We start from the raw sequence: 72089 nt of genomic DNA on the forward strand, positions 1-72089 counted from the left end.
GAACATGTTAGATAAGATCATATTTCGTCTGCATCAATGCTAGTATGGCCTACAGCCTTACAACATTAAAATAAATAAATAAAATGATGATATATTGATGATTTTATTTATTTTTCGTGTTTTAATTACATATAATTTATCATTGTTTATGTCCAACTATAATCAACAATCATGGACCAATATGTAAAAACAGGGAAAGGTGGCATTAGTAACAGGAGGTGATTCAGGAATAGGAAGATCAGTTTGTTACTACTTTGCACTCGAGGGCGCAACCGTGGCATTCACCTACGTTAAAGGGCCAGAGGATAGAGATGCCGACGATGCCTTGGCTTTGATAAGAGAGGCGGCCAAAGAAAATGATGCAGGTGAACCTATTGCCATTCCAGCCGATCTTCGCCTAGGTGAAGATGAATGCAAGAGGGTGGTTGATAAGGTGGTTAGCCACTTTGAACGCATCGATGTCTTGGTGAATAACGCAGGAGTAGCATACTATACTGAGAGTATCGAAGATATCACAGAGGAACAACTAAGGATGTCATTTGAAATCAACTATTTCGCCAGTTTCTTTTTAGCGAAGTAAGTATTATTCCATTAATTATTTACAAGCCTAATCTAGGTAAAGCGATAGTGATTTGAAACAACAATTCACTGATCGAGTATAAGAGCAATTGTATTATGACCACTTAACTGATCTTATCTATCTACTCGTATAATTTAAGAATAGAAACGTGCTTTAATTTGTCAAGAGCATAGGACCACTAAGGTCCACTGCCAACTAGTTCTTGGTACCACATGGGGTGTACCAATCTAAATCAAATTAAATTACTAAATTCGGCTGGATTGAACTTTTTCTAATTGAATTGGAGGATCAAATTAAATAGACTATTTTTTGAAAAATCAAAATCTCTAGACGGATTATATTGAACGAATTTGGATCCAAATAAACCAAATCATCCAGACTTCTCTTAGTTCGTTCCTATTTTTATTTTTAAAAATACACTTCTGCTCTCTTAAAATTCGCTTTTTTGAAACGATATAGTGTTTAGATTGATGGTCTTAATTTATTTTTAACTAGTAGATAAACGAATGAAGATTTAAGAGAATAATGAAGATTTATGAATTGAAAACTATCATAGGAATTGATTTTTCAGTTCATAATTCCTATATAGTAGCGAGGGATTGATTTTCAGTTCATAAATCAATTCCTATGATAGTAGTGAGGTGATCTGAAAACACCTATCATAATTCCTATCAATGATGCTAATGAAACTTAATCCCTGAAGGCACTCCGTAAAGCATATGAAAGAAGGAAGCAGCATCATTAATACAGCCTCTGTCACAGCATACGGCGGTGGCGAAACATTTGTTGACTACAGCAGCACCAAAGGAGCTCTTGTAAGTTTTACAAGAAGCCTCGGTCTCCAACTCATCAAACGAGGAATACGAGTAAATGGGGTAGCACCAGGCCCCATTTGGACTCCCATTCAGGTTGCTTCTTCATTGCCTGTTGAACAGGTTGAGAATATAGGTTCATATGCGCCTATGGGTAGAGCAGGGGAGCCATTTGAAGTTGCTCTGATGTGGATTCTAACCCCTTGTTTAGTCAAGATTTTAGAAAATCCACAATCTTGAAGTAACGATCCAATCTTGAAGGATTTCTTTAAGATTGAATAAAAACGAACCGATATTTCTCCTCACAAGATCACTCCTGAAACTTATGATTCGAATCCCCAAATTAATTAACCCACTCCTGGACGCTAATTATTTTGAGATTAAACTCTTAGCCTACTCCTAGACACTAAGTGTTTAATGTTCTAATCTTCAACCAACTCCTTGAATTGAAAACTAGCAAAAGAATTTGTAAGCAATTAAGCAAAACAAACAATAAACTTGTATTAAATTTTCTGGTTTTGATATGTTCTTCAAAGCCACGAAAATAAGCTTTTAAAAGCCTCAAAAGAGGTCTCCTAGTCCTCCTAGAAGTAGAAGATCTAACCTAGATAGGATTCTAATAATCCTACATAAGATAGAATTTCAATCCTATCAAAGATAAGATTGCTAGGTAGTTTATTCCTAATCAAACTCTAACTAACTAAAAACTTTCCTAATCACCTTATGAAGTTTATAGCAACTAAATGACAGAAAAATAAACTTATCCTAATTGCTTAAACCAAGAAAAACCCTTTCAAGTGAAAGGTAAAAACTTGCAAGCAAAACTCTAGAAAAAAACTAAGTAAAGAAAATCTTTCTTTTTGTACTGCCGCCGAACTACCACCTCACGCGCCTCCATCCTCGACACGCGCCCCACCACCGTGTAGCTGGACTCAGGCCGGAGCTAGGAAGCCGGCGCGTGGCACCCAGATCGGCGCGTCGCCACCGCTGTTGTCGTCGGAACCCAACTGGTCCTTGACTTCTTCTTCAATGGCTGCGCATGTTAACCATTCTTGATTCTTTGCTCCAAGCTCGAACCCTATTGGCCTTAAAACCAATATGATTGGCTCTTCAAAAGAATCTCCCTCTTGATCCACATCATTCTCCCCCTCTTCAAAAGAATTTGTCCTCAAATTCGCATCATCCATGTAAGGAGAACAATTCCATGAAACCATCCAAATTCGACGAATACAAGCCAAAAGAACTATTACCTCAACGCTAGCAATTTTAAGCAATGTAACAACATCACCACGAGCAAGGCAATATTTTAGAAACAACCAATTCTCAAATTGGTCCTTGGTCTTCGACGTTGACCATAAGAACACTTTAGGCTTCATGATATTTTTCTCATGTATGACTAACAATTTCTTCTCTTTATGCATGCCTAATGAATCCACCACTTCTAAAGAAACCATTAAATTATTATCTTGATTCACGAATGGCTCCTCAATAGTATCAAAAACCTTTTCCGACACCACCATTGGTAGATCATTATGAATAATCTGATCTTGAACAACGTCACACACAATTGGAACATCAATTGTTTCACTCACCTTTTCTTCGAGCTCTTTAGCACCTACATGTTCTTCTTCCTTATCCTTTTGACAATCTTCCTCCATCTCTTTAACTTTAACGCGGCATGGAGTAATAGTTAAAGGCATAAGTTTGAACCTCTTGTTTCCCACCTTGACCGAATATGTGTTGGCCACACCATCATGTTTAACATGTCGATCAAATTGCCATGGTCTCCCTAAAAGAAGGTGACAAGCACTCATAGGAATAATATCACACCATAACTCTTCCTTGTAATTGCGAATGGAGAAATTCACCAAAGCTTGTTGTTCTACATGAAAACCCATAGAATTATCTAGCCAACCCAACTTATATGGTTTTTCATGATCTCTTGTAGGAAGTTGGAGTTTAGTAACCATCTCTGTAGACGCTACATTGGTACACGAACCACTATCAATGATCACCCTACAAGTTCTATCATCAACTTTGCATCGAGTATGAAACAAACTATCTTGTTGACCTTGAAAAATAATTTCTTCATGTAAATTCAGTCGCTCCATAAGCATATGTTTGTTACCAAAGCCAAAATCTACGTTATCATCTTCATGTTTTTTCTTCTTTTTATGACCTTGAAGTAACTTTGCAAATTCATCCATAGATTTGCTCAAAGCTTCCTCCATAATTATAAGACAAAAACAGACTTAAAAGACCCCAAAACACACAGGAATAACCCTCAAAAATCGCAACACAACTTGGAAGAAAATCGCACACAAAGAGCAGTAAGTATTAAATCGGACCAAAACTGACACAGTTGCGGAAAACAGTCCAGTTTAATAGCACACGAACTCGAAAAATTCCGAAATTTCACAGGCAGAAAGTAGACAAAATTTCACCCAAAATCAAAAAAAGAATCACCTGAAAAGACTTTGTAACGAAGGAGAACGAGCCTTCTGAAGTTGACAGAAAAACTGGTTATCCGAGAACAAGTGCGATTTGATGAACGAAGTGTTGAACGATCAAAAACCCCTGAAATCTGATACCAATTTGATGTGGTATCACACAAGCTCTGATACCAATTTGATGTGGATTCTAACCCCTTGTTTAGTCAAGATTTTAGAAAATCCACAATCTTGAAGTAACGATCCAATCTTGAAGGATTTCTTTAAGATTGAATAAAAACGAACCGATATTTCTCCTCACAAGATCACTCCTGAAACTTATGATTCGAATCCCCAAATTAATTAACCCACTCCTGGACGCTAATTATTTTGAGATTAAACTCTTAGCCTACTCCTAGACACTAAGTGTTTAATGTTCTAATCTTCAACCAACTCCTTGAATTGAAAACTAGCAAAAGAATTTGTAAGCAATTAAGCAAAACAAACAATAAACTTGTATTAAATTTTCTGGTTTTGATATGTTCTTCAAAGCCACGAAAATAAGCTTTTAAAAGCCTCAAAAGAGGTCTCCTAGTCCTCCTAGAAGTAGAAGATCTAACCTAGATAGGATTCTAATAATCCTACATAAGATAGAATTTCAATCCTATCAAAGATAAGATTGCTAGGTAGTTTATTCCTAATCAAACTCTAACTAACTAAAAACTTTCCTAATCACCTTATGAAGTTTATAGCAACTAAATGACAGAAAAATAAACTTATCCTAATTGCTTAAACCAAGAAAAACCCTTTCAAGTGAAAGGTAAAAACTTGCAAGCAAAACTCTAGAAAAAAACTAAGTAAAGAAAATCTTTCTTTTTGTACTGCCGCCGAACTACCACCTCACGCGCCTCCATCCTCGACACGCGCCCCACCACCGTGTAGCTGGACTCAGGCCGGAGCTAGGAAGCCGGCGCGTGGCACCCAGATCGGCGCGTCGCCACCGCTGTTGTCGTCGGAACCCAACTGGTCCTTGACTTCTTCTTCAATGGCTGCGCATGTTAACCATTCTTGATTCTTTGCTCCAAGCTCGAACCCTATTGGCCTTAAAACCAATATGATTGGCTCTTCAAAAGAATCTCCCTCTTGATCCACATCATGCTCCATCTTATGTATTTCTTGCAAGCAACGAGTGTTCATCCTATTTCACAGGCCAAGTCCTCCATCCGAATGGTATGCATGTTGTGCTTGTTAATAGCATCATTGTCCGTGCTTTTGAAATTATGGTCGTCCAATATCTATAAATATAAAACTCGTACAGCCCCCTAACTAGTTGATGTTTCAGGTGGAGAGGTCATTAATGGATGATCCAGGTACGTGAACACGAGAGGGGTACGCCTATGATCAAACATAAAATAAATCTATGCATGCTAAATTGCTAATAAAGAAGATGCCTATTAAGATATGGTTCGTTGTGAATGTGGCTAGCTTACTGATTCAAGGTGCTTATTGTTATCTATTCGACACAGAAGGTGGCTGCTTCGTCTATGTGTTTTGTGTTTACTTTGGCCTTGTATGTGTAATTGTTATCCTTATAAAACATGCTTTTAAAGTTTCAATGTATGCAGTACATCTATGTATTATGCATAGTCCATGAACTACCTTAATATATATTAATTAAATAAAATGGGGAACTTTATTAAGTTACCTTTTATATTTATTTATTTATTTGGGCAAACACAATATATATATAATAGTAGCTAGTGAATTGTAGATTTGTAAGTGTTAATTAGACAACAAAAAATGTTTAAAGTTTATGACAAAATTTGACATACACCAAGTAAAATCATTTGAGTATTTTTTCTTTTAAAAAATTTAAATAAAATAAAAATAAATACTTGGATAAGCACAATAAATTTCTTCCTTCAATATAATCATTGTTACCCTTACTCCACAGTCCGCATGACTCTCCTTTCCTCTAAACACTTAAATACATTACATGTACATTGCTAAGATTAAACAACAAAGTTCCCGTCAAAAAAAAAAAAAAAAAAAGATTAAACAACAAAGTTATGTAACAATATGATCTTATGTTTATATTACTTGTATTTAACAAAGCCTTTAATAGTAAATATACTTTTTTGGCCATCGTCCTGGATGAATTTGAATACTAAACCACTGATAGATGGAGAAAAAAATGTAACTACTTTCAGGTTAAGACCTAAATATAGAGATAGCTAAATCAATTTCAGGTAGGAGATATTCATAGCAGCAAAGGCCAGCAATTCACCTAAAATTACTTACCACATTAGCTAGTATTCGCATTAGTAATAAATCATAGAAGTAATTTTTTTATGACCAAGCAATTCACATAATTTCTTGATGGCATTCTACAGGCCGTCCACATGTACAACGAAATTGCAGATCAAGCATGGGGTAAATGAGTAAAAGAGATTACGCCAAAAGAAATACTAGAAGCATGGCTTCGGACTGTGTAATATATATTGAGTGCGATGTATAATTTTTGAAAGAGTGGACAATCATTACTTAATTGTTACAACAGCAGTCATCATAATATGAAACACAGTTACAAGTCAAAATAAAAATTCCAACAATTTTAGACATATATACTTATCAGCTAGAGCACAACTGACAAAAAAAGGCAATTCTATGGAAACAAAAATAAATTACCACCTGCAGGACGCAGGAACCAACAAGAGTAGATTGGCCTCCTTGATAGACGTCTCTTGCAATGGTATACAATATCTCTGAAAGCCGAGTATTTGTTAGCTGCACCTCAATGCATCCGGTAGAACCATGCTCCAACAGCATCAATTACCTCTCTGCAGAGCACAGAAATCACTGAGTTCGTAATTTAAAAACTACGTAAAAGATTGCCTCAGATCATTACAATCAGCAGTCATGCCAGTTTCAGCAAATTAAATACCACGATAGCCGTCTTTGCACTACATGTACAAGTTTCTTTTAATCTTGAAACAAAGTCAAATCAGAATATGTGACGTTCACATAAAAAATAGATCATACAGAAAACAAAATGGTCATCCTAATGAATGTCTTCATAAAACAAAATGGTTCTGTGGGTAACAAGACTAAATTTACAATGACAAACAAAAAGTGGGGGTTACACACACACATGTCGACTCATTTTATATTTTATGGCAGTGTATGGTTAAAAGAATAATAGATAAAGTTTGCTATACAAAGAAGCTTCAATTATTCAAAAATCTGTGACGACAGGAAAAATAAAAGGATAAATTAGCCATACAGGCATAGATTATTAAAACAACAAAGCCTAGCAACGTACCTATAGAATGAGATGAAGAGAGTAAGACACAATCTTCTCCCCGCAATTATTGAAATTGCTATTACTAAACAAAAAGCATACAATAAGACATTTATACTCATACAGTCATACTACTAATTATGTGTGGCTTTTACTTCCTACAACGGCACATAAGAGGGTTTTGTGATTATCAGAAAAATCAAGTTTCAGGGGTGCAATTATGCACGTCAGATTTATTGATAAATGGCTTATTGCAGACTAAACAAAAACCTTCCTATAACTCAACCTGAGAATAAAAAAATTGGCCCTCACAGCCTTACTGCTTCCCTACTCATATATCATATTGTTAAAATTAGTTATAAATGTAAATATGAATGTAAACCCAAGTTATGCCCTTTATTCATAACCAGTCATATATAGGGCATTTTCAACCACTGGTATCCTTCATAGGTGCAAGAGCTTAACTTAGATACTATCATACTATAACCAATTGTTCCCAAAAAAACAAAAAATAAAAAAAAAGATACTATTAACCATCACCAGGAGAATCCTAATAGACTTTATAGCAAGCGAAAATTAAAACACGCATCTCTTCTTGCCATTTTATGTTAGAAAGCTATCTTTGCTTCTTCACCCTTCATTTAACAACAAAAATGTTTGCCATGAGTAGCATACAAATTTGCAGACCTGACACGTGTTTTTAAAGCCTAAATATAATGCATACTAAGACAACATGATAAGTGCATGCAAGTAAAATTTAACATCAATTGATCCAGGCAATCTTTTAAGCAACCTCAATAAAATCATAAATGCTATTAACTCTACTGGAATTAGAAGGCCCTATAAATACATAATCATCTTCTACAGATTTAAATCTGAAATTGATTTCTAGTTGATCCTATTCTCACAGTCTCACCCCTCATTCATCATGTAGATGCTTGAACATACGCGAACAATTATATTATTAAAACAGAGCAACATGCAAGATAATATAGAGTTGCTTGTTACAATCTAGTAAAGGATGTTTCAATAAATGTACAATTAGGGATGAAAAACTTGTTTCAGTCAATGTACTAAGCATTTCTTTCAATTTAGCATGTATCTATCATTTAACTGAATTCAGAGCAGAACAACACAAATGTTTCCTGCTGATTGTTTCAACGATTAAAGTTTGATTTATTACACTCTAGAGAAGGAAAATATTTGCCTCCTACTTTGTGTGCATATCAGAAAACTTTTCCTCTAGTTAAGTGAGTATATACAATTTAAGATTACTTCAACTGAACAGGCATTATGCTTGATTTTGGAAAATCCTGAAACGAACTATAGCTTTTAGAGGATTGCGAATGATAAATAGTTATTCTATAATCACAATACACAATCTGGAAGCTGCAATATAAAATCACGAGCTATACTAATGTAAATTTTGGAATGAAAATAACAAACCTCTGTGTAGGAAACATCTTTATGGCTTGAGATAGGCCTTGTGGCCTGGGATTTTTCATGCAAACTTAAATCTCCTGTATCCACATGATTCTCCCGAGAACTTGCTATAATATGATCTAACACCCCTTTTCCCTTAGAAAAAAAGTTCGAGGTCTCCCCACCATGACTAAGAGCTTCACCAGATTGTGTGTTCCGTTTGGATTTGAGGTCTAGACGGTCAATCATTCGTGCAACACCAGCTATGCTAGAGGTCATCTCTCTTTGAACTCCTTTACTAAGTTCTTTAACAGAACTATTACGAGCAAGAAGCTTTTCCCTAAAACCTTGGGTACCTTTTGAAATTGAATCTTTGTACCTGAAAGCAAAGATTGAGCTCAAACGACAAAAATAAATAATATGAAATAGATAAATAAATAAAATGTAATGCTAGATCCCAAATGTTTACCTGGCTGAGGCTGCAGAAAATTTGGATTTAATTGACTCTGAAAAGGCAAGTAGCTCAGATGATTTTGGTCTTTGAGTACACTCGGGTGATTGGCTTTGAGGGGGTCTGAGAATTGGAAATTGAACTCAACCAATGAGAAAGTAATCACTTGAATGAATAAGAACGCTGGTCTAATCCCATATACGGGAAAATAAATAAGAACTGAGTTTTCTCAATAATTTTATCCAGGTCATGCATGTAAATCAGGTAACAGACACCATTTCAAATATGAAATCCAATTGCAGGCAGTACCTAGAAGGCTGGTGAGGAACTCTCCTTGGAGCAGAGCCTGCAAAATTGACAGATGATGGGTTTGCTGATATAGGGCGCTGGGAGCTACTAGCAATGGGTGAACTGCTGCCGGGTGAACCATAAGCAGAACTACACTCATCAGGACTATTTGGATGTAAAGTTGATTCACTTAGACGAGATGCAAACATAAAATCTGGAGAAGGACTTCGTTCAGAAGATCTCTGCCTCCCAGTTCTATGGGCTTGCCGAGCACGGCTCATCATAGCAGCCAAATGCTGCATCATACGCTCATTGAAATCAGAGTCATCGGTCCAATGTGACCCCTGAAAGAATACATTCTGTCAGATAAGTTATTTCAGGATAGCAAATGCCAGATGTCTGAAAAACTGAAGAGCTGGAGCTTATTACTCACATATGCAGAATCTGACTCTTGATACTGATGAGAATAATCCGTTCTATTATTCGATAACCGCCTTGCCCTAGCATTCCTTTCAATCCCAGCAGCAGCTAGAAGCTCTTGGCTATTGACACAAACAAGTTAAAGTCACAAACATGAATAGACCGGGAATGGCGGGAATGTCAAAGCCTCAAATGAAAAATCAATCATCTACCTTGCTGAGTCCTTCAAGGCAAGATCCTGCCAGCAAATCGGGCATTCTTTACTCCTCTGAGACCTAGAAACATGAAAGCCACATGATGATTACAATGTTAAGCAATATCAACCTAAACAATACAACACTCCAATTCCATATATGGAAAGGTGAAAATACCATTCAAGTATGCAATGCAGGTGATACTCATGTTTGCAAGTTGTCACCTATAGAAGAAAAACCAGCAAAATGTATTATTATCAGAATAAGTTGTCTCAACCAACTCAAACAATGATCATGTATAAGATCAACAACTACAATCAGACAATGACGTCGGATCGAATTTTTTGATCGATCGGTATAAATACTTAACAATCAGACCAAACGATTCGTTTCAACAAAGATACAATATCATCTACTCCGTATCATAATTTCTCAACAAAATTAACAATTCAAATAGAAACTCAAAGGCAACAAAAATTAGAATACTGTGTAAAAATAATCAATTCGGAATTGAACATGCAATCTAATTCAATAACGTGTTCAAAATCAGATGAATATAGTCAACATTTTAGTAATCAAAGTCAAAATTCAGTCTTCATTTCTCGATCATCAAAATTACAACTCCAAAGTTAAAAAAAAAAAAAGAAATTAAAAAAAATCGCCAAAAAACAAATATCAATCACTATAATCAAACATCAAAACAAACCTAACTTCAATTTAAGAAACAATTTTCTTTAAAAATGTAAAAATGAGAAAAATCGAAGTATAGAGAGATCGAAGCATACAGAAGCAGGATCATGAAGAGAGAAAGGCTCAAGGCAGATACTACAAGCGTCTTCGAAATCGTCGTCAACGGCAGCAGAAGAAGACGATCCAGAAGATGATGAAGGTGTCGCCATTGACATAGACATGGTGAGTGATTCTTTGGCCATCGAAAATTCCGCCATGGAAGAAAAAGCTTGAGCTTGAGGAGAGAGAAAGAGGAGAGAGAGAGAGGAAGAGGAGAATGAAAGGAATGAGAAGAGAAGAGAAGAAGAACCCTATGAAGGGGATATGGGAGGTTGTAGAGAAGAGAGAGAGAGAGAGCGGGAAGAGTGAAGGAGTCAAAAGAAGAAGGAAAGAATAATAATGAAGGAAGCGGAAAAGGGAGGAAAGAGGAGAAATCTGATCCTATTCAGACGTGACGGTTGGAGATTCACCGATTCCTTTCCCTGCCCTTTTGCCTTTTCTTACTTCTCCTTTTGAATTTTATTTTGGTTTCTAGTTCAATGCCTACAAAGGTGTTTGGGGTGCTTCTAGACGTAGGCATGGGTTGGGCTAGTACGGGGAATGGGGGACGGGGACGGAGGGAGGGTTGATCAGACACGGTACTAAGATGGCTCGACTTAGTACAAGCTCACCATGAGCCTTGCACGACATGAGAGGCAAGTTAAAAGGTGGGTTATGCCTTAAAACGGGTTTTAAATTTTGACATGAAACAAACGTGAACAAGCTTGTTTAAAGGCTCCACTTATGAAAATTTTTGGCACACTTAGACACGAGGCTCGTTGGTACAAACACATAACCTTGCATAGCTTGGTTGTACCTAGCTCTATGTGCACCTATAACTAAAGGTTCACTAAATCATCTACATGTCGGGTTATATTATAAATTTGTTACACATGTACAATAAGCCTCCGTTGTCAATGTTTTTAGGGGCTTCCATTAGAAAGCCTTAATCTTAATTTTTTTTTTTTTGTTTGTTTTGTTTTTGGCTTATGATAATGGTTTATCTGATTGAGAGGACCTTACTTCCCTTGAAATAAAGGGTTTTTCTTCTTCAAAAAACAAGATTTTTACAATCTCTTTCGAAAGACAATGTTTTTCCAATCTCCTTCGAAAGACGAGAATTTTTTACCTCCTTTGAAAAATAGTGCTTTCTCTGTTCTTGAAATAGTCTTAAATGTGCGGAGCTATGATTGATGTTGATAGCTCGGATTCAAGTTACAAAATCATTACAAGAATTTTCTTCCTTTCAAATTTACGAAGCTAAACGGATCCACTCACAAAATTATGTGAAATAACAAGTTGAGAATGTGTCGAGTTGCTTTATCTATGTAGTTGGATTCTTAGTCGTCCTTCCATACTTAATTCTTATTTGGTTCTATTAAATTATTATTATTTTTTTGTCGTTAATTTTCAAAAGTAGATGTTGCACCACTTCATCAATGAAAATAAGTATCCTTTGAGATTTCTTACCCAAAAAAAATGTGGTTAACTTTGCTCGATGTGTAAATTATCTACTATGGATTTGGTTATTTGAGTAATTAAGACTAGATAAGTCCCGTGCGATGTACGATATAAACAAAATTATTAAAATAAATATAATATTTTATATATGTCCCTCATATGAAATAAATGTTAAAAACATAACCATTAATTGTCATTAGTAATGATATTTACATCTTATTCATTTTGAAGAAGAGTAAAAACTTAAACAAATTATGTATTAAAGAATACTCTTTAACCGAGAGTAATTATATTTTAAAGTCAGATAGTCACTCATAAATTCATAATATAAAATATGGAGTATAATAATAATAATAATAATAATAATAATAATAATAATAATAATAATAATAATAATAATAATAATAATGGGTTGACATTAGGTTGTCTGGAGGGAACAGACCTGGTGATGTGTACTTTATTCCTGGGATCGTGATCGCGATATCTGTGTAGATTTGACAGGATCTTCTCCTTTGACACAGTCAGAGCTATCTTACTTTATTCTTGGACGGGTTGTGGCTGATGCAGCTCATCGGAAGCGAGTTAAGTATGAGGCTCGTTGTCAGGCGATTGGATATGGGTTCATTCCCTTCTCCTTTTCTTCGTTTGGTGAATTAGAGAAGGGGACTGTTGCGTTGCTTAAGCGAATTCAGAGGTTCTCGACGACGCAAGACATTGGAGCACGTGCTGCAGCTCATATTTTTACTAGAGTAGGCTTTGCTATTGCTAGAAGAGTGGGGACCCAGATTGTATCTCGGCTTCCCACTAATTTATTGTAGGTTGTATGACTTTTGTTTTGAGATATAATAATAATAATAATAATAATAATAATAATAATAATAATAATAATAATAATAATAATAATAATAATAATAATAATAATAATAATAATAATAATTGTAATTGTCTTCAAAAAAAATATTGTAATAATTTAAGGTAAAAAAGATAAATAAAAATATGATATCAGCAATTGATTTAGGCGGAAAAAATTTTAACAACAGCTTGACATGTACAATTTTAAAAAATAATGATGTCAATTGATGTTATTTTAGTATATTAAAGATTCACCGATTCACTACATTGCCCATATTTTTATGTAAAAATGTTAATATACCATATTTTTATGTAAAAATGTTAATATAAAATTTAAGGTTTTACTATACAGTAACCATATGCCTCTTTTTGTTACACGTTATAACCTTCTAGTACAATTAGGGAATAACAGTTACCTTGACATTATATTATCTTGTCAATAACAGGTTTTGCCTTGTTGATTCACTCACCATTATTAGTTTGTGGTGCCTACTCTCCACCTATTAATACTTTTTTTCTCGATTTGCATGCTTAAAAAATTTTGGACTAAATTTTAAAAAAAAATTAAAAAAAAAATAATGTCTTGCTTTGCAAGAAATGTCTCGTTTAGCGTGTTATTATTTTTTAGTAGTGGAAATTAAAGGTTTTAAGGGTTATTTTATACCTTAAGGAACCAAATTAAGTTCAATATCGGCCAAAAAAAATTCTCCATAATATAATTGTCTTGTTTTAGATATGAAGTGTGTTGTTTCTTTACAAACCTTATAATAATCTATAACAGAACTCAAAAATTGAATTCACCCATCATCTTAAGAAGGTTAATTAATGAATTCACTTATACTTCTAGGAGAATGGTGAAAAATGGCTTGCCATTTATTTTTGTCAACGTCAACGTTGAAGATTGAATTGTCAAAATGAATCGAAAAAAATAAAGAAAAATAAATAGTGTCCTTGGTAGCAAATTGTTGGCATGCACGACTAGTGCAACAACCCCACTATCTCTATTACTACTATTAGTAATTAGTAATACTTGCACTCATGTCATCATAGAATTCATTGAATTGTCCTTATTTTTAATTTGTATGCTACTTATATGTTATACTTTATCATGCTGGACACCCACTCCAATTAAGTGCAAGTGATTAACAAGGCCAAAAGAGGTTTAGTTGCCTTCAAAGTTAATTAATTAAATATATTGGAATGTAAGAAAAAATTTAAACACTTTGAAGAAGAGTGTTTTCTGAAAACTATATAAATGAATTATAATGCACTTTCTTCGTTCTTTTTTTATTGCACCCTGAGTGATTTCACACTTGTCAATGTATTACTTTAGCTATTAATATATTTAATTATACTTTTGTGAAAATTATAAAATTTGATATTTGAAAAGTAGATTTTAAGACGAATCTAACTAGATTTCACATGACAATGTTTTTCCTAATGGATAAATCACATATGATGGTCAAAGAAGAACAAGTGAATAGTGTAAAAGTCTTAACGGTGCAATAAAATAAAAACGGAGGAACTAACATATATTCCTACATTACTTGCCCAACTGGTTTTTTTTATTATTATTTTTATATGGCGTCCGATGATTAAGGAAGATACTCAATGTTGTTTTGAATAATCAGAAGTCATGAATTTCTAATTAATATAAGCTAATCACACACGGTCGCAAATTGTTATGTCCCGATCCATCCCTATCATAGTAGCTTCCCGTACTTTGACCTTGTTGCGGCTTCAAAACTTTGCACCATTTGAAGCTATTACATAAGTCACACTTGCAATAAAGCCTTTGTGGATTTGATGTTGACTCCGAACTTCTAATCGCGTATTTTCTGCCACAACCGCAAAATTTGTTTGGAACGTGCACATATGCACACTCGTGTGTTGAGGAAGATGTGTTTGATATCAAACTCATGATTATGCAAGTAGGAGGGATGCAATGTGTGTTCTAAGTCTTACATTTATACAAGAATGTGTGTGCAACGACCACTTTGCCCCAACAATAATTCAAAATTGTTGAAAAAAACTAGCTGTTACTTTAGCGGTATACTGTGTAATAAATTAAATATATAAGTAATGGCATTTGGCGAAAATTAGTAATTAGTCAGTGGCATTTGGTGAATTAAGAATCTCATTAACGGACTGTTAACGTCCAGGCCTCATTAATGGCACGATGTGACATTATACTGTTTGTGAGTGACATTTGGTGATTTCTGAAAAGTGCGATGTCATTTGGTGAAATAGCCGTAAAAATCCTAAATCCGCCACTGATCACCGGATAGTCCACATACATTATTATTGTATTTAGGTCCATAAATTTCTTACATGTATTTCATTCATAGTTTTTCTCCTTGTTTTTTGAGATCTCCTAGGATATACCTACACGATCAAACAAGTAAAAATCATACCCAAATCCTAGAAACATTACCACAGTCCACAGAAACTAACTTCTCCCTCCGACCCTAAATTACATTCCTCTTTCTCTCTATTATGTGAGGAATAAATGCTAAAAAGAGGAATGTAATTTAGGGACGGAGGGAGTAATACATTTAAAAGAAACACAAATAGCAAGTTGAATAAACTAAGCAAAATCCATCTAAAACATCCAAAAAATGATGAAAATTAAATGCCGCCTCTTTGTGTGTGTTTTTTTTTTTTTTTTTTTTTTTTGAGTAAAACAGTAAAAGCTAATTCAGTTAAAACATTTATAATTTCCTACAAAAAAAAAATTAAACACTAGTAAATTTCACAAAATGTTGATTTAATGATTTAAAAAAGTGTAGCCTAAAATTAAAATTATTAGTCTACACAAGTCGGTGGTGCAAATTAAAATTACCAACTACCCGAAAACCCGGGTACCCGGAGTTTCGGGTAGTTGGTAATTCGTCCCATGTCCCGACCCGAATATCTCGGGTACCCGGGTTTCGGGTAGCCGAATTATTCGGGTCGGGACATGGGACGAATTACCAACTACCCGAAACTCCGGGTACCCGGGTTTTCGGGTAGTTGGTAATTTTAATTTGCACCACCGACTTGTGTAGACTAATAATTTTAATTTTAGGCTACACCTTTTTTAAATCATTAAATCAACATTTTGTGAAATTTACTAGTGTTTAATTTTTTTTGTTTGTAGGAAATTATAAATGTTTTAACTGAATTAGCTTTTACCAGTTTTACTCAAAAAAAAAAAAAAACACACACACACACAAAGAGGCGGCATTTAATTTTCATCATCATTTGGATGTTTTAGATGGATTTTGCTTAGTTTATTCAACTTGCTATTTGTGTTTCTTTTAAATGTATTACTCCCTCCGTCCCTAAATTACATTCCTCTTTCTAGCATTTATTCCTCACATAATAGAGAGAAAAATGAATGTAATTTAGGGTCGGAGGGAGTAGTTAGTTTCTGTGGACTGTGGTAATGTTTCTAGGATTTGGGTATGATTTTTACTTGTTTGATCGTGTAGGTATATCCTAGGAGATCTCAAAAAACAAGGAGAAAAACCATGAATGAAATACATGTAAGAAATTTATGGACCTAAATACAATAATAATGTATGTGGACTATCCGGTGATCAGTGGCGGATTTAGGATTTTTACGGCTATTTCACCAAATGACATCGCACTTTTCAGAAATCACCAAATGTCACTCACAAACAGTATAATGTCACATCGTGCCATTAATGAGGCCTGGACGTTAACAGTCCGTTAATGGGATTCTTAATTCACCAAATGCCACTGACTAATTACTAATTTTCACCAAATGCCATTACTTATATATTTAATTTATTACACAGTATACCGCTAAAGTAACAGCTAGTTTTTTTCAACAATTTTGAATTATTGTTGGGGCAAAGTGGTCGTTGCACACACATTCTTGTATAAATGTAAGACTTAGAACACACATTGCATCCCTCCTACTTTCATAATCATGAGTTTGATATCAAACACATCTTCCTCAACACACGAGTGTGCATATGTGCGCGTTCCAAACAAATTTTGCGGTTGTGGCAGAAAATACGCGATTAGAAGTTCGAAGTCAACATCAAATCCACAAAGGCTTTATTACAAGTGTGACTTATGTAATAGCTTCAAATGGTGCAAAGTTTTGAAGCCGCAACAAGGTCAAAGTACGGGAAGCTACTATGATAGGGATGGATCGGGACATAGCAATTTGCATGATGAATTGAAGCAATTGAAGAAGAAAGTGAAACAACAGCTAAAAATTCTCAATTCTGTTTTGAAATTAGGTTTATTGATGTGTGTGATATTTGTGATTGTAATGATGAAGTGAACAAAATGTAATTACAATGAAATTGAATAAAGTGTAAATTTGAACATGTCTTTTAAATAATTCTTCCTGTTTCAATCATGTTCATCCAAAAATAAGGCCACTGGTCATCCAAAAAATTAAGGCCACTGTAGACAATGTATTTCCAAAAGTTTACACAGAATATTTATAAAAAAAAAAAAACCAACACAACACAGCACACATTAGAATTATAATGTTCAAAAACTAAACTCCATTAACAAGTATATTGTGCATTCAAAAGGGCAGGGCTTTGGAGTTCAAGCAGCTTTCTTTGCTCTCTTTTTGGGCTTTGAAGTGCTTGCTTTAGCTTCTGCATTGTTGTTGTTTGCTGCACTTGTTGCTTCAGCTGCTGCAATCTTTTTCTTTGCTGCACATGTCAACATGTTGTGCCCTAAATCATTGCATATGCTGCACTTAACTATGTTATGCCTCTTCCCTTTTCTTGCTTCATTTGCACCTCTTCTTCTCTACTTCTTAGGTCTGCCTGTAGATCTTTTCACTTGGGGTGGCAGTATGTCAGGTAGGTTGAATGAAGGCCACTGAGTTTGGTCAGGCATTGGGTGCATATGCTCTGCATAAGTGCTTTTGTATGCCCTCCCTTTGAAATAAGGTGACACAAAATCTATAGCCTGCAACCTTTGGTGGTAAATCATCCTAAGCACATGCTTACATGGGATCCCTGAAAGTTGCCACTTCCCACAACCACAAGTTCCAGCCCCAAGTTTAATAGGAAAGTACACATGTTGATCCCTCACCTCAAACTCATCACCCCGACATGGTGTAGCATAGCAGAACCTAGACTCATCTAATCTTGTTTGCAAGATCTTAGTTGCATACTCAGTGAGCTCCCCATCCCCCATTGATGTTGCTTTATCAAACCTTGGAGCCATCCTTTTCATGCACCATTGCCTGATAGCTACAAAATGAAAACCAGTTACAGTAAAGCAAGGTAGAAATTGCATTCACAAATTGATTTAACAAGAAAGAAAATGCTTTTTTTTAACCTTCAAGAAGCTTTAACACAGGTAGATCTCTGTATGACTTGGTGCAAGAGTTAATGATTCTACAAAATTTGTTGTGTTATGGTCACAACAAAGTGCTAGGTCAAATTAATGCCTTGACCAAACCTCAGTGGTACTGTTCAAGTATAGAACGGCCTTTGGATTGTAGGCATGAATCTTCTCCATTGCCTTGTCGAAGACATATGGATTGTAAGCATCAGCAGCAACCCAGAAAATCTTGTGAAAAGTTGTTCCACTAAAACCATTTGTTTTGTAGTTGTTGTACAAGTGTTGACATCAGATTCTTCTACTAGCTCTGGGGAATGTCTCCATAATTGATTCATCAACTCCCTGCATATGCATATAACAAGTGAGTGTAAGGAATATTTCAAGCGTTATCCCTAGCTTGAACCCCACTGTGATCATACACTAAAGTACGGCGGCGTCCAAAGGGAAAGAAGATAGAGCAAAAGAGTCACCAACAAGTTTTAGGAACTTGTAAACCGTTCACGAGGTGAAGGTTACACCCCTTAACGATCCAAGAGATCGTCAACTCCAATAGGTTTGGAACCATGACTGGTAGTTCGGGGATGAAGGTACAAATAAAACCTAAAAGAGATTGAACCTGCCCTAATAATAGACCTCTACTTTATTCTGATCGTATTTATGTGCGCTTTCTGACTAACATGCAATCAATAGGATTAATCCTAAACCTGTTTATCTATGTTGGTTGAATTTAATGCAAAAATAAACTATTATTGGTGATCACTTGAATTATAATCATAATTAACCATAAACAAGATTATTAATTATCTTATTAAGCGTGATTACAAGTACCAATTCCCTTTAAACATGCATAAAGGGTGTGATCAAGCAATAACAATAATAATATAATCAAGCAACATAATTATAACAATTATAAAAATAATCATAATAATAATTATAATCAATAATCATATTAAAGCATAATAATAATAGCAAGATCCTAGGCATGATACTAACAAGATTAATAACAAACTCTAGCATGTCACTAAACATTAAAGATCAAATATATAGCCCTAACATGATACTATTAGGAAAGACAATAAAAGGCATCATAGAAATCATAATTGACATTATATTCTTTACCCTAAACATGATACTAGGAATTTATTATTGTCACCCTAAACATCCAATTAAGAAAAACATCCTAACATGATACTAGGAATCATAATAACAACCTAGACATGATTTCTATATCATAATATCAATTAAACAATTAAAACACTTACTTGGATGCCTCGTACCTCTTTCTAATAACAAAATACACACGTTAGTAACTTCAAGGAAAATAATAAACAACAATTAAATTAAATAATTGAAATAAAGATTTGGGACCAAACACTCAGAAATTAAAACCTTTCACGTCTAGGGCGAAGGCAACTTCGAACAATGCTTGGTGTTTCTTGATCTTGTGAATGCGGAATTTTGTATGAAGGTTGGTTTAGAAAAGAGAGAAAAAGAAAGCTTTAGCTTAGAAAGAGAAGAGAATTAGAGATTTGATGATTGTAGATTGTAGATGATTCAAAACGGAGTTTTTAGGAGGCTATTTATAGAGAAAATCAGCCAAAAAGATAGAAAAATAAACTAGAATTCTGACGTGAAAAAACGAAGTTAGCGCCAGACGCTAACGCTAGCGCCATGCGCCAATCTTAGCGCCAGTCGCCAAGCTTAGCGCCAGGCGCAAATGCTGGCGTTAGGCGCTAATCAGTTTTTTTACGCGTTTTCTAAATTCAGATAAAATTTAACCGTACAGGAGGATAAAATCGTATTTTCCTCAAAAACACTCTTTTATTCTGATTAAAACTCTAAAAAGTCAACAAAAGTCAATTTATCAATGCTAATTGAATTAGGAATGAAAAGAACCTTCTAGAAGAATGTAGAACACTAAAACCATTCCTAATTGAATTAGGAATGATAAATTCATATTAGGCCCTCATCTAGATCATTGGGCCGCATATAAGGCTCAAACCGGGCCCTGTTTAGTAATTTGGCCATAACTTCCTCATTATTCATCGGAATTGGACTTATAATATATCGTTGGAAAGCTCTTTTCAAGCCCCATCCAACTACACTATTATTGGACCCTTGATATGAACCAACCAAACTGAATTGGCTGTTTTCTTAAAATAGGTTTTCAAAAACAGAGAGAAAAGAAAAGAAATTAAAACTATCCGCAACACTAAACTTTCCACACTTTCACTTCATTCGATTACAATTCGGCGTGAAAAGTACTCATCACCGGGTTTGGTTTAGGGGAGACACAAATGGGTGTCTACAGAAGCCCCCACTTTGACTGAGTTTGGAGAAACGCAAGTTTCGAAAACAAAAGTCAAAGTATCGATAGGGACATAGAATGATTCAGAACGTTCTGCGATCCTAAACCATTCTTGTAACACTGATACCTGCAAACTAGCGTTAGTTAAACAGATAAAAGAGTTAAGAAACGTGTATCTTGCACCGTCAAGCACACGTCTCTTTATAACCGATTTGCTGCTGTTGCATTACTGCATTTTTGTATTTTTGACGACCTCCTGCAAGCTAGAGAATGCCTCCCGAAGACTGCTACGCTTGTAACTGCCTCTAATTCCGCTATGATAGACTTCTGCAAGCTAGAGAACCCCGATTTAGGGAAAGTTGCCAACACAACTCTTGTATGATGTATGACAAATGCAGTTGATGATTGTGTGTACCATAAGTTCAATGGGAGTAAGCATGTTTTCCTGGTTTTATATGTTGATGACATATTGCTTGCCAGCAACGATATAGGCTATTTGCACGAAACCAAGAGATTTCTATCAAATCACTTTGAGATGAAAGATCCTAGGGACGCCTCTTTTGTGTTAGGGATACAAATTCATCGAGATCGTCATCTAGGCACTTTTGTATTGTCACAAAAGGGCTATATCAAAATTTTTTTGAAAAGTTTTGGCATGCAAGACTGTAAACCAGGTGATACCCCTGTAGCTAAGGGAGACAAGTTCAGTCTCACTCAATGCCCAAAGAATGACTTTGAGAATAAAGAAATGAAGAAGATCCCTTATGCATCAGCTGTAGGGAGCCTTATGTACATATGCTTAAGTTTGTACCCGTCCAGATATTGCATACATTGTTGAAATGTTGGGCAGATACCTAAGTAATCCAGGATTTGATCATTGAAAGCAGTAAAGAGTTTTATATGGTATTTGTAGAGAACAAAGGATTACATGCTCACTTACAGAAGGTCAGATCAACTTGAGATTGTTGGATACACTGATTCTGACTTTGCTGGATGTCAAGATAGCCTGAAATCCACATCTGGCTACATCTTTGTCATAGTTAAAGGAGTTGTCTCTTGAAAAAGTGTCAAACAAACTCTTGCAGCTACTTCCACCATGGAAGCAGAATTCATAGCTTGTTATAAGGCATCCAACCATGCATAATGGTTAAGGAATTTTGTCACATAGTGAATGGTATTGATAGACCACTCAAATTGCTATGTGATAACTGGTCAGCAGTATTGTATGCTAACAATAACAAAGGCTTGCCAAAATCAAAGCATATTGATGTCAAGTTTAGAGCTGTGAAGGAAAGAGTGGAGAGTAAACAATTGTCCTTAGAGCATATTAGCACAAACTCCATGATTGCAGATCCGCTTAGTAAGGGTTTATACCCAAAGTATTTCATGAGCACACTGCTCGTATGGGTGTCATGCCACCTAAGGATATATAGTTTCAGTGGGAGTTTGTTATCTTATTGCTTGTATGACATAAACACGTTTTGAATATTGTGGTTTTAAGTATTTCTGCAGAAATAAAATATTCAGTTTGGTTTACTCTTCTATTAGATCATATCGTACGTGATTTTGCTAAAGTTTAAAGTGCAGCAGTTGGAAATAGACATTTTAGATCACATATATGTTATTTCCATGCTACACACCTATGCTTGATTCATGTCATTGATTGTGTTAACATTGTGGCCATTGATGGGTCTAGTTACGTTAATTGTATGCTTGGATTGCTTTGACTCTATGTCAATATAATTGATGGACCGAATTGTTTAAAGACGTTTGGAAATGATAGTATTATGAGCTCATAAAGTTTAAAAGTATAATGCAATCATCAAGAATCATAAACATGTAATTGTATTTGGTCCAAGTGGGAGATTGTAAGAAATTTATGGACCTAAATACAATAATAATGTATGTGGACTATACGGTGATGATTGTCTTTACACGCTATCATGTAGTTTAGCCCAAAATTCAAGTGATCCATTTAAGTAATTATTATTCGGCTTGTTACGTCTTTTTATAGAGTATAGGTTTAGCTTTATGTGTAGAGACCGTTGGACCTTTTCTAATGCATAATGAGCAGATTAGGGAAAGAGGGTCTATATATAAATAGACATGTAAGGTTATGGTCCCTAGTAGTACATACAATAGACTCTTAGTTATATCCCATCAATAGAGAAAAACCTAGAGTGTGTACCTACTATAAGACGCATAATCAAGAAGGGGTTCGATCAATTGACATGGAATTAGGTACGCTTCCACAATTATGTTTTACCGATTAATTTGATATGAAGATTAAGTATATTGTAGGAATTAATTCCAACAATAAGAAGGGTTTTATTCAAAGGCCGACTTCAAACAACCATCTCTTTGAATTTACTCAATATATTAAGATTAAAGTTAAAGTTGATAGCTTGTCTCAAATGCTTTCCACAATAACTGGTCTCAGGCTCAATTCAAAGAAGTAGAAAAGAAATTATAGCATTTTTACTTGCTTTAATTCTCTCATACTTTAATTCATTTTTGTTCAAGTTTGCTCCTAGATTGATGTTCTTTGACACTTTTTGTAATGTTCTTCATGTTCTTCATCTAAGGTTGATTGTTCTTTTAAATTTTACTAACTTATGTATTTGTGCTTTGTTAAGTGTAAATTTTATGTTTAGTTATATTAAATAATGTGAGTAATCTCATAGGATTAGGGATTAGATCATTAGCGGATCTAAGAAGGCACAAGGGGTAGCACATTATTTCATTATTTTTATTAATGGAAAAAGTGGGTGGGAATACAAGGGAATAAATAACAATTTTACAAAAAATAGCCTTACTAAGATTACTATTTCATTATTTTCATTAATGGAAAAAATATCATTTTCTCCCTATTCCCATTCCCATCCATTTATTAGCTACCCTCCATAGGTAATAAAATGGTGGGAATTCACCCGTAAACAATCCCATTTCCTAACCCTTTTTTCTTCACATTCCCACCAAACAAACAAAGATTATTTTTTCAATTGGGATTAAAACTCCCAATCCCACCTCAATTCCCACTTACCAAACACCCCCTTAGTGTTTGATCTTAGCTATCCTTCTCTCGTTTTGTTATCCCTTAAGTATTGGAGACCATGCTAGCCCAAAAGGCTCACTCCTCGAAACTTTGACCCTACTCACCATATCTAGATCTACTTAGTCAAAGAGGTTAGGTTATTAGGATTTGTATTTTTCATAGGCGTTTGAACGTCTGTTAAAAATTTTGGCGCCATTGTTAGTGACAACTAATTTGAGTTAAGATGGTTGTAAATTTTGTGTCTTTCCTTGCATTTGTTAATTCATTATGAAGCTAGTATGTGATTTAGATCTTACTAATTATATGCCTATTAGTTATAATGGTCCATCCTATGTGCATGAATTAGTCCCTCTTTTCACCACAACCCCTCATATCCTTCATCATATCTTCACCCCAAAACCCTATTTTGGAGGCTCGACATCTATCTATAAGTGATGAAAAGTCAATAGGATTTCAATGAAAATTAATTCAGTTTTTTTAAGGAAATGGAAAGGTTTATAGGTAGGATGGTCCCCCAATTGTCATATTTGATTCATAAATTTGACGTTTATAAGGTTTGCGTAAATATTGATGATACTTGTGAGGAGTCAAAACGACGGGTAGGTGATTCTCCCTTGGCTATAAGAGGAAAAAAAAAATCTTGTTGTAATGGGAAAATTTGCCTGAAGATCAAGTTGTTAAGGGAAGTGCCACGAGTAGGGTTGTCAAAGTACGGTCTGGACCGCACCAAAATGCAATTTTACGACTTGGTGCGGTTTGCGGGTTTGAAAATTGCGATGCGGTTTCCAAAAATGATCGAACTGCACTTTTGCGGTTTGGTGCGGCTTCCAAAACATTTTAGACCAAACCGCACCACAAACGGGTTTGGACCGTCAAATCGCAAACCGTTATACCAATTTTATATCATTTCCATTATAAAGTATATGAAGTAGCCTAAAATACGATGTAATTTTTTACTATTAGCTAATTAAAAGTTAAAAAAAGAGTTTAATATTTAAATTATATATTAATAACAACAAAATTAAATTTTAATTCTCTTTCTAAATAATATATATAATTTTTTTTAAAACATGTTGCTAAATCGCAACCGCACCTCACCAAACCACATTTTGCGGTGCGGTTTGAAGCAGTTTAGTTATAAGTACGATTTGGTGCGGTTTGAAAAAAGTGCAAATCGCAATTTTGCGGTTTTGATTTAGCATCTAAACTGCACCAAATTGCACCGCAAACAACACTAGCCACAATATTTTAAAAAATGAAGAAAAAAGTAGAAAGGATGATGAATTTGGGGAAGAAGGGCTCCCAATTTTGAAGTTGCTCCCTTCCCAAATCATGGTGGTTGTAGTGGACAATCTGAATGAAACCGTGGGTCTTAAGCCTTTCAAGCTTACTAGTGTGTTTTAGTCCCTTTACTTTCCCCTCCATTTCCTTCCCTAATCCCTACTCATTGATGAGTTGGGTCGTTTTGCCTTGGAAAAAAGTTAGCCTATTTTGACTAAAGCTTTGGGCCAGCATGAGCCCAAAAAATTTAATAATTAAATTTTAGAATGTTCAAAACCCAAATTTTTAATTCAGGTTAGGTTGGCCCGAGCCCAAATTGAGGCCCAAAAAATCGTCAACCCAGGCAAATTCACGGCAGGCTGCGTTTGATTCGGTCTAATCTTTCCCTATTTCCTCTTATTACCTTTGAGCATCAAGCTAATCCAGAAATCATCCCGTAATTAGCCAACTAGAGGCCCAGCCCAAGAGTATCCCCATAAATCATATGCAGCAGGAAGCAGGTGCTAATCCCGTGCTCGGTCAATACAATTAAATATTTAAAACATGGACTAAAGTGTCTCCTATACTCATGTAACAATGATACTGTAGACAGGGAATTAAGCCAATGTTGCACGGATTCGTCTACTGGTTGCCATCTCCCGTGCCGGAAACGTTTCGGGGACGGGTACGGCTTGGACAGTCCTAGCCGTAGAAGTGTAGAGGGAACCTGCATCACTTTCAGCTGACAAAATTTCAAATTTGGACAGTCCTAGCCGTAGAAGTGTAGAGGGAACCTGCATCACTTTCAGCTGACAAAATTTCAAATGCTTTTTGATGAGAGGCTTGTTGCTGTCTTGCAGGGGGTGTTTGGTAAGTGGAAATTGAGGGTGAAATTGAGAATTTTAATCCCAATTTAAAAAATAAGTCTTGTTTGTTTGGTGGAAATGAGATTAAAAAAGGGTTTGAGAATGAGATTATTTATTGGTGAATTCCCACCATTTTATTACCCAAGGATCATGGAGGGTAGGTAATAAATGGATAAGAAGGAAAATAGGGAAAAATGACATTTTTGCCATTAATGAAAAAATGAAATAATAATCTTGGTAAGGGTATTTTTGTAAAATTGTTATTTATTTCCTATATATTCTCACCCGCTATCCAAACAAGATATTGCCATATTTTCATGTATTCCCATCAATTAATTCTCAATCTCATTCCCACCTTTTTAATCCCCAAACTCCCGTTTCCACAATCCAAACGCCCCGACATTGTCGTTAACAGGAGAGATGGAAAATGTATTTTCTGATTTAATCGAACTGAGATGGGTTATAACTTAAGCTACTTGCACTTCATTTTGAGTTGGTTTTTCATTTCCTGTATTTTGCTTACACTTGCAGATATCAAACTAGGAATTAACAAAATTGGAGTAGTGTTTTAGAAAGCTTAAAAATCATACTACTTGTAAGCAAGTTTAAATGACATACTTCGTATGTATTAGAAAATGTGTGATACATTATGGTACATTACATGTAATCTCAACCTGAATTCAACTGCAGTTATAACAATTCATATAGGAAGACAAATAAATTGACTCAACATCAAATAATGTCAATAACAAAAATGATACAATGACACAATAATCAAAAACATCATCTAAATATACATAAACTCGCCCCCTCGAACAGCATTAGCAGCACCACGCCTCTCCTCCTCAAGCTCCTTTTCCCTCTCCTTCCAACTCTCATACTTGTGATCATCCGTCGGCAACTCGTGCCGACAAATCGGGCACGAGTTATGCTCATCCAACCACGGCTTCAAACACGGCGGATGAAACAAATGTTTACACGGCATTTCTTGCATTTCATCTCCCACTCCCAATTTCTCTTTACATATACAACACTCTGCCCCCTCTTCACCAATCTTCTCCTTCACCATCTCCTCGCTTTCGAGTTTAATCACCGGCAACTTCTCCACCACCTCTTTACTCGCAGGCGGCGCAACCCTTCCAGTCGTTCCCTCCATTGGTGGGAGCAAATCTTCCAGATTATCAAGCATTGACACATCTAAACTTTCGACCAATCCCCTCATTAAACTCCCCACGACTTCATCATTGCTACTATCACCATTTTCACCGGCGGTTTGCGACTGCGCAGCGAGCGCAGTTAACAGATTCTGTTGCACAAGCCAATTGGGTTGCGCAGGCTCCTGATCAACCGTCAAATGACCTTCAAAGAGGTACCCACCTCTACGATTCGATTGCGAAATTCTCTCACCTCCATTTTCAGGGTCTTCTTGATTTAGGGTTTGTCGGAAGTGGGTGATGCAGGAATTGAGGTGGGTTTTCTCAGCGGGGTTGACGGTGAGGCGGTCGGCGGTCTCGAGGAGGTCGACGCCGGCGAGGAGGTAAGCCGGGAAAGTGTAGCGAGTGCGGATTACGGTTGCGACGCGTGAAACGACGTCGTAGAAGAGTTTCTGGGTTGAAGGAGAAGAGGTGGAGTAGGATTGAAGAAGGAGGGATTTGATTGATGAAACTGCTGATTCGAATGTTTGCTTTTTGTTTAATTGTGTTCGGAGTTGTTGCAATTGATTGGTTAGTTCTTCGTCGGAGGGTTTTGATGAATTTGACGCCATGATTTGATTGGGTTTTTGAGGATGAACCCTAAAATTGAGAAAAATGATTTGGGGATTTTGAGAGATTTGAGGGTTACTCAATAAGAAAAGGAGGAGGAAAGGAAGGGAGGAGATGAAAAGGTGAGATGGGGTTGGAGAGTTTTATAAGGTTTGTTCTTCTAATTTCTTGAGCAAGGGGACAAATAGTCAAATAGGCCCTGTTTGGTGGTAGCGTTTGAGGTAGCGGGTAGCGTTTTGACTAGTCAAAACACTGCTAGAAAAAATTTGAGAGTGTTTGGCTAGGTAGCGATTATAGTAGCGATTAGCGATAGAGGTAGCATTTAGGTAGTTTTTCTCAAACGTTAAAAATAGTAGTGTTTAGAAGTAGCGGGTAGCGTTTGACAAATTTTTATTAACTTTAAAACAATATTTATATGAATTTTGATATATTTTTGTATTGCAACCGCTACTTTAGCCAAACACTCATACTATCAACCGTTACTTTGACAGCTAACCTCTACCCACTACTAATTGATCGTTACTCGCTACCTTAACAGCTACCCGCTACTCAACCGCTAAAAGCTACCATAATAGGAGCTATATTCTCTATTTTGGTTTTCTTAATTTGAGGCACTTTTGTATACTTGATAACTTGAAGTTGAAGGTTTAGGCTTCAACTCTTCACTAAGGCACATTATTACATTAACAAACATGACAGTGGAGAATTTAGAGATCTCAAATTCTCAATTCAGATGATGGGATTTTGTTGGATGGGTTGGGTAAAGTAGTATGGGATATTGGCTGAAAAAATAGTTCAGTTGTAGTATATATCCACCCTAGACTTTTAATTGCAACACTTTAACATTCACACTTACCGATGCACAATTAATCCCTCGTATAGTCATATCTCTAATTATATAGATAAGTAAAATAATACGGAGTAGATGATTTTGCTCTTACAGAATACCTTGCCTCAATCCCACATGAAAAAAGTTTTGATAATAAGGCCTTCATTATATCAACTTATTTATTACTTATTTTAAATAATAAGTTAAGATTAAATCAAATCTAAAATAATATGTTCAAATTAGATCATCTTTATATGTACATTTTTTTTATCGCTAAATATCTTTACTTTCGTAGTGAAAAAAATTATTAAAATTACGGGTCTGTTCTCTTACGTTGAAATTCAGTTCAGTTCAGTTCAGTTCAGTTCAGCTCTTAATTTACGTCTAATGATATTGCTAATGATATAAAGCCAAATTTCATTCTTTTCAGCTCTTATTACAACGACGATGACGACGACAACAACAACAACAATAAATAATTGAAATAATAATAATAATAATAATAATAATAACAATAATAATTAAAATAATAATAATAATAATAATAATAATAATCAATAATTAATAATAATAATAATATTATTAATAATAATAATAATAATATGTACATTTGTATATACACATATGTATAGTAATAAATAATCAATAAATAATCAAAGATCACTAATCCGTAGTTAAAAATCACTAATTAATAAGTTCAGTTCAACTTAGTTCAGTTTAGTTCAGCTGAGTTCAGTCAATCGGAACAGGCCCTACATATTAATAAAATACACGTTAATACGAATCCGATAAAGCCCTATTTGATATATTTTTCCTTTATAGATTATCGTAAACCTAAATGTAAAGTTTGGTCAAATTAGATCAAAATTAAACACGCCCTAAGTCAATATCATTTACTCCGTATGAATCTATGATATTAGTATAAAACAAATAAATCCGAAGTATATAAAAGTATAAAACATAGGAAAACGTGTGCACCGAAAACTCTTCAAAAAGCAAACACTATTACCGATTACTTTTATATGCAATTTTGAAATATTTTATCTCTCTTAAATAAATACGGAGTATTATTTATCTCTCTTAAATAATACTCCCTCCGTCCCCGATTGATAGTCACTTTTGCCATTTTTGGTGACTCGAAATGTTAGTCACATTTGCTTTTTTTCAAATACCATTAATATTATTTTTATTACCAAAATTCTCTAACATTTGCAAAAATATTTGTGCAAATTTAACTTTCCCAAGTACTTTAATTACTTTCTCTCTCTATTTTTTACATGTCCAATGTAAATTTACTTTTTCAATGTACTTTCTTTATTTAACCTTAATTCCCGTGATTTGTTAGCAAAAGTGACTATCAATCGGGGACGGAGGGAGTACTTTAAAGCATACTCCCTCCGTTTTTAAATAATTACTCCATTTCTCTTGGACACGCATGCCGATGCTAATATTTGATCACTAATATCTTTAATTATTAATAAGTATAAATTCTAACAATTGAAAATTAATAATCTGTTCATTGAGATGATTCCAACAAATACCCACAAGACTATATTTTTTCTTATGTATAAATCACAAACATTAGTCAAAGTAGGATAAATAAATAGTGCAAAAAATAGAATTAGAGCAAGTATTTAAAAACGAAGGGAGTATAAAAGTAATCAGAGGTAGTAGAAACAATTTTATGACATAGAAGAATTACTACCTCCATTACAGATTATGTGCAACGATTAGATATTTTTTCCTCTCTATTTTATGTCAAATCGATGCACATAACTTAACGAAAGTATTATTTTATTTCATCATCTTTTGTTGGTTAAATTTTATTAAAAAAAAAAAGTTCCAGCCAACTATTCAATGCTCTCAAAGTCTCAAAGAAACTTCATAATCTTCTTATGGTAATTCTTAATATGGCCCCAAATTCCTTTACGATTTGTTTGGATGGAAGGAAATAGAGAGAAAAAAAGGGAAGGGAAATGGAAAGATGAAATATCTTTCATTTGGATAATAAATGAGGAAGGGAATTGGATGGGAGAGAAATGGAGAGATTAAATTGTTGAAAATTGATCTCTCCAACAATGGAGAGATTTGGAAGGAAAATTCAACATTCTTCCCTCCCCTCCTCTTCTCCTCCCTCCCCTCTTTTCCTTTATCCTTTTTATCCAAACACAGTTTAAGGATTTTCCAAGCTTTAGATGAAGCTAATCAAGCATTGCATTCCATTCCTTATCCTCTTCAAAAACGAGGAATATAAAACCACCCCTAGTGTGCTCACCATCACACTCAAAGAGCAAAAAGACTCTTAAAATTACAAACTTCAGATAAAACTAACTTCCAAAATTAAAATACTACCCCCGGTTCAAATTACTCGCAACTTTAGGGTATTATTTGTGAGATATAAAATATTTCAAAGTTGCGAGTAATTTGAACCGGAGGTAGTAAGAAATATCACTTCAAATGCAAGAGACTACAGCAACAAACAAAGAAAAGTTCAGACTGCAAAATAGGCAACCGCAACACTGCAATTATTTCATAATCTTAATCTCATTACGTTGACTATCAATGACGCATCACGTCATTACAAATTGTATCAAAGTTATGCTCAAATTTAAGAAATAAGAAAAAAGTGATTTCGATAATTATTCCAAGAAAAAAAAAAAACTGTCGCACATCAAGTCATTTTCCCATTTCATTCCCAAGAAGCTACCCTGTGTTAAGTGTTTCAGCTGGCTCTTCTAGCTTCATCAGCAAAAAGAACCAAGCAAAGTTTTGATACAAAGCTCACTTGAGACCTTAGCCTTTCTGCAATGCTCAGTCAAACACTGCTTCCTGTTTTACAAAAGGTTCAGGTTCAGTAGTTTCAGAAGCGGACTCAAGTGCAATGATATTGCTTTGTCACTCTTCCATTTGAAGAAATAAACAATATAAAATGAAGATATACCTCTGATCTGCTTGTACAGCTCCCAGCCTCCCTTGATAGGGGCAGACCTCTTGTGCATTTTTGCCCTGATGAATTAGCGAATATCACTACCAACACTGAAATATGAAATTTTACTTGCTAGGGAGTAAAGGCTCAATGAAAAGATATGAACAGGAACCCAATTCTAATCCTTTTTTCTTATATAAAGATAAAATCCATACTCCAATCTTAATGCTTGCAATCAAGCAGGAATGGCCAAACTAAGCAACCAAGCAGAACTTATCAATGAAAGAAGTATATCCCAAACTCCCAATACACAACTAATTATCATTAGACCGTTACCTTCAATTTCTTGTCCTTGTGAATGCACTCTTTCAAACCAGCAAGACAACCAATGTGATCAAAAGGTGCCTGAATGTGAACTAGAGCTATAAGATTTGCAATTTGCATAATCTCACATTCTCACAAGTGACAAGATAATTTAATATGCAAAAATGGTTGGAAACAAAGAGTTCAGTTAAAATTCATTGAGGCCTTCGAAATATGCTGAATGCCTAAAAGGAGAAAAAATACACAACTCCCACTCGTAGTATAAACCAATAAAAATAAATACCTCATTGAGTAAACCATTATCATCCTGTAAACAGTTTATTTCACATTGCAAGGTAGCATGAAACTAATTATAACAGCACAATGATGAAATAGAACATTACTTTTAAACCTTTTTTTTTTTTTAATAACCAAGAGGAAATTATTTAAAACCTTTGTCAAATCTAAGTATCTAACAGAAACTAAAAGATTGAGATATTAACCAGAAACACACCTAAAAGCAGGTATACAAAGCTCAGATGACTTGAAAACTTCACCATGCTCTGCAGTTCCAATTGCATAGAACCACCCTACAAAGCAAAATAAACATGTTCAATTGCAACGGAACAAATGAACTTATAAGCCTCTACAACTCTTCGAAGAAACATAATTACTAGTACCTCAAATGAGTAGTTTTCAACAACGGAGCTCAAATTTGGAGCATATCACACTTATATCCCTAGTAGATGCCCTCTTCTTCCTAAGGAGTAGTAGACTAGACACTGGACAACCTGGTGTAATGTCCCTTCAAAGGCCACATGATATCATGATCTTAGCAGCAATACATAGAGTCATAGAATAGTCTGCAAACAGGACCAAGGTGTAATGCAAGGATCAGTAACCTACTCTCAGATCACGCATAATAATTGTCAATCAACAACAGAGAAGACTAGCTGCTTTAAGCATCATCAACTTGACAATTTCCTAAATATTATTAAGAAAAAACTCATGAGTTTAAAGAAAACCAAGGTAGTTAATTTGGATGGTGACCGAAAGCTATTACAGATATCAAAGACCGAAGATAAATTTATAAAATTTAAAGATTCAGAGATGCTAGATACGATGAAAGAATTACATAATGAATTAATACCAGAGCTCAATTATGATCATTCTCCATTGCTACCATGAGTCCATGACCCTAGATCCTGGTCCAAGAACTTTATTAATGACAATATTCTGCAGCAAAGACAAAGATATAATTTAGAAGCATAAAAAAAGCCATGCACTTTGAAAATTAAGATTCTATTGCTCATTTTGAGAAGTGCTGATGAGATAAATAAATACTTTTCATATATCTTCAACAGTTAGCACCCATACATCAGACATTCAGAGAGGAATCATAAGTCAAAAATGTATGCAACCTTAATTAGTAAAATGTTTGTTCCCAGTAAACCAGTAGACATGAGGTCAGATAATGCGTATCATCCTAATGCATCAGATGTGTCCTCAATTTTCACTTTATACTTGCAGAAAACATTTTGGTATTCAATCAACTGAATAGTTAGTACACCACCCAATCTTATCCAAATAACATCATGCATCATCTAAAGAGCAGTTGAACAAACACATGTAATAGTGAAAGAGCCGGGAGAGGGCAAGTCATTTAACAGAAATGGAAGGCTTTCCTCATGATCGAGATCCTATTTCCAGACACCAAAATTTCAAACAAACTAAATTGCCCCGGACCACCACAATCAATATACATTTGCATTAAGTTAGATGGGTGAAACTTAGAGTCAGACATTTGCAGAAGAAAGAAAAAGATTGATATGGTTCTTCTCCCAGCTCTACATGCTTGTTTCTAGGGAAGTAATTCTAATTCCCGGGATATCACCTACCACTCACCTTTTTGCTCAGTCCTTATGCACAGAGCCACAGACACGCAGTTAACCTAAGCAATAGCAACAACTGAATTGGTTATGCAAAGTGAAGGTTAATGTTCTAAGTTCTTACATACTTTGACGAACTCATCAAAATTGCCGAGAACTCGTAAATGATACATCAGTAAAATTCTCAGATTTTTTACTAAGATCATAAGCACAAAAAAAGAAAAATGCATCACATCAAGAATCTAGAACAAATGCAGTTGAAATTAGTGATGGTTCAAGGTCTCAGTACAGTATCCTCCTGTTCAATACTGAATTTGCAAGCTTTGTAACTTAAATGGCTTACCTACTATTACTACCTAGTACCTATAGTGTCTAAAATCTGTGGAAAACATTAATAATTGTTGATAGTTTATACTAACAATAAGGGGGTAACGAAGCTCCTGAGATGGATGTGGATAATGGAGAAGTCCCTGCAGTATGCAGCATCACCAGCATTTGAAGAACCAACTTCTAGCGGACGGTAGGTAGTAGAGGCCCCATTATTTTAGACACTGACTCTTTTTCGAAAAACCTTAAATAAATTCAGTCTGTAATTTAATTACAGAACAACTTCAAAATTAATGGCTGCTAATGTGAATTAGGAAAAGCTTTTGTAGATGAGTTCTCAGAGATGCAGGGATAAAGATATAAGGAATTATTTATATTAATCTTGAAATTAAAAAAAAAAAAAAAAGGAAGGCTCAGTGTCCTCACTTCTTTATTACGTAGTTTTTTTTTTTTTTTTTTTTTTTTTTTTTTTTTTTTTTAATGTGACTCACTGCACTCCAGTGCAATCTCCTGTTCAAAATATAAATAGCAAAAGATGCTGGAGCCAGCTAATTCCTTCAGAGACATTGAAGCCACTATTATTACTAAATTTAATATTGTCAGTTGACTCCAAAACTACTTATATATATATATATATGTGTGTGTGTGTGTGTGTGTGTGTGTGTGTGTGTGTGTGTGTGTGTGTGTGTGTGTGTGTGACAACTGGTCTGAGATTGAAATGCATGTTCTTATGGTTTTACCTTAAAAGCTTAGTAATAATTGTCTTCACCTCTGCCATTTTAACACTCTCTCCTTTAGCCTCTTTGTACTCATAAAGTTTTAGGGTTTAGTTTCTGTAAGGGCTTTTTTCAAATTAGAAGGTTTTGTGTTGGCATTCTTGGCAATCAATTGCCTAGATAAACTTCATACCTCCTGATCTTCCATGTAAAACAGAAGACCTGCAGCACTCAGCACATGTAGCAACATGCAAATTAAAAGGGACCGGTATAAAAACCAAATTCTCATGAGAATAAAAGGTTACACCCACAACTTTGACAATTTTCAATTCCAGGAGCTAATTCACAACAGCCAAAGAAGACATTCTCATCTTTGTTGCACTTATGCCTTCATCATTTTCAATCTCTAATTATGAATTCAGTAAGATCATATGACTAATATTGAAGCATTGAAAGCTAAACACAACAGCCTTTTAAAAAGGACTTCTAAACTGATCCCGGAACCAACTGTACTGACATAATATAATCTAAAGCCTAAAGTTGCATTTAAGGTTCTAAAGCATGCACCTATCGTACAATAACCTAAGTTGTAAGAAGACAGATTGAAGATGGATGAGGGTTGTAAAAATGCATGATGGATATCAAAGCAACAGGGAACCTACCAACTAGGCATTAGGTGAGAGGTGAAGCCTTCGCAAGGCTATCTAAAAGAAATATTCATTGAGAATCTTATGTTACTAAATAAGCAGCAAAATCACAAAACTTCTCCATAGCATTGTGTAGAATCCTACATACAAAGAGCACTGAAATTCCTAAACATTATAAAGGCAGTAGCAACATAGCATAACAAGTTACCAAGGTGCATATCTTTTATTACCCAGCCTCAAAGCACCATAGAGCTAATCATCCTCAGCAACTTAGTACCCCATTAGTGAAAAATAATATGTTGCACCAGGGACCACACATGCTTTATGGTTCCGAATGGACAAATAATATATAACAATGAACATTTAGTTAACAAAGTTATGAATATGTAACTGGTATAATTCAGTATAATTCAATATTATGTACATTTGGTTCATATATTATGAACAAATAGTTAAGAGATTACGAACACTTTTGTTATTACTTCAGCAATGAATCAAAAATATAATTCATAATTATAAAAATTGAAAATATGGTCATATCATAATCATTGAAGTATATGTTCAATATATTAAAAGTTGAAACTATCTGTTCATCCAGGATCACAACATGATCTCAGGTGCAAGACATAATATCTGCTCCATTTCTTATCTAATACTCCCTCCGTTTTTTAACAAGTATATGTTAAATATATTGAAAAACTAACCTCTTTCTTATCTAATACTCCCTCCGTTATTTGAAAAGTGCTCTATTTCTCTTGGGCACATATGCCAATGCAAATCTTTGACCAATAATATCTTTAATTATCATTAAGTATAAATTATAACAATTGAAAATTAATAATTTATTCACTAATAAATTTATACATATTTTTTCTTATGTATAAATTACAAACATGGGTCAAAGTAGGACAAGTGAATATTGCAAAAGGTGCTAATGGAGCACTTGTTAAAAACGGAGGAAGTATTAAGCATATAGCATACCTCATCAAGACCACGTCTGATCTACCCAATGCAACAACAGAGCTGGGAGCTTATTCTTCCAAAGTCACACCTGTGACAGTTAACAAATTTGGAATTGAATTATATATCAAGACTTATAACTGATCAATTGATCAGATGCAGCAAACTTCCAGCACCAGTTTATCTATCATCATGAACAATTTTTATTGATACCTAATTTTTCTACAAAATTTATATAGCACCTGCACTTATGCAGAAGCTCTTAAGTAATATGATTCTCACTGGAAGTCCTGCTCAACAACAAAGTAGTGCCCTAAGCAATAGCCAAAGTAGCCCTTATAATGTGTGTATTAACTTAAGATTACTAGAAGTTTTATTGTAATTACTAGAAGTTTTATTCTAAATGTATGACAAAAGCAAATTTAAAGATCAAGCATGAATAAGTATGGACTTATCAAAATACCTTACCAATTCAAAACACAAAGCTTCTGTTGATACACCGAACCTTCATTCGGGTGAATCCAAGGGGAACAAATTAGCCAGCCACCGCTGATTCCTGCATGTATAAATGATACTGCCAGAGTGACTTTGTTCTTTGTTCAAGATGAGTATCTAGGTCATAACCCATTGAATCCATTTTGCCTAGAATATCAAAAGCACGATTCACAAAGGCTTTAGAACGCAGGAGAGCGCAAAGTAACCTATTGCAAACTGATGGCTCCACCATTGTCCCTTTTTCTAGAGTATGAAGGAAAACATTTACAGCCAGATCCAATTTTGATTGTGAGCAGAGAGTCTGTATTAGCTTCCTACAACTCGATGAAGCCACAGTGACACCAAATTCTAGAAGAACGTTAAAAATCTTCATAGCGTCATCTACTCTATCAACTCGACATAGCCCTATTAACCATGTTGTATATGGTCCCACGTCAAAGTTGTTCAACTTAAAATCCATTTCCAGCAACCCTCGGACTGCATCCTCCAATTCTCCTCTCTCAAATTGTTCTTCAATCAGTTTAATTGCTTCATCATCCCGATTTTTAAGGCTTCTAAGGTAATCCAGCCACAGAGAAAAGGAAATTGAAACCTTCCTCTTGCGGGATAACCAAGTCATTATTGTCTTATAGACATCAGATTGGGGCAAACACCCACTCTTCATCATATCATTTAGCAAACGAATTGCTTCCTCTTCTTCATCAACTTTATAAAGCCCATCAATAAGGGTTCCATAAGTTACACAATCAGGAGATAATCCCTTGAATTGTAATTCTTTAAGAAGCTTGAAAGCTCCGTTAATGTTTTTATTCTTGCACAGATCATTTATGAGGATATTATAAGTAGTAATATCAGGTAAAACACAATTATCAGTCAGCTTTATTAAAATTCTATATGCCTTTAGATACAACCCTGAATCGCATAACCTAGCAATCAAGTTCTGTAGGCTTTCTCTGTCCAGTGCACGGTCAGTGCATTGAGAAAGATGAAGAAACAAAGAAGGATTTGTACCTATCTCCATCTTATAAAACAAGAGACGTGCTTCCTCAAATTCTCCAGCCTTGCATAGCCCATCAATGAGTGTATTGAATGTTATAACAGAAGGAAAGCATCCAGCTTTCTCCATCTCTTCAAAGATTTGCTTAGCTTCCTCCACCTTTCCATTTCTGCAAGCGCCATATATGAGGTGGTTATAAGTACATGTGTCAGGGAAGCAATTGTTCTCTGACATCTCATGCTTAAGGGACTGTGCATCCTCCAAGAGACCCATTTCACAGAACCCTCTGATCAATGCATTATAACATTGAGTATCTGGAACTACACCTCTTTCCGTCATCTCTTGAACCATTGTCCAAGCATCCTTAATCTTTCCTGCCTCTGTAAAACCTTGAATCATAATAGTGTATACTTTAAGATCAGGAGTTATATTTTCCTCACATAGTTTCCGAAACCACGAGTTAGCTTCCTCGAATCTCCCAACTCTAAACAAAGCGTAAATAATACAGCTATAACTTTTAATCCCTAATGTATACCCTTGATCCTGAAACGACTTCAATAGCCCGAATACTTCATCAATCCCACCCGTCTTGCAAACCCCCGAAAGCATAGCATTATATGTAATTGAATCAGGAAGGCACCCACTACTTATCATTTTATTCAACAAAACTTGAGCATCATATGTCCTATTAGCTAAACACAAACCCGAAAGTACAATCGTATAAATTATGGTATCAGGAGATATCCCACTCCCTATCATTTTATCAAACATATTAAGGGCATCTTCGATCTTCCCAAGTTTACAGTAACAATCAATCAAAATGCTATAGGTAGCTATATTAGGACTACAATCTAACTTCAACATTTGATGATACAAAGATAATGCCAACAAAAACACCTGTTTTTGCACCATAATATGAATAATCGCATTGTAAGTATGAACATCAGGTTTACAATCATAATCCTTCATCTTACCAAACGATTCGACCGCCTTTTCTGGATTGCCCGCCTTCCAATAACCCGACATCAACACGAAAAACACCTCAGCTGGGACATCAAACCCACATTGCTTAACCTCATCTAGGGTTTCCCAACAAAGATCAAACCCACTATTCTCCTTCAAAATCATATCAATGACCAAATCATTCAAACTCCTAGCTCGAAGCGACCTCCGATTCATTGCCCAGATATAAAATCGAAACCCCACTTGAAAATTTGGGGGTTTTGTCATGATTGATGACACAATACGATGATTGAGAATGTCGGCAACTGGATCAAGAAATTGTTCAATGGGGTTAGAATTCTCAAGAATTGAGATAATTTGGGTCAATGGGTCGGACTTTTCAGTGGATAGACGTGATTGAATCAGCTTGCTAAAAGATGCGAAATGCCCGAAAAAGGGACGCTGAATCAAAGTAGCTACTCTCATAGTAGAAAATCTAGGTTTTTGCAGAGGTTTTGGGATTAGAAAATTGATGAATGAGAGAAATTAGGGAAAATGGGGAATAAAGGTTGATGATTCATGTTCGATTTCTGCCACCGAGAGTGAGCATTGCGACGGCGGTGGGCGGGTGGGCGGATGGGCGACGGTAGTTGGACGGAAATGGGAGCGGCGGAAGGTGGTGGCTGAGGTTTGGGGCAGAGAGCAAGTTAATTGTTGGTGCTATTTTGAAAATGGAGAAGGGGGCTGGCCTTGTTCTAATGAAATCCTTTTTTTTAGCAGTGACAGTAAGCCCATTTCAAATTTTTTTTTTTTTTTTTTTTTTTTTTTTTTTTTTTTTTGGATGTAATGGAGCAGTATTTGGAGTGGCTAGTTACAAAGGGGATTTTCTAAACCTCTAATAAAGCACGTTACAGCTCAAGGATGGTATTATTATCTATTGTTGTTTCCTATGATTCTATGAAACTCTCTCCAAGCCTATCTTTCTCTTGTTTCCTAGAATCCTTTATATAGCAAAGTATTCACACTCTCTATCGACACTCTATTATGACATAGGATTTAACCATTGCAATTTTTAAATCATGACTATGTTATTTTTTTTTACGGAATAGGGAAATATATATTACATTATAGTGGCTTTAAACCACAAGTTCAAAATGAGAATAGGAGGGTGCATGTGTAGCAGCCTTAGCCTATTCAAAAGCATAGTAACATAGCTAATAAAGTTAGTATAGTAGTTAATAGAAGTTTGCAGAGACTTCACAAAAAGTGATTCTAAGTAAACACATTTAGAGCAAAATATTGCAGGACATATCATCATCATTAGCTTCAAGCGGCATCCATGTAATCTGGAATTTCATGAGCATAAGTATCAAACAGCTCAGCATAAGGGTAGAAGTAGTTCTCTTTTCTCCAGTTCAGACCTTGGATCTTCCCATGGCTACAAGCTTATCAACAACCATATTCACAGATCTGCTAGCATGGAAAACAGTTATCGTCCAGTTCCTCTCAAGGAGTTGACAGGGTAAAGTCGTATCCCCTAATCAAAAGTAATTCCTAAATCCTCTAACTAATGTAGATAGGGAAGTAGGGTCGAATCCACAGAGAAACGAGTCTTTCTATTCCTAATTAATTAATATAATCTAGATTATAAAGTAACCAAAATATAATAATTGAAGGAAACTAAACTATTAAGAGTAAAAGTGGGAAAGAATAAAAGTAGGAGGAGAAACAATGAATAAAAGGCCTAGGGCATAGGTTCACCAATAAATAATATTCGAGGGTAAAACATAATAATCAATTATCAATGCATACATTAATCAGATCATAAAGGGTTTTCGCTACGTATTACAATCACACAATTAATTTACCGGTATTAAATCTCATCTCTCGAATTTCGACTTAACCATTTATAAATTAACCTGCCTATTGAAACTAGACCTAAACATCAATTCTCATCTGTCGAATCTCGAATCAATATTGTTAAACTCATGCATAAGAGATCTGCGCAAATCTAGTCACAAAGCATTCAATCAATCAATAGGAAATTAATCTAGCATTGACAATTAACAACAATAAATTACCCCTTCATATTATTTATGGATCCCTACAAACCCTAGAAATAAAACTACTCACACATAATTAAATCTGAACAAATCAAAGTAATAAAACAAAACATGATCAAAGGAATAAAATAAATAACTAAGATTAAGAGAAGAGAAATCGTTACTAAATAAATCTGGGATTTAAGAATAAAGTTAAGAACAAAGTATATGAGAGAGAAACTAATCTAAAAGCTAAGTAGAGAGAGAAAATCTAAAAGAGAAGGTAATTAAAATTACGTACAAAAAATCGTACTTAAACCTCCCTAAAACAAATCCTAATTGAAAACTAATCAGATCCCCTAAAAAACACGCACCCGATCGGGCGAAGGGCCGCCCGATGGGGCCCGCCTTTTTCTCTGTGTATTCTTCTAAACATCCGCGCCCGATCGAGCTAGCAGCTCACCCGATCGGGCGCGCCTTTGGCCACGCACCAGCACTCTCGCGCGCCACGCCCGATCGAGCTAAACTTGCCCGATCGGGCCCTTGCTTCACCTCGAGGCTTGGAACTTCGATTGGGCTTATTTCTTCGGCCCAATCTGGATATCCACTTAGGGTCTTGATCATTCGGTCCAAATACCTCGGTATCCCGATTACCGAGCCCTTAATCACCGGCTTGATGACTCTAACCGGCCTTGTGCTTCAAAGATGGTCGTGCTCCTCTAATTTCCGTAGTTGATCCATGAAAACCCGGAAAAATGCTCCAAAAGTGCAATTTCCTGCAAAACTCAACCAAAACTACGAAAACACTATAAAACACTAATTAGTAATAAAAGTGGCTCAAAAGAGCCAAAAACACTACTAATTATGACCAAGGGACGGGGGTAAAATACTATATAAAATAGACATATCAGGAGAGAAGCCACATCCTTAATGATGTTGCCCAAGTCACTGTCCTCATAAGTTTCTGGTTGCTTCAGCATCTTGGTAAGAGCATCTGCATCGGTTTTCAGCTCAAGATACTGAATCTTCCTTTTCCAAGCTATTAGAAGTCCTTCCCTTATAGCATTAAGTTCAGCAACAATTGCACTCATGGCATTGAAGTTGACAGTAAAGCCTTCCTGCCACAAACCCCTGTCACATCTTATAACTCCTCCCCCACCAGCTTTGTCAAAGGTGAACCAGGATCCATCTGTGTTGAGCTTGAAATAACCTCTCTAACGAGGAACCAATTTTCTGCCGATTGTAGCACTAGAAGAGGTTGGGATATCCACATTACCCTGCTTTAATTTAAGACAGTAAAGATAATCAACTTGGAACGTGTTAAAGGTAGATTTTATAAAAAATCATTTTTTGCTCAAAAATAGTCATGTTCCTAGTTTTCCAAATATCCCAAATAGCAATCATAAAAACTGTTTTCCAAGAAGATTTACTACTGAGATTTAAAGCAAGCCAGTCCGCAAGATTAGAGTTGTAAAATTTTTGTAAATCGACAGCAGTTTAACCAAACTTTTGAAAAATCAAAGACCAAAAGGCTGTGGAGTTTGGGCAATCTATGAAAATATGTATGGAATCCTCTATAGGTTCCTCACATCTCATACAGATGGGGTCAAAACAAAATATTTTTATCTTAAGAGAAGCTCCTATAGGTAAAATCACTACTAGAAAACAGTGAAATAACGACGGAAATTTTCCGTCGGAAAACCCGTTTCCGACAGAATTCCGTCAACTGGTTGTCGGAATACAGTTTGTCGGAAAAACGCACTTTACCGACGAAAATTCCGACGGATTTTCCGACGGAAATCAGTCCGTCTGAAGGGATTTTCGGGCCTGGGATAGTCCGTCGGAAATTTCCGACGGACTCTATTCCGCCGGAAACTTCCGATGGAAAATCCGTCGGAAAATGCTTAAAAAAAAACAAAAAAAAAAGCCACCCCCACCACCAGCCACCACCACACATCACCAACCCCAGCACAAGCCAACCTAACCCATACCACCACCCACTACCCCCACCACTAGCCACCACCGCACAACACCACCCCACCTAACCTAACCAGACCCACCACCGTAACCCACCCCACCTAACCTAACCTAACCTAACCAGACCCACCATCGTAACCCACCCCGCCTAACTAGAACCACCACCTTAATTCCTTAACCCACCCCACCTAACCATCCCAAACTGAATCAAATTCTAAAACCACCCACCACGGCCCACCTAAACCAGATCTCAACCCACCCATTACAGTTCACCTAAACCTAACCCCCCACACCATGGACCACCTAAACCCGACCCACCCACCACCACCACCACCACAATTTCCTGACATAAACCACACACGAGTCCACCATCATAAAATTTAAAAAAAATCGCAAAAAACGAAAAATTAGAAGAAAAAAAAACAACATACCTTGAATTTCATCAACAAAACCCCAAAATTTATATTTGTAAGGAACCTTAACCTTTCACATGTTCTTCCTAGAAAAGTTGGAAAGAAAAGAACTTTGAAGATTGCATAGAGGCAAGGTAGAGTTGTAAGTAGATTTAATAGTGAAACTTCCACTTTTTTCTAGGGTCCACCTAAGTCTACCAGAAATCTGAACAAGAGTAGGAAGGGGGTGGGCAAGAATTAAGGCACAAATAGAGGCTGGGATACAGTCTTGAGCATCAATTAAATACCAATTATTATTATTAGGAAATTTTTTCTAAAAGGTACTTATATGTTTACCTTTTTGTGGAAAAGGGCCTTATATGTTCAAAGTGGTGAAAAAGGTCCTTATAAGTTACTTTTATTGTGAGGAGGGATCTTGACATCAGAATATGACCACCGACTTCACTTTTCCGACATTGACCATCATGCAATATGCACGTGATGTTTTAAAAATGTATTTTCCTTCTTTTTTTCTCTTGATTTTAAGGAAAGAGAAGGGATTTTGAAAGAAAATTTGGGGATAGTAAGAGAGAAAATGTGAAAACTTGGGGAAAAATGAACGAAAGGGCCTTTTAAAAAATCACGTGCCATGTGAGTGATGGTCAATACCGGAAAAGTAAAATCAATGGCCATATTCCGATGTCAAGGTCCCTCCTCACAACAAAAGTGACTTATAAGGCCTTTTTTCACCACTTTGAACATATAAGGTCCTTCTTCACAAAAAAATGAATATATAAGTACCTTTCTAACAAATTTATCTTATTCTTAATTATGTTGGACACATGCCAATGACCCTTAGAATTAGGTATATAAATGTTGGGGGTAAGATATAAAGGACAATCACCAATCCAATGGTGAAACCAAAGGGAGGTGTCCTCCCCATTTCCAACATTAATAATGATTCCAAATTTAAGAATATCCCTTCTAGCCAAAATATCCTTCCAAATAATAGAGTCAATAGGTTTTAGATTATAATCTATGAAGTTGCTATATTTAAGATACTTACTAGTTAGAATTTGGACCTATAGTTTAGAAGGTTGAGTTAATATTTTCCAACCTAGTTTAGCCATGAAGGATAGGTTCCATCTTTTTAAGTCCCTTATACCAAGCCCTCCTTTAGCCATTGGATCACAAACAACCCTCCAATTTGTTCTAGGTATGTATCTAGATCTATTAACTCGGTTCCAAAGAAATTGTTTGCAACTTTTTTGAAGCTCTAAAATGACACTAGTATGTAAGACATTAGTTTGCATGGCATAAACAGGATAAGAGTTTAAAACTGATTAAATTAGACTACATCTTCCAGCCATATTCAATAATTTAGTTTGCCATCCTTTAATTCTAGCACAATACTTATTAAGGAGAGGAAAATAATCAAGATGACTTAAACATTTATGACTAATAATAATACCTAGATATTTTCCAAAATTGGTACGTAGTATTAGCAATATTACATATATCACAAATGGATTTCCTAACATTATAATTCATCTATCTAGGGAAAATAGCTGAATATTTTTGTATGTTATAGCTAAGCCAGATATGCTTTTAAAATGGTCAAGAACTTCCATCATGACATTAATATTAGCAATAGAAGCTTTTCCAAAATAAAAGCATCATTAGCATAAAAGATATGAGAAATACTAATATCTCTACTAATTTTCATAGGTTTTTATGTTCCATTATTGACTTTATCTTGTATCATACAAGAAAGACGATCCAAACAAAGAACAAAAATATAAGGAGATAAAGGATCACCTTGACGGATTGCTCTGGAAGGGTGAAAGGAGCTAGTGATTTCACTATTCCATAAAAGAGAAATAGAAGGAGAACAAATGCAACTAAGAATAAGACTAATCATATTAGATGGGAGTTTAATGCCTAAGAGAGTATCTTTGATAATCCCCATTCTAAACTATCAAAAGCTTTGTTTATATCAATTTTTAAGGCCATCAAATTAGCTTTTTTAGAGGCTTTATTAAAATGATGAGCCACTTCTTTAATAATAATAATGTTTTCCTCTATAGATCTATTAGGTATGAAACTAGATTGGAAAGGGCTTATAAGCTTATCCATAAAAGGTTTTATCTTATTAGAGATGCATTTAGTGATTATTTTGTAAATAGTGTTGCAAAGACCAATAGATCTAAAATCTTTCATGGAGATAGGATGATCACATTTAAGAATTAAAGAAATATAAGAATCATTAATATTACTAGGGATAGGACCTTTGGTGAAACAATCACCAACTAAACTAGTAATAGAAGAACCTAAATTTTTCCAATTTTTCTGAAAAAATAGGTTGTATTCCATCAGGCCCCTGGGGATTTGATAGGGTCCATCTGAATGAGGACATGTTTGATCTCATCTAAAGAAGGAGGCATATCAATTCCAAGAAAAGCATAAGCATCCACGGCCTTTAGAAAGTTATAAGTTTGTAAAAGAGAATCATTTATTGGAATGCTTTTGAAAACATTAAGAAAATAGTTTCTGGCCATTTGCTTTAGTAATAGTAAATCAGTAATCCACAAGCCATTATTATCTTGTAAAGTAAGGACTTTATTCCTAGTCTTTTTAATGTTGGCTAAAAGGTGAAAGTACCTAGTATTACAATCAGCATTCTTTCTCCAATCTAAACCGATTTTGAGCCTAAATAATTCTCTTAATTTTATATATATGGTTTAGATAAAAAAAAGTAAGTCTTTCTCTAAAGACACAAGGAAAGCTGAGTAAGATTTAGAAAGAGCAATCTGTATCCCATTAATTCTTGCTACTAATCTTTTTTTTTTTTTTTTCTAATTAGTGATGTTACCAAACACATCATGATTACAATTTTTTACATTTAATAAAAATTTCTCCTCTACCTTTCATGAAATCATAATGATGCATGTCCCAATTATGAACAAAAAAAAGCATTAAAATCAGGATGCTCAAGCCATGCAGCTTTGCATCTAAAGGGGTAAGGCCCCCCTTTTCTATTTTCAAACAAAGTAATAAGAATAGGATTATGATTTGAGTGAATTCTAGCAAGATGTAATATCTGAGTGTTTGGGTAGGTGTTCAGCCAACTTGGATTCCCCAAAGCTCTGTCCAACCTTTCCTGAATAAGCTCTAAACCCTCCCTAGCATTGTGCCAATTGAAAGGATTTCTAGAGAAGCCTAAGTCAACCAAGCATGTTGCCTCTACAAGTTTATTTTGATCAGAACATTGGTTATGCTTGAATCTTAAACCACCCTTTTTCTCAGAAGGATTAGTGACTTCATTCAAGTCACCTACAAAAAGCCAAGGAGTATCATCTGGTGGCAGGGAGGCTTTTAGATCATTCCAAAGTTTATGCCTCTCAGATGGAGAGGTGGGTGCATGCATAGCCGTAAGAAACACCTCTTTGCTATATGGGGAAAATTTAAAAAGAGCATGGAAATAGTTTTGGGTATGACCCTCAATGTAATCAACCAGTTCAACAGAATTTTCTTACATCAACCAAATTCCCCCACGAAGACCATTTGGTTTAACAAATTCAATAGCATCAAATCCTAACATCCTAAAGACTTGATCTGCACGAATCCCATCACTTTTGGTTTCTAAAATGATGAAAATACTACGTTTATGAGTGCTAATAACTTCCCATGCATGAGGAATAAATTCATTTCTACAAGTCCCCCTAACAACCCAGAGAACAATTTTCATATTAAGATCAGGAAAAGAAGGTATCAGATTTCAACATGTGAATAAAGGATCAAACTTGTCCCACTCCTTCCAGCTAGAGGTGCAATCCATCATCACCACATCATGCATCTTCAATGGCACCATCATTAAGTTTAACTCCCTGATTGTGTTGATTGTTTCCCAGAAATTCACATCTATTTGCAATCCCACTACTCCTTTTGAGATGATGAAGATTTTCATATGGTTATCGGGGATTTTGAGGTCTTGCTCGCTATTTTCTGATGAGAGAGGTATTGTTTGAGGGTTTGGAGATGGAGGAACTAGGTTGTGTTCCCGGTAATTCAACCATGATACTTGTTGCTGGTACCATGGGCGTAGGGGTGGAGTTTGTAATGGTTGTTGAGGCTGAGGAACTGGTGGATGTTGCGGATGTGATTGTGGAAGTTGTGTTGACATAATCTTGATTATTTGGAGAAGAGTATTGTACATCATTGAGATCTTCTTCGACGTCGGAGGGGTTTCTATCGATGACCATAGAAGTGGTGGAATCGGTGGAGAAGAATTGAGTGGTGGGGTTTGAACTAAGTTGTGAATTTGAGATTGGGTCATGGTCGGGGTTAAGGATGGGCTGAACGGAAAGCGTGGAGGCGGACGAGGCGGAGTTGGGAAGGGGTTGAATGGTTGTCTCATCGACAGGGGTTGAGGTTGGTAAATTGACGATCCTTGGAGAGGGCGGTGGCGATCTGTCGTAATAGAGAGGGTGGATGGTGGTGGGGTCGATGGCAGCGTCAGGAAGGTTCTCTTGGTGAATCTCGCCGGGCGTCGTGGTGGTTGAATTGGGGTTAATTTCTCTTTGTTTTTTTCCATTGCAAGTTAGGTTCAAGGGTTGTTGATCTTTGTGTTGTTTCTTCTGTGAGTTTGTATTCAGAGTAGGGGGTTTAAATGGTGAGAATTGGTGGGAGAAGCTTCAAGTGCCATTGTTAATGGCGAGTCCATGTTTGCCAGGTGGCTGCTTGTTTATGTGAATAAGCTAATGGAGATGGGAGAGGAAGCGTGTAGGGAGATGGAAGAAATATTTTTTTATCTTTGGGGTTTTTTTTTACAATGCTAAGTGTTTCGGGTGTTTTTTGGATTTCCTTGGATACTGGTCACGCTCTCCTGGCAACGAGACAGTCCGACCTGCAAAACAACGAATATTCCGGTTGTCGGAATATTCGCCTCCGACGATCAAGTTAGTGATCGGAACGGAAAAGGCTAGAGAGAGAAAGTAGAGAGAAGTTGGAGCTACTTAATGCTCTTTTTGTTGTAATGTCTTAATCCCCCCTCCCATCATAAATGATTGGGGTATTTATAGGGGTGAGCCTCGTGCCCCATTCTAGGGTTTGTACCCTAGAATTGCGTGACGTGATCGGCTGCGCAATCAGTGAATGCCACGTATTACTTTGGGGGCGCCACTTTGAGGCCTTCAATGATATCTCTCGGGATTTGGGCCCTGACGTTGTTAAGCCTCTTTTGCGTGCTGATTTAAGGGGAATACATGCCCTAAACACGTGGCATCTTCTCATGACGACACGTGTCACCCTCTAACTGGGCCACGTGTTGCTACGAGATTGGCCTGAACCTTTGGGTGCTCTTGAGCTGTATACGTGGCATCTTCCCATGGTGACACGTGTCACCCTATAACTGGGCCACGTGTCACTACGGGACTGGTTCACGTATACGAGGTATTTTTACCCTCAACATTTGCCCCTCAGAGGGGGTGGCTCGTACGCTTACAGGCCGACTCCTCTGATCTCAAATAGCCTTGGGGCATACAAGTGTATTGGGGTTTTGACAGATTTCTGTCCGCCTGATAATTTAGAGTGAACGCCTATTTATACGAATGGCTCGGACAACGGTAGGCCGTCTCGCTTTTGGAATTGCGGCCGTCTTGCCATTGCGGAGGGAGATTTAGCTCCGTCAGCTTATTTTTTGAACGTGCTATTTATTAGGTTGTCTTCTTTTCCGCCTATTCTAACGGCATTGTCCCTTAACCCTTCAAATTCTAGGTTAAAATTTCAAATTATAACCGTTCAACTTCTTTTAGGCGGGAAATATGAAGTTACCATCCTACCCCCATAAATTTTGCCTATATATACAAAGGTTTTGGCCTCATTTTCACACTTTGGAACTTTCATTTTCTAGAGAGAAGTCAGAGCTTTTAGAGAGAGAAAGTGCCTTTTCCTTTGAATCTTCGAGAGCTCCGCCGTGCCTTTGACTTTTAAGTTTTCTACACGTACAGAAGTAGGCCGCCTGTTTTCTTTTCTTGCATTTTCATTTCTTTATTCTTCATTTAAAATCTGGCTCAACACTCGGCTTCGTCCGTTTCTCCTCATGAGGCCGGCCGTTCGCCTGAGACTGAGGAGTCTAGATTGGACGGAGACGAGTTGTCTCCTTCATGGAGTGGGTCCATTTCTAGTGCGTACCAACACACTTTCACCCATTCTTCTCTGTCCCTGCAGTCGAACATGGCAAGGACGTTGCAGACGCACGATCGTCATGCGGCCAGAAATCTAGACGGTAGTCTGGTGAACCCTAGGCCTCCTTATGACCCTAACAATACTAATTTAGAGACCCCTTCTTCTACTCCTACGACCGCTTCCACGGGCACTCACTGCTCGGCCGTGGAAGGAACTTCCTCTTTTGAGGAGCGCCAAAGAACTCAGGGCGCTTCTATTGCGGGGGGAACGTCCGGGCGAACTCCGGAGTTTAGGTTCCCCCAATATGCCAACTCGGTCATGGATGGGGCCGAGTTTCTACTCTGTGAAGGACCTCCTTCCTCTTCTCGGGCGGACGCTGATCCGTCCGTCCCTACTCCCTCAGAACTCTATCTCCGATATGGCAGGTCGGACAGGCCAAGAACTGGGGTCTCAATTAATGAACCGTCTGACCTGTCCCCTCGCAGAGCGCCTCCTACTGGGAGTCAGGCGGTCGATGCCAAAGACAAAGGCAAAAGGCCCTTAATTAATGAAGACATTACCTCTCCCAGGGGCGGCCGTAGCTCTAGGAGCTGCAGCTCAGCGGAGGCAGCCGATCTGGACAGAGTGTTTTCTTTGAGTTTGGGAGCGCTCCTCAACAAGAGGATGGGGAGGTCAAGAAAGCGGCCCAGGGCGAGGCGGCGGCCGAGGAAGACGTCGCTAACACCGATAACTTTAAGGACCCGTACTCCTGTACGGTGGGTAGCACGACCTTGGGCTACCTAAATGACAACTTTGAGGAGTACAAGGCATTCCTCCACCTTGGGGAGGGATTTGAAATTCAGCCCCCAAGGAAGTCACATGCTGTGGCTGCCTGGGAGGAAGAGAGGCCGCGCCAAAGGTCTTTTAGCGTTTACAAGGCGGCTCTAGACGTCGGACTGCGCTTTCCTCTCCACCCCTTCGTCCGCACCATCCTGGACGAATACGACATTGCTTTTTTACAGCTGATGCTGAACAGCTGGTTAAACGTTTTTGGGTATTTGGTGATGTGCATCTGCAAAGGCTTCAAGCCGGACTATGCAGTTTTCTGTGAGATGCACTCATTGACCAAGTTGGACGCCGAAACGAACGGCTGGATTATTCTGAGTACCAGTAGGGACTACATGATGGTGGTCGACTGCGTCTCCAAATGGCGTGACTGGAAGCACTGATTCTACCGCATCAAGACCAAAGATGTTGAATTCAACTTGCGGATGAATCGGTTCAATGATGAACCAATTCAGCTTGGATGCGGGGACCTCAAGCCTGATAAGCCAGCCGTCCACCTCAGCCAAGAGCACCAACTTGAATACTTCAAAGTCAAGAGGGTGAAGATGAACGACAAAACTGAACGCGTTCCAAGCAACTGGGTCCCCTTATCCAGTTGGCTACGGGATCCCACGTTCATGTCCGCCTATGGCCTGTACAAGAACTTGCCCCAAGGTGGATGCATGGACGCATATTTTTACACATACGTAGGTTATTTGACGTTGAAGGGTTTTCTAACATTTTTTCCTTTTCTTTTTCAGCTGAGGCGTACAAGATGCTTGACTCAGAGCAGAAAGGGAATGTAAATATGTCGGAGATTGACTTGGCCCGCTACAAGGCTCGTCGGAAACTGTACAAGCAATCTAAAGAAGTAAGTATATCCATCTCCATTTCTTCTTTTCGTTTGTGTAGGCATTACGGAAGAGATCTTCTTCCTAACTAGACACGACCAATCAATTGTATTATCTTGCTCTCTTTTCGCTAACTTTTGCCTCTTTAGCTGTCAACTCCGACCCCTAGGTCCAAACGGAAGCAGTCATCCCCTGCCTCTAAGACGGACAAGGACGGTAGGGCGTCCAAGCAAAGGAAGACGGTCGCATCCAAGACCACTTCCACCACTGCGGCCAAGACCACGTCGTGTACTGCCTCTAAGCAGTCCAAAGGAGAACAACCCTGGCTGAGTGATAGCAGGGCCTCCAAGTCCATGGATCCGGCCGCCATGCCGGTTCATGACAAGTCCGAGAAATCGGATGATAGGGGTAAGTTGACCCCGACAAAACCGACCGGGCCAGAAGTGACTTCGCCCGTACAAAGAGTCAACGAATCTGATTGGCTTGAAGCCTCTCAGTCGGCTGGCGATCATCTTGGCCGGACGGGAGAGGAGGGTGACGAGCCTGCGCCGCCCCCGTCATTCACCTTCAATCTTCCTACCCCTCCAAGCTTCTCTGACGGCCAGTCCGAGTAACTTTGAATTCTCTACTTCGCTCTTTACAAGTCTGATTGAACCTGAGCTAAACTTTTATTTTTGCGCCCTTGCACAGACATTGCAGAGGAGCTGCACATGAAGCTGCCCGGCCAATCCCTTACGGGCGCGGACAGGAAGGCCATGAAGGAGGCCATGGTAAGGGCGGTCCCTGCTGAGCAGCGAGACAAGCTGCGGGGGATCCATGAGGGCTTCCTTGGCCCAATGATCAACTGCAGTGCTGAGGTAATTTCTCTCTCAACTGTTATACTTAGTCAATTTTTCATTCTTATTTTGCTAACACATTTTCCCTGTACGCAGCTCTTCCTGCGGTTGAATGCCTTCCTTGAATGGAAGGACAAGGAGAATGAAAGGCTGAAGCATGCCTGGGCCCAGATTCAGAAGACCCAGGATGCCATTACTGGGGAAACGTCCGTCAAGCGCCGATATTTCGAAACCCAAATCAACGTGATGTCCGACAAGGCGGCGCGGCAGGCTGAAGATTTGGTGAAGCTGGGCCAGGCCCTGGATCAAGAGTCCGTGGCCAGAGATGCCATGAGACAAGAGAGGGATCAGGCCCTCTTGGACGGCCAACGCTGGAGGGAAGGATTCGAGGCCTCTGAGAAGCTTAGAAGTGATGTGGCCTTGGCCCAAAAACACTTGAAGGAGGCCTTGGACGAGGCGGACGTTCTCAAGGCAGAGGTGGAAAGTTTAAAGAAGTCCATGGAGGACTTAACTCTCCAGCTGCAAACACCTCGTGCCCCTAGTGCGGATGAGGTCGTCCGCATTGAACAGAATGCTGAGGACAGGCTGAAGAGCCACTTCTTTGAGGCTTTTGAGCTTATGGTGGACGAGGGCGAGGCAACCTTTTATCAAGAACGTTTCACCAAACGTCTCAACTTTGTTTGCCTCAGAGAAGAGGCTAAGAAGGCCGGGCAGCCTTCTCCTGAGCTGGACGTCACGCCAACTACCTCAGAAGAGGAGGAAAAAGAAGAAGTGGCGGCCAGCAAAGACGGTGAGGCTGAGAGCAAGGAGACGCCTGCTGAGGACGCGTCCCTTGCCGCCGTTCAAGAGCCCGGCCCAGGCCAGAGTCCAGCTTCTACCCCAGCCGCCCCTTGATTTCATCTTTTTTCTGCCTTAGTTAATTTTTATTTTCTTTATCTGCCGCCTCTCCGTGCGGTTTTATGTAAAGTACTTTCCCGCCCTTTGAGCGGTCTTTTATTAATCCAAGATTTTTATTATGCTTCATATTTTGCAAATTTGACACTTAACAAGTTTTTGCTTTTTCGTACGCGTACTTTTTCACTTTTTGTATCCTCGTACAATTGGGGGGGGGGTATGCCCCTTTATTCGGCGTTCGCCTAGTCCATATTTTAAGTGGTTTGATTGACTTGGTAGAATTTATACCTTGAGGGGTATGACTACTAGCAAGTCAATCAAATCATAGTAATGATTGCCCTTGGACTAGGTGGTACGCCGAATCAACACATTATTTGGCCGTTCGATTGGCTTTATGCGAGTTTGTCCGTTGAAACTATCGTTCGGACGCGCTAAAAAAAATTTCAAGTATGATCTCAACTTAAAATTTCTAAGCTTTGGGCTAGGCTGGAATGCCTAGGTATGCCCTTGCCCCATTAGAGGGGTTTCATAGGGTGCCTTACCTTTTCCGTCCGCCTTAGTTAGGGACGGACGTATACATTCGACTTAGGGTCAAGTCGCTTGTTTTTATTTTATTTACTTTATTTTTCTCTGCGACCGGGTTGCTGTGTTGCAAGCAACCTAATCACAAATTTCACGCGGCATTTCTGTGTAGATTATGACCGTGCAAATAAGCATAAATAGAATGGAAAATAATATAACAATGTTTGACTTTTCATTAATTTGTCAAAATTACATTGTTGTGGCCGTACGACTTACATTGCTCGGTCAACAGACCTAGCTGTATATACAGCTTTTGGCTAAGTACTTAAACTTAAACATAATATTTCTTGAAATTGTCAGTGTTCCATGTACGCGGAATAGGTCGACCGTTCATGGCTTTAAGACGGTAAGTCCCATCTCGGACTTCTTCCCCGACTCGATACGGCCCTTCCCAGTTTGGGGGTCAGCTTTCCATATTCATTTGCTCGTCCCACATCCTCCATCTTCCTTAGGACCAGATCTCCCAATTTTAGCGGCCGCTTTGACACTTGGCGATTGTACGCCCTTGTCATCCTTAGGCGATAGATTTCGTGTCTAAGCGCCGCGTTGCCCCTAGCTTCAGGAAGGAAGTCTAGGGCGGTCTTCATGGCTTCCCAATTAGCCGCTTCATCATATAGCATCACCCTAAGGGTGGCTCATAAATCTCAATTGGGAGGACAACCTCGGCACCATAGACCAAGAAGAATGGAGTTTGTCCTGTGGAGCTCTTGGCCGTGGTTTGTATGGACACTAACACATTAACCAACTCATCAGCCCATAAGCCGCCTGCCCTTTCAAGCTTGCGCTTAATTCCATTGGAGATCAACTTGTTGTATGCCTCTACTTGGCCATTGGCCTGTGGTCGGACGACTGAAGCAAAGAAATGAGCTATGCCTTGGTCCTCCAACCATCCTTTAAGTTGAGGCGTTTCAAAATGAGGTCCGTTGTCGAACACCATAGATTGAGGTACGCCAAAGCGTTTAATGATACTCTTCCATATGAAGGCTGAAACATCCGTCCACTTGATGCCCCGTACAGCCTCGGCCTCTACCCACTTTGTGAAGTAGTCTACTGCTACAAACACATAGCGCCTTTGACCAGACGCTGGTGTGTATGGTCCTAAAATATCCATCCCCCATTTGGCAAAGGGGAGCGGACTACTGATGGCCGACAGACTGTTGGCGGGGCGGTGGATCAAGGTTGCAAATCTCTAGAACTTGTCACATTTCTTTACCATTTTCATGGCGTCCGACTTTAAACTCGGCCAGTAGTAGCTTAGATGGGCAGCCTTTTCAGCCAAGGCTCGTCCTCCAATATGAGAGCCGCACTGCCCTTGGTGAAGAACGTCCAGGACATCATGCCCTTTCTCAGGAGTGATACACTTCAAGTACGACTTCACAAATTCCTTTTTAAACAACTCTCATTGCTTCATTTCAAATCAGGCCGCTCTCTTTTTCATCAGCCAGCTCTCTTTAGGATTGGCCGGGAGTAATCCATCCTTTAGATAGGATATGATCTCGTCCATCCAAGTGGATCTTCTATCAATGATATGTACCGGCTCAGCATTAATACTCCTTCTTTATTTTACCTCCCAAAATACCAACCTGGGGGTATCACATGATGATGAGGATGCTAATTTAGAGAGGGCGTCCGCCTAATGATTGGACGAATGAGGAACTTGTTGTAGAGTAAAATGATCTAGGCCCTTAGCCTCCTCCTTTACAATTTTCAAGTATTTCATCATAGCCGGATCCCTTGCCTCGAAGTCTCCATTCACCTAGCCGACTACAAGTAGGGAGTCCGAGCTTACATCAATTTTTGTTGCTTTTGCCGCCTTACACATTTTAAGGCCGACCAGGAGGGCTTCGTACTCGGCCTCATTATTGGAGGCTTGAAACTGAAATCTCATAGCGTACTTAAACTTATCTCCCTCAGGAGACTGACATATGACACCTGCACCACACCCAGTAGCTGTTGCACTACCATCCACGAACAACTTCCAGATCTGGTCTCCGGCCGGTTGAAGATTCGGCCGAGTCATCTCAGCTAAAAAATCAGCAAAGGCTTGTCCCTTGATTGCTTTTCTTGGCTCAAATGCAATGTCAAAGCCTCTCATTTCCAAGGCCCACTTAAGCATACGGCCACTTGCCTCTAGAGTTGTAAATGGCTTCTTCAGAGGTTGATCTGTGTAGACCACAATTGATTGTGCCAAGAAGTGTGGCCGCAGCTTTTTCGATGCCATGTATAATGCCAAGCCAAATTTTTCAATAGGGGGATACCTCAGCTCAGCGATGTAAAGTACATGGCTGATAAAGTAGACTAGGACCTGGTGGCCGTCCCGTTCAGCAAGCAGGATGACACTTAGAGAGTGTTCAGAGATGGCGAGATAGATAAATAGCTTCTCATTCTTGAGTGGACTGACAAGCCGAGGCAATAATGCTTCCTCGGCCTCCTATGTCCATTCAAACATAGCTTTCTTTTTGATGGTTTGAAAGAAATAACGACACTTATCCCCTGATCTTGACAGAAATCTACCAAGTGCTGCTAAACAGCCGGTCAATCTTTGTACTTCTTTAATCGTCCTTGGTGACTTCATGTCCATGACGGCTTGGACCTTTTCAGGGTTGGCCTCATTTCAACGCTGATCAATTAAAAATCCGAGAAATTTACCGGACTCAACACCAAAGACACATTTCTTTGGATTTAACATCATCTTATGCCGCCTGAGTTTAGTAAAAGTTTCTCGCAGATCCTTCAGATGGTCGGCCGGCTCTTTCGACTTGACAATCATGTCATCAATGTACGCCTCCATATTTCGGTCGAGCTGATCTCTGAAGACTGTATTAACAAGTCGTTGAAAGGTAGCTGGGACATTCTTAAGGCCGAATGGCATAACTTTGTAACAGTACAACCCCTGCTCAGTTCCAAACGATGTTTTCTCTTGATCTTCTTCCCATAATGGAATTTGATGGAATCCGGAGTATGCGTCCATAAAACTCATCAGGGCATGCCCGACCGTTGAATCAACGAGGCGGTCGATTTTGGGCAAGGGAAAACTATCCTTAGGGCACGCCTTGTTCAGGTCGGTCTAATCCACACACATTCTCCAAGTTCCCTTCGGCTTCTTCACAAGAACCACATTGGCTACCCAGTCTGGGTAACAACATTGTCGAGTGAAACCGGTGTCCAGCAGCTTTTTTACTTCAGCTGCGGCCGCTTGATTCCTCTCTTCTCCATGATTCCTTTTCTTTTGGCGGACAAGCTTAATGGCTGGATTTACAGCCAGCTTATGCACGGCCAGGTTAGGGCTTATCCTTGGCATCTCACTAACATCAAATGCGAATACATCTTTGAACTCTCTCAGCAATTGAATTAACTCATCCCCAAGCACACCCAAAGCTATAGTGCTCACACAAACCGTCCGACCTAGTTGATCGGGGTCAAGCACTATATCTTGGTGACTGCCGGCCGACTGGAGTCGTAACTCTTCTGGCCGATCGAGAGTCATTAGCTGCTATGCTTGTTCTATCTTGGCCGCCTTACGCTTCTGGCCGACCTGGTGTGCTGGGAGTGAGGTGCCTTCTTCTTTTGGCTCGGACGCCTTTGGTCCGCGCTCTGTAGGCTTAATCGCCAACTGATTACATTCCTTTGCCATCTTCTGACTCCCTTGGTTTGTCCCTATTTTTTCGTTCGTCCTCTCGAACTTTAGCAGCATTAGGTGAGGTACAATGACTGCTTTGGCCGTATTCAATGTAGGACGACCGAGTATGACATTATATCCAGCCAGCTCTTTCACAACCAAGAAGCGGACAACCATATCTCTCCCTTCCCCTTTTTTCCCAAAGCGGACGGGTAAATCTATCCGCCCCATCGGATGGATAACATTCCCTCCAAATCCGACCAACGGGTGAGTGATGTCCTGGAGAGCATCCTCTAGGAAGCTTAGATTCTTCAAGGCGGTCAGGCTGATGATATCAGCCGCGCTACCCGTGTCAATCAATATTCGTCCGACCTTCAAATTGGCTATCTTCATAATGAATACCATTGGATCATTGTGCAGAGCTTTGACCTCCCCCCGATCGGCCTCACTGATGATTACTTCAGGGAAGGGTTCGGCCTTTACTGAGTCCATTTGCATCACCTTTCCTAAGTTCTGGGTGTCCCGCTTGATCCCATTCATAGTTGGGCCGCCTGAGGCAAATCCCCCTGATATCACGGCCACAAAGCCTAAATCAGTGCTATTCCCATCATCTTCCTTATCTTTATTCTTATCATTCTTCTGTCTTTGTTCGGACGTGTTGTTTTTCCGTGTGTAAGTGAATTTGGACTTCATCACATAAGAATTCAGCATGCCCTTCTCGGCTAGCTTGTCCAGCAATCTCTTCAAGTTGATACAATCGTTTGTGTCATGTCCCACGTCCTTGTGGTAATGAAAGTACTTGTTCTTGTTCCTGTACTGAGTCAGGCCTCTCAGCGGCTGTGGCTTTTTAAATTCAAACTTATCCTTGATTTCCATCAAGATAGAATAACAATCCTTGTTGAATTCAAACTGAGGCTCGTACGTCTTGACCTTCTTGGAGTTCTGTGGCTGGGCATCAGCCACCCAGACTTCCTTTCTATTTTTTCCTTCTTTCTTTTGGCCGGCCGAGTCTTGCTGAGAAAGTTTTTTCTCAGCCCCCTTGGCTGGCGCTTCTGATTTCGTGAGCGAACAAAAGTCCGCCGCTTCAATATAAGCTTCGGCTTCTCGCAAGACACCTGCGTATGTCCGAATCTTTTTTCTTACCAGGTCAAATTTAAAACCATTGTGCCTTAATGCCCGGAGAAATTCAGAGTAAGCCATTTCATCCGGCAGATTATGAATTTGGGCTTTTTCTTGGTTAAATCCTTGGACGTACGAGCGTAGGCCCTCATTCATCCCTTGGACGATTGTCGCCAAGTTAAGGTTAGTCTTTCGAGGTGATATGTTGTATGAAAAATTTCCCAAAAACAGCAAACTAAGAGTAGTAAAATAATTGATACATCCGGCCAACAAACTGTTAAACCAATCCTGCGCCACACCTTTCAAAGTGGCCAGAAAGCATTTGCACCAAGTAGCATCATCTACACTTTGCAAGTACATCAGGTTCCTGTACGAGGTGATGTGTTCTTCTGGGTTGCCTGTGCCATCATAGGCTCCTACAAGTACACTCTCCACCTTTGGCGGCTGAGGGGCAGTTAAAATATCTTGCGAAAACGGAGGCGGATTATCTCCCAGAGTGAGTAGGCGCATCTGCCAATCGATGGGTTGTGGCTGCACGGACGGTCCAACCAGGTAGGGAGCCTGTCCGTACACCTGTCCGTATGGCCCATATTGTCCGAAGGCTTGGGGGTTCGGCTGCATCAAGCCATTGATCCCCTGAGGAGATTGATATTGAAGTGATTGCGCTGGAATAGGAGTAGGAGTATGGACAACTGGAATAGGAGTTGGGATGCGGTCCGCCAGACTTCTGCTGGAGATGGTGACAGGGTAAAGTCGTATCCCCTAATCAAAAGTAAATACCTAAGTCCTCTAACTAAAGTAGATAGGGAAGTAGGGTCGATCTCCGCAGGGAAACAAGTCTTTCTACTCCTAACTAATTATTATAATCCAAATTATCTAAGTAACCAATATTTATATTTGAGTATGAAATTAAACTACAAAGAATAGGAATAGGGAGAAAACAATATATAAAAGGATCTAGGGCATAGGTTCACCAATAAATAATACTCCAGGGTAGAATATAATAATCATTCATCAATGCACATATTAATCAAATTATAAAGGGCTTTCGCTACGTATTAAAATCACAGAATTAATTTACTGGTATTAAATCTCATCTTTCGAATCTCGAATTAACCATTTACAAATTAACCTGCCTATTGAAACTAGACCTAAACATTAATTCTCATCTGTCGAATCTCGAATCAATATTGTTAAACTCATGCATAAAAGATCAGGCCTAATCTAGTCACAGAGCATTAAATTAATCAATAGGAAATTAATCTAGCATTGATAATTAACAACAACAAATTGCCCCTTCATATTATTTATGGATCCCCTTAAACCCTAGAAATAAAACTACTCACACATATTAAAAACTAAAATAATCAAAGCAATAAAATAAATCATGATGAAAGGAATAAAATAAACAACTAAGATTAAGGGAAGAGAAATCGTTACCAAAATAAATCTGGAATTAAGAGTAGATTAAGAACAAAGGTTTTTAGAGAAAGAAATCTAAGAGAACAATTAAGAGAGTAAAGAAAGTGTAAAAAGGAGAAGAAGAGATACTAAAATCGTATTACGGAGGAGTATTTATACTCCGTACAAAAATCCTAAACTAAAACAAATTAAAACGACGTTAAGCGTCCACCAATAAATACACGCGCCCAATCGGGCGAGGCACCGCCCGATCGGGCGCGCCTTTTTTGCTCATTACTACTAATCTCGCGCCCGGCCAGGCGCGTCACTGGGCGCCAGCCTAAGCTTCTCCCGCCCAGCCAGGCGCGTCTCCGGGCGCCAGCCTCTTTGGCCGGGCGACTCATTTGGGCCACTATTTGGACTACGATTAGGCTCCAATTCTTCGGGCCAATCTGGGTTTACTCTTCCGGTCTTAAATACTCGGTCCAAATGCCCCGGTATCACCTATACCGAGCCCTTAATCACTGGTTCGATGGCTCTAACCGGCCCTGGGCTATAGAATCGGGTCGTGCTACTCCAATGTTCGTGATTGCTCCAAAATATCTCGGGAAAATACTCCAAAAGCATAAATCCCTGCAAAAGTCAACCAAATCTACGAAAACACTAGAAAACACCAATTAGTAATAAAAGTGGCTCTAAAAAGCCAAAAACACTACTAATTATGACCAAGGGACGGGGGTAAAATACTGTATAAAATAGACACATCAAACTCCCCCAAGCCAAACCTTTGCTTGTCCCTAAGCAAAGATCTCATCAATGAATCAATAAATATACTTCACCCCAAAAAGTAAAAATCAAGCACAAACGATTTAGGGTAAATCAAATAAACATGCTTCAAAGTCAACCAATCAAATCCATCCAATCACCTTTCTTCCCTAACAATTGTCAAATAGAGAAAACCACAAGAGCATATAAAATTCAAGACTAGTGCTCACACACTCAACTCTCGCTTATGTGGCGAGTAAAAGATGTACTCGATCGCTCTCCATCCAACCCCTTTATGTGAACAATGCCCTCCCAACTCACACTCTTGTGTGTATAAAACAATGAATGCTCAATCCTACTAGTCGACTCGAAATATGCCAAATCATAACTTGCATTGATAAACAACACTTTCACATTCATACAATTCTATGCACAAAGGTCAGAAGGTCTTTAAAGCTTGTAATGTAAGGCTAGGGCAAAGGATAGGATAAATTTGGGAATAAGTGAGAGAAAAGCTATGCTTAAAGGAGCCATATCCTAATAAAACCCATGATCAAAATAAATAGTGATCATACATCTCCTACATAACCAACTGTAACATCAACCAAATATACTCCAATCATAATAAATAAACCCAACTCTTACAATTTCACTCATAAGATATAATGATAAAGAAGTGGAGTGAATAAACAAACTTATTTTCCAAACTTGAATATTTTTCATTGAAGCTCTATTATTTTTCTTTGATCAACCTCCAACTAGAACATTTAAACATTTTTTTTCTTTTGAAGTTCACTTATTTTTTCACATTTTTTTTTTCTTGAACTTCTTTTTTTTTTCATAATATCATGCTTAATTTTTCAAGAAAATATAACTCTTAAACTCATCAAAAATAAACATGAATAACAACAAAAAAACTTCTCAAAGTCCCACCCAAGTTGTGCAAATAATAAGCACACTGCAAACTCCCTCACCTCACTCACTAATAGCTCCCCCAAGCCAAGCTTGGGACTAGTAACCAATGGGGAAAAATAGGCTTGTAATGCAGCTAATAAACAACAAAAGGTCAAGGCAACAACATGGGTAGCAAGAAGGGAACAAATGTATCTACAATATCTGGAGGTTACCTAAAAGAACAAATGCCTTCGTCCTCCACAATGTGCATAATAATGAATCATATAAATATTACTAATAGTTGCAAACCAATATTCAAATTCATTGACATACCAGGAATTATGGAACTATCACACATTCCTTACCAAATCAACTAGTCAAGCAATATATTCACAAGTAGTTGGACAAAATTGACGCATGTAAAGGTTTCAAGGAAATCAAACATCAAATCATGATCAACTAATCCACAATGCCTATCATCAAATACCAAGAATCAAAACTATTTTCTCAAGTAAGAGGCACAGGGAAGCATAATTTATAATTCATTGGAACGTATTTTTGAATTTTTTTATTTTTCAATTTTTGTATATATATATATATATGAAAGCTATAAAACTAACCTAGAAAGCAGGAAATCTAACCTAAGAAAACACACCAAAAATAAAAGAAAAGAGAAAAAGAAATATACCAAACCAAAATCTCCCCCAAGCCAGAATCAGACAATGTCCTCATTGGCTCGGGAACTAGCCCAACATAGCTAGTCCTGATCATCCTCATCCATCGAGCCAAAACCCGCACCTCCACTGCCACCTGCACCAGAAGAGCTACCACCAAAATAATCAGCGTGAAAACTCCCTCCTCCCGCCGGTCCCCCGTAAGGAATATCCTGGCCGTACCCGAAGAAAGAAGAATAGTCAGTGTACGGGCAGTGGGATCCTTATTGTATCTCTGGGGTGGAGGCTGAAACCAGTCAAGGTGAATAGCGTCGTCGGGAATGTTGCCCCGACGAGCATAATCATCGTACATAGGGTAGAGAGCTCTACCCTGGTTTCTCTCTAGGTACCCTAACCTCTGGTCTAAGGATCCTACCATCCTCCTAAGGTCAGAATGTGAATGCTCGATACGTCCTACGGCTTGACCTATACTCTGAAGATCCCAAACTGGGTCAGAGTCAACATGAGGGACGGAGTGAGACATACGAGGTGGAGAGAAATCCACCTCGGGCTAAGGCTGGGGTGGTGGAACTGGTGGTGGTGGTGCTTGCCCCCTAACGTTGGCAACTAAAACATCATAAGTGTAAGAAGGTATCCCTAGGGGAAAGGCGGTCAAATCAGGACTAGGTAGGGGAAAAATGGGCAAAGGTTGCTCGCTCCCAGTCTGAATACACCGAAATGGTGTGTGCTCGCTATCCGGTCTAACCCACCCCACATTATCAAAATACCTATCAGTCATATAGGTATCTGGTCCACAGTTGGTCAGCTAGTGGGGTCCGTCTACTACAAAACCGGCCTTTTTCACTGCTATTTGAGTGATAAGACCACCTTAACGGAAAAGGGTCTTGGAAGTGGTGCTGGCTGTGGCATGCCTACTCAAATGGTGAACTATAAACCTACCTATGTTCAATTTCCCGTACCCGTACACATAGTGTCCTATGACAGCTAGTTCGTTAGATTGAGCGTTATGGGGTTGGCCCTACCTAAAAAACACAAACCCGCAAATCTTTGCCAGATTTTTGGGACAGGGTGGTGGATAGGTTTGGTACTAGCATGTTGGGGGTCGTGGGTAGGCAAACCAGTCAAAGCATAATATAAGTCACCCAATTTATAGTCCGCATGCCACTGGTGAGATAATTCAGAATTTAATTCAAAAATTTTACAAAATTCTACAAAAGTTAAACTAATATTTCTATTGTTTAACCTGAAAAATAAATTTGGCCCATTTCTACTACTAACAACATGGAAAGTGGACATGAATTCACAAGTAAGTTCTCGGTATGTAGGATAGTGCATATCAACAAATTTTCTCATGCCAATGTCATTCAAAAATCGTTTTACAAAATCATACAAACCAAATGATTCTAGGGTAGGGCGATGTAACCACCGAGAAGGAATTACCTCACGACCGATTAAGTGCTCTAGCCGTTCCATTTTCTCTCGGCTCACAATCCGGATCGTCGGCCAGTACGGGAGTTGCAAGTCCGGGTCGTATTCCTCCCTCGAACTGGAGCTCCTACCAAAAATGGACCTAGCCCTCTTTGAAGCCATGTTTAGGAAATGGGTTTGAAAATTTATTGAATTAAATCTGAAAATTTTTTATATGAAAGTTGTTTCAGGGTTTTCTGATGTCCTGCGGGAGAGTTACAATTCCGAGACTGGAACCGGACGCCTGTACCTGCAAAACAAACGGATGCTCCGGATGATTGGAGATCCGCCTCCGACGGTTAAGTTAGTACTTGATTAAGGAGTAATTAATGCGGAAATTAAAGTGATTGGGTCTCTCTAGGTGAGAGTGTTTAATGTGTGTAATCTGCATAATCTCTCTTAATGAGGATTAAGGGAGGTATTTATAACCTTGGGAAACGTGCCAATCTAGGTTTAGGTTAACCTTGGGCTGATTGGGCTTCCCTCGGAAGTTGGGCCTAGGTGACCGGCTTCTCCATTAGGCATGGAGTATGCCACGTGTCATGACATAATAAGTCCAGGGTGGACGAATAAGCGTGTGCCACGTGGCAAGCCCTAAGAGGTCCAACTGGGGGACACTTGGCAGGACCTGATTGGCCCACGTGGCGCATTCTGATTGGTGGGAGCAAAATCCCCTAATAATTTGCCCCTCACAGGTGGCACGTGACTGGTCACGTGTTAACTGTGACATGTATCGCCCTGTAACAGGCGACGACCTGCTACAGGTGTCACTCGGCGAGAGGCCGAGAGATTCTCCCGCCAAAATTTTGAATTCTGGAAGTGACCCTTCGCCTTCTCACTTAGCCTATATAAAGGAGTGTTAACTTCGGTCATTTTCACACTTGAAAAGTTTGCGAGAGAACATTCGGACCCCTGAACTTGCTCTGACATTTTGGACCCTTTCTGCCTACCGCCTGATCTGACAAGCCGACTGCAAAGGATTTTCAGAACTTCATCAATCGTCACTCGTTCAGGTAACCGTCGGTTCTCTTACTCTTAATTTTCTCTTTACTTTATTCTTTTTTGAAATGGCACCACGGAAGCACACGACACAACCTAGGTTAGTGATCAGCCGGTCACCGGGGACGGCTGAATCTAGGACTAGGAGTGCCGCCTGCCCTTTTCTGGACCCATCTTTGCCCTTTATACAAAGTCCGACTGTATCTGTGTCTATGCAGAGCATGATGGCCAGAACAAAAAAGACTGCCAGGATCTCAAACTCAGACGGCTCCTCCCACAGGGTGCCGATTAGTGAAACATCTGACCAGGCGCCAGATGTGGAAGTGAAACAAAGCGGCTTGAAAGCCGGCAATTCTGAGGGAGGAGTCAAAGTGACCCCTTCCTAGTTTACAGTTGACAATTCTACATTCTCTCCTGCTCCTTTTAAAGGAGAGGAGGCGGGCCCCTCCGGGAGAAGGGAGGAGTCGTCCTCCTCGGACTCGTTAGAGGACGAATCCGAGTCTAGCTCTTCTGGCCATGCTTCTCTGGACACAGAAGAGAAAAACAGTCGCCTACAAGAGGCGAGGCTTTCTCACTCAGTTGAGAAGGGGGACGATTGGGCGGAGCCATCCGCCTCTCACCGAGAGCAAAATATCCCCTACTACTGCACGGTACCTCGGGGCCGGATCACGGCCATGCAAGAGAAAGTGGAGAGCTTTATCGCAAACCACACATGGGCCCCGGCTTTTTAGTGTTCGTGCCGGATCCAGAAGACACAGTCGTCTGGCCGGCTGGTACCAGTTATGATGGTGCCTGCTTTGGCTACTACGAGGCGGCCATCAAGGCGGGGCTGCGCTTCCCACTACATCCGGCTGTTCAGCGGATCTTGGATGGGTATGAGTTGGGGTTATGGCAGTTAGCCCCGAACTCCTGGGTCAACGTACTCGGCTATGTGGCCGGGTGCGAACTGCACGGGGTGGAGCCGAACTTCGAGGCTTTCGCCCACATGAACTACCTCAGTCGGACCCCTAAGGCAGGCGGTACCGGCTGGTATCAATTGACGAGCCACAGGGGCTACCTCATGACGAGAGGTAAAGCAAACAAATGGAAGGACTTGCGGAGCACCTTCCTTATCATTGAGAGTTCAGACACAGAGCTGAACAAGCGCTTCAACAGGTGGAACAGGAATCCGCCCCTTCTTGCAGGCAGCCGCAGCATGCCGCCTGTTCCCCCCAAGGCTAAGAAAGAGATCCTAGATAAAGGACTCTTCAAAGTAGAGTCGAAGGTGAACTCTACTTCAGGGGTACGAGAGCAAGTACCCCTGCACTGCGTCCCGAGCTTCAAATGGCTCTACGACGAGTACTTTTGGCCGCCTGTGGCCTCAGCAGTCGGTGCTCAAGAGGTAGCCGACCTGTCGAATACTCTGTTGTTCCGTGCATTTCTTGTTATGACTTTTATTAACTTTGCTATTTGTTTTTGCAGCGGACGCCATGAGCAAAATTACCGCCTCCAAGACTGCGGCGGCCATGTTGCGGGCCTCCATCATGCAACAGTCTTCAACCGACTCCCCCAACAAGGGGGCACCCTTGGTGGGCTTCGAACCTTTCACCCTCTTTTTGGAGTTGTGTTTATTCATATACTGACTCTTTTCTTCTTTTTTAGACGGGCGCTCCAAGAGCTTCTTCTTCCCAACAGCCGGACCCCAAGGCCCGGAGGACGACTGTTGAGAGCTCTCCTGGTTCTGCCAGGAAACATGCGGCGGCTGAGAAACAGCCGGCCACTTCTTTTAAAACTCCAGCTGGGCCACCTAGAAGTATGAAATTGTCCTTGTAAATTTTAGACTTGCTCCCTTCTTTACTAGGTCTAATCCGTTTGTTTATGCTTGATGCAGCCGGCCCTCAGGAGCCTGACTTGGTCGAAGTGGCCAAGTCTATGATCAAGGCCGTACCTCCAGCTGAAAGGGAGGCGGTCAGGGGTGTCGGCACCCTTGACCTAGACGGGATTGCAGGGGTCCTTGCTGAGGTATACTTAGCATATTTTTGAGTATTTGAATTCCAGGACGCCTATTTTCTTTTTTGTTTGGAAACTGACGCCTGTTCCCCTTTTTACTTAGGCCCTACTCCGAGTGAACGACCTTCGCAAGCCGCTTGACCGGAAGAACAAAGAGGTAAAGGCTGCAAAAGCTATGACCGCCTCTGACTGTGATAAGGCAATGTTTCAAATTGCCCAAAATGAAGTTCTGACAATTGATATTCTTTATTATCAGGCGCAGGCTACCGCCGCTATCCGGGCTCAGTTAGAGGCGGCCCAGAAGAGGAATAGCGAGCTAGAGGCGACCATCAACAACCTCAAGACCGAGCTGAGACCTCTTCGCCAAAAGATGTCCTCATACGAAACCTTGGAGAAATCCTTGGCGAGCGTAAAGGAACGCCTGGTGACCCAGGAGAAGAGTCTTACTCAGGAGCTCTCGGAAAAGGCCGAGCAAGAAAAGAAAGAGTTGGTCCGGGAGATGATGGAAGACTCTGCTCAAATCCAGCGCATGACTTGGGGCCGCCTCTTCCCCAATGCCGACTTTGCCTCCTGGGAAAAAACGTACTGCCAGTGTTCTGATAGATATAATCAAGAGATCCTGGCGGCTGCTGAGGAAGAGGCGTTGGAGGAGGAGGAGCAGCCGGTAGTGGCGCTTGTGCCGCTTGGGGGTAATGCATCGAAGAAGGATGCAGCTGGAGCCGAGTCCAGCAAAAAGAGTGCTGACCAGGCGACAGCTGCTAATATTGAAGATCTGCCCCCTTCATAAGCTTTATTATCTTCTTTCCCCGGCCTGCGTGCCGTTTGTTTGTATTTACCCGGCCAGGGGGCCGGGGCTCTGAATATTTTGCCGGTCTTTAATGACCGGCTTTCTTTTAATGAATATTCTGATATCCAATTGTACACTATACCAACTATTTTACATGGCCGATAGTTGCAGACAGGTACGGATAGTTAGTCACGCCGCCTATTCCCCTGGACGACTGGTTGTCTGTTTCCAGGCTAGACGATCAGTCGACCATTTATCCAATCGGTATTTGAACCATTTTAAAGACTGGATCCCCTTTAGGCAGGCGGTCCTGTCATTTGTAAAATTAACCAAGTAGGAAAGTGGTTTCCTACTTGTCATGTTTTTAGGCTAGAGACTTTAGGCCGTCTAGGCCAACTATTCCCCGCCATATTTAATCTAGTGTGAACAGGTGCTGTATGAACACCTTTTTAGTTTCATACTAAATTTTTGAGGAGTGACCAAGTAAACATGATTGTTACCTAGTCGCCAAGTAACTGAGTAGTAGAGGTATCAAGCGGTGGGTACCGGTTGTTCCCCTTTATTCGCCAATGTTTGTTGGCTATTAACTCAAGAGGTACCCCCTGCATTTATCCCAAGTAATACAGGCGGTCATCTGACTCAGTTATCCTTGTCTCAAAAACGGCTACGTGGTTGCCCTTGGAGACAGTCGTATAGGTGCCGTGTAATTAGTTTATAGAGCAATGTTCCACCCAAAAGGGAGCTGCTCTCTGCGACGAATTTCATCCGGAGGGATGCCGCCGGACGCCTGCTATGATGTTGGGACAGGTCGTATTAGTTTTGAAGATTGGATCAGTTGGCTTGGCGCCTGGTCTGATCATTCGGCCTGTGGCCTTGGTTAGTCCTTTGGTGGACGCAGATGCTAAGTAAGAGGAGGGAAGCTGCCTATTTAGGCACAGGGTCGGCCAGGCCACCATCATTTTTTAGCTAAGTATAGGAGGGTGGTCGTCTGTCTTGGAATCGACTGTATGTCCAGACGGCATGCCCCTATGGTGATAGAGTAAAATATTCAATGGAGAGTAGCCGACTGTAAAGGTACAGGCGACATGCCCCTCTGAAGATAGAGTAAAATACTCAATGGAGAGTAGCCGACTGTAAAGGTACAGACGGCATGCCCCTCTGAAGATAGAGTAAAATACTCAATGGAGAGTAGCCGACTGTAAAGGTACAGACGGCATGCCCCTCTGATGATAGAGTAAAATACTCAATGGAGAGTAGCCGACTGTAAAGGTACAGACGGCATGCCCCTCTGAAGATAGAGTAAAATACTCAATGGTGAGTAGCCGACTGTAAAGGTACAGACGGCATGCCCCTCTGATGATAAAGTGAAATACTCAATGGAGTGTAGGCGACTGTAAATGTATAGGCGGCCTGCCCCTCTTAAGTAAGAATAAAAATTAAACATGGAGAGTATTGACTGTTTGTCAGTAGGCATGCCCCTCTTAAGTAAAAATGAAAACCGAGTATGGAGAGTAGCCGACTGTTTGTTAGTAGGCGTGCCCCTCTTAGTACAAAATTGAATATTAAGTATGCAAACTTTTATTAAGTAGCCCTTGACTATTTATATCATTCAAAAGAAATATTTCTTAAGATTATCTACATTCCAAGTTCGAGGCAACGGTTGGCCGTCTGGTGTTTCCAGACGGTAGGTACCATCCCTTACCTCTTCACAGATTCGGTAGGGTCCTTCCCAGTTGGGAGTTATTTTTCCAGACTCATTAGCCCTTCCAACTGCTTCCATTTTTCTAAGTACAAAGTCCCCCACTTTGAGTGGACGCCTGTGTACTTTTTTGTTGTATGATCTAGTCATTCTCAGGCGGTAAATTTCATGGCGCAAGACATCATTGCCCCTCCTTTCAGGAAGTGAGTCTAATGCCAGGCGCATGGCTTCCCAGTTTGCCTCTTCGTCATATAACATTACTCGAAGAGTCGGCTCGTAGTGTTCTATTGGAAGAACAGCTTCCGCACCATAAGTTAGGAGGAATGGAGTTTCTCCAGTCGCCCCTTTTTCAGTCGTCCTAATGGCCCAGAGAACATGTGGTAATTCATCCGCCCATAGGCCGCCTGCTCGTTCAATATTTTTCTTGAGACCGTCTGAGATGATTTTATTAAAGGCTTCTACCTGGCCGTTTGCTTGTGGACGACCGACAGATGCAAAGTAGTGTGCAATTCCTTGGTCACCCAACCAGCTTTTGAGAACAGGCATCTCAAATTGGGGACCATTATCAAAAACCATAGACATGGGAACCCCGAACCGAGTGATGACATTTTTCCAAATGAATGAAATTACATCCTTCGTCTTGATTCCCTTTACAACCTCCGCCTCTACCCATTTAGTGAAGTAGTCGACGGCAACAAGTATGTACCTCCTTCCGCCTGTAGCAGGCGTATATGGACCCAGAATGTCCATGCCCCACTTAGCAAACGGTAGTGGGCTATGAATGGTAGTGAGGTCAGTAGCCGGACGGTGAATTAGTTTGCCAAACCTTTGGCACTTGTCACATTTTTTCACCATCTCCATCGCATCTGCTTCTAAAGTAGGCCAAAATTAGCCCTGCCGCCTTTCCCGTTGAGCAAGCGTCCTACTGCCTATATGGGAAGCACAGTAACCAGAGTGAAGATCATCTAGTATCTCTCGCCCCTTTTCTGGAGTAACACACTTAAAAAAAGGTCGAAGGTACCCCCTTTTGTGAAGTTCTCCCTTTATTATTTCAAAACTGGTTGCTCGTTTTTCAGTGCTGCCGCCTGTTGATGATCATCTGGCAGGGTACCATTTGTCAGATATGCCCTGATTGGATCCATCCAGGTTGAGCTTCTGTCTAAGATTCCAATAGGGTCTTCCTCTATGCTTCTCCTCTCCATTACTTCCCAAAAAACAGTTCGAGGAGTATCACAGGAGGCGGATGATGCTAATTTTGAAAGTGCATCCGCCTGGTTGTTTTCTGATCTCGTCACTTGGGTCAGATGGAAATCCTCAAGGGAGCCGACTGCTTGTCGGACCGCCTGTAAATACTTGATCATGCCCGGATGGGTTGCTTCGTATTCGCCATTGTACTGACTCACTATCAATTGTGAATCGGAACAGGCGTCTATTTTTCTTGCCCCTGCCGCCTTGCACATGCGGATTCCGGCTAGTAAAGCTTCATATTCTGCCTCATTGTTTGAGGCCTGAAAACTGAAGCGTAGAGCATACTCGTACCTGTCGCCCTCTGGTGACTGACATATGACGCCTGCTCCACAACCATTTGAAGTAGAGCTTCCATCCACATATACCTTCCAGACTTGGTCTGGATCTTGAGAGTCAGGAGGACGAGTCATCTCAACAATAAAGTCAGCAAAGGCTTGCCCCTTCACTGCTTTTTTAGGCTCGAAGGTAACTTTGAGGCTCTGTATTTCTATGGCCCATTTGATCATTCGGCCTGACGACTCCATGATGGTCAGTGGCCGCTTGATAGGTTGGTCTGTATACACGACGACTGCATGTGCCAAAAAGTAGGGCTTCAATTTTTTAACAGCCATGAAGAGTGCAAGACCAAATTTCTCCACTAACGGATACCTCAACTCGGCATTTTTCAGTACGTGACTGACAAAGTAGACCGGGAGCTGACAACCGTCTCTTTCAGCAAGGAGAACAGCGCTTAACGCATGATCAGAAACGGCCAGGTACATGTAGAGTACTTCTTTGGGCAAAGGCCTCGGCAAGGAATACAAGTGAACTTTCAATTTCTGGAAGGCCGCCTCAGCATCCGGCCCCCATTCAAACCTTGCCTTTTTCTTAATTGCCTGGAAAAAGTATAGGCATTTGTCGCCTGATCAGCTTAGAAATCTTCCCAAGGCCGCCAGACAACCTGTTAACTTCTGAACCTCTCGGGTGGTACGAGGCGACTGCATGTCGATGACCGCCTGCACCTTCTCAGGGTTCGCCTTTATTCCTCTCTGATTGATAAGGAATCCGAGAAATTTCCCAGACTCAACTCCAAAGAAACATTTCTTGGGATTGAGCATGACATGGTGCCGCCTGAGTGTGGCGAAAGTTTCTCGGAGGTCCGACAGATGATCTTTCTGAAGTTTAGACTTGACAATCATATCATCAATATATGCCTCGACATTTCTCCCAATCTGATCAAAGAACACAGTGTTTATCATTCGCTGGAAAGTGGCCGGGGCATTCTTAAGACCAAACGGCATGACCGTGTAACAGTATAACCCCTGATCAGTGACGAAGGACGTCTTCTCCTGATCTTTCTCCCATAAAGGAATTTGATGGAAACCAGAGTAGGCGTCCATAAAGCTCATCAAAGCATGGCCGACTGTTGAGTCGACCAGGTTATCAATTTTAGGTAGAGGGTAACTGTCTTTGGGGCACGCCTTGTTTAAGTCTGTGTAGTCTACACACATTCGCCAGGTGCCATTCGGCTTTTTAACAAGCATCACATTTGCAACCCAGTCTGGGAAGTAACATTGCCGAATGAACCCTGCATCAAGTAATTTTTTAACTTCGGCGGCTGCCGCCTGACTTCTTTCTTCGCCATGGTTCCGCTTCTTCTGCCGTACCAGCTTCTTTTTCGGATCCACGACCAGTTTATGTACCGCCAGATCAGGACTAATTCCTGGCATTTCATGGACTTCGAATGCAAAGATGTCCTTGTATTCTTTCAATAGTTTGTGCAAGTCGTCACCCAGGTCCCTTAGAGCAGTCGTCCCAACCTTGATTGTTCTGTCAGGACGCGAGTCATCTAAGATCAGGTCCGTATGCTCACCAGCTGGCTGAGGGCGGAATTCATCCGACCGCTCCTCTGCCAATGATTGCTATTTTCTGTCTTTTCTTGCGGCCCCTGTCTGGGATGCCTTTCTCTTCTTGCCGCCTGCTTCTTGAACAGGCGCACTCTCCTTGACATTGTCAAGGTCTATTTTTCCACCGCTCGACCTAGTGGCCATAGCAGTGGGCTTGACATCCGAGAGATAGCACTCTCGGGCCATCCTCTGATCTCCCCTTAGGGACCCGACTGTTCCATTATCCCTCTCAAACTTGAGCAACATAAGAGATGGGATTATAACAGCCTTGGAATTATTCAGGGTTGGTCGACCCAGAATCATGTTCTAGGCCGAGAGTTCTTCTACTACCAGGAACCGGACTACCATGTGTCGTCCTTCCCCTTTTTCGCCCAGGCGGATGGGTAAAT

The 72089-nt window shown here is 39.2% G+C and overlaps 5 protein-coding genes across 7 annotated transcripts in view; 2 read left to right on the top strand and 3 right to left on the bottom strand.

The window, feature by feature from the left end:
• LOC110725927 (glucose and ribitol dehydrogenase-like) overlaps window positions 1–5437 on the top strand; it is a 5887-nt gene extending 450 nt beyond the window's left edge. The window contains exons 2-5 of the mRNA XM_021905395.1: window positions 194–576; window positions 1284–1571; window positions 4978–5051; window positions 5164–5437. Of these exons, the coding sequence (XP_021761087.1) occupies window positions 194–576; window positions 1284–1571; window positions 4978–5051; window positions 5164–5186 (768 nt within the window). The 3' untranslated portion in view covers window positions 5187–5437. The remainder of the gene's footprint in view (window positions 1–193; window positions 577–1283; window positions 1572–4977; window positions 5052–5163) is intronic.
• An 838-nt stretch (window positions 5438–6275) lies between these two features.
• Window positions 6276–11108, bottom strand: LOC110725926 (E3 ubiquitin-protein ligase RHF1A-like). Its single transcript, XM_021905394.1, has 8 exons — window positions 10683–11108; window positions 10075–10121; window positions 9916–9978; window positions 9717–9825; window positions 9305–9627; window positions 9014–9118; window positions 8569–8923; window positions 6276–6661 (listed from the first exon to the last, which is right to left on the bottom strand). The coding sequence occupies exons 1-8, from the start codon at window positions 10842–10844 to the stop codon at window positions 6650–6652; spliced, it is 1176 nt and encodes a 391-aa protein (XP_021761086.1). The 5' UTR covers window positions 10845–11108; the 3' UTR covers window positions 6276–6649.
• A 9891-nt stretch (window positions 11109–20999) lies between these two features.
• LOC110725988 (uncharacterized mitochondrial protein AtMg00810-like) lies at window positions 21000–21674 on the top strand. The gene is made up of 2 exons (XM_021905464.1): window positions 21000–21389; window positions 21528–21674. Exons 1-2 carry the CDS (start codon window positions 21000–21002, stop codon window positions 21672–21674), a joined length of 537 nt encoding a protein of 178 aa, XP_021761156.1.
• Window positions 21675–26388: 4714 nt separating this feature from the next.
• LOC110725928 (E3 ubiquitin-protein ligase AIP2-like) lies at window positions 26389–27708 on the bottom strand. Its single transcript, XM_021905396.1, has one exon. The coding sequence runs from the start codon at window positions 27558–27560 to the stop codon at window positions 26583–26585; it is 978 nt and encodes a 325-aa protein (XP_021761088.1). The 5' UTR covers window positions 27561–27708; the 3' UTR covers window positions 26389–26582.
• A 3183-nt stretch (window positions 27709–30891) lies between these two features.
• LOC110725930 (pentatricopeptide repeat-containing protein At1g79540-like) lies at window positions 30892–39318 on the bottom strand. 3 transcript variants are annotated; one of them, XM_021905397.1, is made up of 8 exons: window positions 36624–39318; window positions 36177–36246; window positions 32767–32852; window positions 32297–32479; window positions 32131–32206; window positions 31650–31718; window positions 31329–31393; window positions 30892–31216 (listed from the first exon to the last, which is right to left on the bottom strand). In XM_021905397.1, exon 1 carries the CDS (start codon window positions 39073–39075, stop codon window positions 36691–36693), a length of 2385 nt encoding a protein of 794 aa, XP_021761089.1. In that variant the 5' UTR covers window positions 39076–39318; the 3' UTR covers window positions 30892–31216; window positions 31329–31393; window positions 31650–31718; window positions 32131–32206; window positions 32297–32479; window positions 32767–32852; window positions 36177–36246; window positions 36624–36690. The 3 variants fall into 3 exon arrangements, with proteins under 3 accessions (XP_021761089.1, XP_021761090.1, XP_021761091.1); XM_021905398.1 differs by having other exon boundaries at window positions 36619–39318; XM_021905399.1 differs by lacking the exon at window positions 31650–31718.
• Window positions 39319–72089: the final 32771 nt, after the last annotated feature.

The sequence above is a fragment of the Chenopodium quinoa genome, unplaced genomic scaffold, assembly GCF_001683475.1.
Source record: "Chenopodium quinoa cultivar QQ74 unplaced genomic scaffold, ASM168347v1, whole genome shotgun sequence".
In the NCBI taxonomy this organism is placed as follows: Eukaryota; Viridiplantae; Streptophyta; class Magnoliopsida; order Caryophyllales; family Amaranthaceae; genus Chenopodium; species Chenopodium quinoa.

Coding starts and splice junctions, on each gene's coding strand:
- LOC110725926 (XM_021905394.1), bottom strand. CDS start 10,844: ATGGCGGAATTTTCGATGGCCAAAGAATCACTCACCATGTCTATGTCA. Junction 9,979..10,074: donor CTGCATTGCATACTTGAATG/GTATTTTCACCT, acceptor TCATGTTTCTAG/GTCTCAGAGGAGTAAAGAAT. Junction 9,119..9,304: donor GTTCCTCACCAGCCTTCTAG/GTACTGCCTGCA, acceptor TCCAATTCTCAG/ACCCCCTCAAAGCCAATCAC.
- LOC110725988 (XM_021905464.1), top strand. CDS start 21,000: ATGACAAATGCAGTTGATGATTGTGTGTACCATAAGTTCAATGGGAGT. Junction 21,390..21,527: donor AGATCCCTTATGCATCAGCT/GTAGGGAGCCTT, acceptor TGGTATTTGTAG/AGAACAAAGGATTACATGCT.
- LOC110725928 (XM_021905396.1), bottom strand. CDS start 27,560: ATGGCGTCAAATTCATCAAAACCCTCCGACGAAGAACTAACCAATCAA.
- LOC110725930 (XM_021905399.1), bottom strand. CDS start 39,075: ATGAGAGTAGCTACTTTGATTCAGCGTCCCTTTTTCGGGCATTTCGCA.